We start from the raw sequence: 68,717 nt of genomic DNA, 5'->3' as shown, positions 1-68,717 counted from the left end.
TGTGTGTGTGTGTGTGTGTGTGTGTGTGTGTGTGTGTGTGTGTGTGTGTGTGTGTGTGTGTGTGTCTGTGTGTGTCTGTGCGTGTGCATGTGCATGTTGTGCATGTTTACCTTTTCGTGGCTTAAGTGTTGAGGCTCAAATTCAGACATTCAGTTGATAGCATTTTCTTTTTATAGCCACTGTACTTGACCAAATTGTGCTAACCTTTTCTAAAGTCATTTGCTGCTTTTCTATGCGAGTGTGCAGCTGAGTGCCTTGCACAACACACAATATATGGACCATATGTAGCATTACTGTGTTGCAATTACAATTTCGTCTGCGTAGATCCACTTAAGATAAGTGCTTTCAAAAAGGCAAGCAAGGAAAAAGCAACTATTGTCAGCAACACTGAGAGAAGAAACTTCAATATCACTTCTGGTTGTCGGACATGATGTAATTCTGCTCTGCACTGACATTATGATGTTTTAAAGAGTGCCCTTTAACAACTGCATCATTATGGTGATGGTGAAGCTGCCAATAACAGTGATTATGATGGCACTGACAGAGGGGCTGTTTTGCTCAAACTTTCAGTGTTTACATTTTCTGCCTGCAGTTTGCATTAGAAGAAAAATGTAAAATACTATAATATTTCAGGGTTGAACAGCGTGTGTTGGCGAGACGATGAGAGATAAAGTGTTTAAAATGCATACCCTGGGCCGAACTGCTGTTTGCTTTGTAGTGATGGGGCCTATGTTTGCTCTGATGATAGGGATGGCCTAACAACACACACACACACACACACACACACACACACACACACACACACACACACACACACACACACACACACACACACACACACACACACACACACACACACACACACACACACACACACACACACACACACACACACGCACAAGCTGTTTTAAAAACGCATGGATAAATTAAGAATATGTGTCTTTACTACTAACTTGAGATTTCACATGTTCAAACACAAACACACAGAGGTGGTCGCAGATAACAACGGTCACGCTGCTGGATGGTCACTCTTACTTACTTGCTTTTTTAGATGAGAAGTAGGAACCTGCGGACTCAGCACACACACACACACACACACACACACACACACACACACACACACACACACACACACACACACACACACACACACACACACACACACACACACACACACACACACACACACACACACACACACACACACAGCTGTGTCCCGCTCACCTCATGCACATATACACATGTATGATCAAGACATACACACAACAGTAATGCACTCACACCCACACACTGTCCTTGGGCTCCCAGGCACCTCTCACACAGATGGACACACACTTCGTCCAATACACACTCAAAACATAACCTTGACCTGTCGTACTCTCAGCCTGCAGTCTCATACATACTTCATCCGCTCACTGAGGGATGTCACACACACTGAGACACACTTTTGACCACATATTGATCACACATGCGTTGAAAAATACACATTCACATCAGTATTATTTCAAGTTTTGTGAAAGAGCTGTGAAACACCTACAACTAAAAAAAGACATGAATCTGATAAAAGGTGGATGGTGTTTTTGATTTATATAAATTACACATGATTATTGAAGCTTTTGAGTTGACTGGATTCACTGTTTTAATCTGCAGATTATTTTTTGACGAATTATTTGATCCACAAAATCTAAGAAAATGGTGGGAAGTGGCATCTTCACCTGTCTAGTCTAAAAGTCAACCATAATCAGTTTACAATGATCCAACGCCGAATTTTCTCAGTTTTCTAAGGAAGTAAACAAACGATTACTCGATTATCTAAATTGTTGCCAATTACTTTTCTGTCAGCTGACTAATTGATTAATCAACCAATCGTTGAAGCTCTACTAATGAATTTCAGATTTATTTCTCAGAAATTGGGACCTTGGCTCCTCGTATTCATCCAAATGTGTCTATAAAATTAGAGCAGATAGAGGCCCACTCAGTGATGAATTTCACTGTCAAAGACAAATTCGAAATAAATCTCTCGCCATGGACTTCCAGCGTGTGTCGCACTCTGATAATTTCCACAATATCCTCTGCAACCCCCCAGGGGCAGATTTTTTTCTTTTCCCTCCCTTTATTTCTCTCCATCCTCTCCTGTTTGTTTCTATCCCTGTAAAATGCTGGTTGCTTTGCTGAAATACTGCAGTGCTTTATCTGCCCTCTTTTTCCTCCCTTTAGTCCGCTCTCACTCCCCCCCCCATCTCTGCTGCCCCTCTGCCCCCTCCCCCTCCCACCTTTAGTTGTTGTTGTTGTTGGAGATGGTGATGGGGAGAGGGGGCGGGGGGGGGGGGTAAGGGAGGGTGAGGTGGAGAGGGGAGGGGGTGGTAGTAGAAGCAGCCGAGACCCAATGACGTGGGTGCGACATGTAACCGTGGTGCAGGAGAGGAAATCAATACATGAAAGGATGAGGAGCACTGGGGTGGATTACCGTCTGGGGTCCTGGCTAGTGGAGGGATGGAGGGGGTGTAGATGAGGCCTGGGGGGGTTGGAGAGTGTGTCTGTCTGTCTGTGTGTCTGTGTGTCTGTGTGTGTGTCTGTGTGTGTGTGTGTGTGTGAGGTGAAGGAGGGGGAAGGAGGGTGAGAGGCCAGATTGTCCAGTCCTCTCTCTCCTGCATCCCCTCCCCTGACCAAGTGCTGTTTGAATCTTGACCCCTCCCATCAACCCTCCCTTGGCTTCTAAACACTGCTCAGGGCCCGTAGGCCGCTATAGGTGAACCTCCGGCTCTCCACGCACACTCACACACACACACATGCAGGTGCAGTGGACTCTATAATATCTAGTGAATACATAGTCGGTTGTGGCCACAGTGTGCTAAGGCTGCGCTGATAACCCTACACTATCTGTATGGGGAATAATCGCCTGATATTACCAGTGTAAATTAAAGAGTCCCAGAGAGACTGTTTGGATGTGTGTTCTCCTGTGTGTGTGAGTGTGTGTGTGTGTGTGTGTGTGTGTGTGTGTGTGTGTGTGTGTGTGTGTGTGTGTGTGTGTGTGTGTGTGTGTGTGTGTGTGTGTGTGTGTGTGTGTGTGTGTGTCTGCGTGGTGAGTTTGCTGGCATGTAAGTCTTCAGCCGGGTGCATCTGCAGCACTGCCACAAACCCAGATAATAAATATCTATAATAAATATCATTATTATTGGGCCAATCTCCCCCAATAACGGAGCCTCAGTGAAAGATGGCACGAGGGACTGAACTGGATATTGGCAATATATCAGCATTGATTATTGAGAGTGCTGACAGAGAGAGGGAGGCAAAGTTAATAAAAACTAATAAAAACGACAAGGAATACAGAAAGAACAAGGGCTTTAGCTGGATCAGCTGCTTGTTCGCTGAAGGAAAGAGAGGAGAGAAGGTGGAAGGCTGGAGATAGTTGTGTACAGCCAGGGTTTGTGTGCATCTTAGTTGTATTTTATGTCTCAACGTGTATCGATGTATGTGTATCTGAAGTTATCATTCTTGGTGTACATGTGGAACTTCTGTGTGTGTGTGTGTGTGTGTGTGTGTGTGTGTGTGTGTGTGTGTGTGTGTGTGTGTGTGTGTGTGTGTGTGTGTGTGTGTGTGTGTGTGTGTGTGTGTGTGTGTGTGTGTGTGAGTGAGTGTGAGTTTGTGTGTGTGTGTGTGTGTGTGTGTGTGTGTGTGTCTGACTGAATTGGCATCTACATACGCACGCTCACAGCTGACTTTTTTTTCCCTCCTGCATGTGTGCCTTCCTGGATTGATTGAAACTTGGTTGGATCTGAACTCTGCGGTGGGGATCCAAAGCCTGCACAACCTTGTGCCTTCCCACACACTGGCACTAACCAAGATGCACAAACAATACTTACCCACCCACTCACCGACACACACACACACACACACACACACACACACACACACACACACACACACACACACACACACACACACACACACACACACACACACACACACACACACACACACACACACACACACACTGACAAAAGACTCCAACAAACAAACCTCATAAAAGACCATGCATCATATCCATATTATCTTGACAAATCTATACATCATGTCAGAGCATGCCTTTATGTGAATATTGCATTTTGCCGTCTGTTATTGGTGTGTGTGTGCAGAGAGGATATGAGAAGACTGCGTTGGCGCTTCATGCTGCTGGGTTGCGACGGGACGGGGCGACATAGAGAGAGCGTTGTCCATTCTAATAGGGCCTTGTTAGGCCGCTGACAGAGCCAGTAACGCCACTGTTGGCTGCTATTGATTCCCAACCAACGCCGTTATTGATGAGTGAGAATTTAATTCAACCAGCTCGTTTGTCAACATGACATCACCATTTAACTATGACCATGACACGGATGTGAACACCCGCGGATGAGCCGGGTCACAACCGCACATAAAAACACGCACACGCAGGGAAGGACCACGAGTACACACACAAACGATTTCCACACACACATGCAGTCTGATGGATACAAAGCGCTTCATGGCGGCAAAATAAAATATTGTTTAGGTTCGAACGGGGAGTTGCCTTTGCTTCTTCTGCATCATTTACAATAATAATCATATTCAATATTCAAACACTGTTTTCAACCAGTCAAATCAATCATTCAAAATGAATAACAGGCAATTACCAAGAGTGCAATAAACAATATGACTAATGGATGGCCCATGTTATGACTAATGTGTAGCCTAAGGACACTCCTGGCTCTTTCTGATTGGATAAATATTTCATACCACATCTTGACCTACAGCACATGACGTGAAAAACATGTTGTGCTGGGAAATTGAACAAATTGGTTTCTATGAATATATTTGTTTGTAACCAGAGGAGGAAAACTATACGTCACCAACTACCACCTGCAAATAAAGCGCTTTTTAATAAGAAATTTAATCAGATAATAATAAATAAGAACTTTAAGCCTAAATTTTTTTAAAAAATGTTATATGTATATTTTCAAATGTAAACATTTTATTTGTATTTTTTACATTGCATACATTAAATAATTGGATGGAATAATTCTAATGAAAAAACAGGTAATGTACAGGATTTCCATATTTTCACAGATAGACAGCAGACAAGTCTATTAGCCATCATGACAAATTCATAAATAGTAAAGCTCCTTCTCTAACAGTAGTTTATCAATTTTGCAGAAGACAGATATTGATATTTTGACAAATTCAAAATGATTAGTAAATTCTAAAAGTGCATCATAGACATATACTGTAGTATAGAAAGCCTTAGATATATTATATGTTCTAAGTAAAAGCCATATTGATGTTGAAATGTACAGAAAAGTGCGACAGTTTCTGAGGAAAGAAAATACAGATTAAGAAAGTGCACTGCCTTTAGAAATACAATTTCAAAATTTATTTTATGATAAAACATTTACATTACACATTTAATTTACATTCCTCATCTTTAAACCCTAAACTTTGTCAAAATATTACGTACAGTATTTCTCTTTGAAAAAATAGCAGCAAAACGAGAGAGACAATTTGGGGGGAGTTTTTTTTTTCATACAGCAGGGTGAAGATGCAGCCTAGAAAACAATGGAACCAGCTATATATCTCTGTATGGATTGGGAGGCTTGATAGGGAGGGAGGTGGACAATCAGGACCGTGGGCCCCCTATGAGAGCAGTCCAGCGGGGGTTATTGGTTGGAGCGGCCCCCCCAGGGGAGGCTCTCTCGCTCTGTCTCTCCTTGGGCTTGTGGGTCTCTCCGGGTCCCGGGGGACCGAAACTGTAGAGGCCGACTCGCTGCAGGGGCCCTAAAGGCACCAAGCAAGAGACACACTGAGGGTGCAGTCCGCTGAATTTAGGTGGTCGGTCCCAGAAAGACAGACAGAACTACAGACAGACAGATGGACAGAATATATGATAAACTAGATGGATGTCATCGCCAGCTATAATAGCCTTTGTATTCTTTGTATTTTGCTTGTCAAACAGTGCAAATCTTTGTCCAGCATGATGAGGGGAACTATATTTAATGGGCTGAAAATCATAATTCAGCACATGCCTGTATTTTTGTGAAAGACAAAGACGGTCAGTGAGAGAACCAGAGAGTTTGTTTCTACCTAAAAACTTTTTTGGTCTGGCATCTGCTGTGGAATAATGAGATCCAAGCATCATCTGGCAGTTTGTGAATACCTGAAATCCATGCAGGTGTTGGTTTTGACAGTGGTGTGTTTTTATATGTGAGAATACCTCGTTGATTCCTGTTCTTTGTGGCCATGTCAGATGGAGGAAAAAGAAGAGTTTGGTAAGAAGAGTGCGTGGAGGACAAACGGGTGGATGTTGTACGTGTTAGCATCACCCCTCCTCCACCTCCTCATCCTCCTCACCCCTCCAACACCATCTTATTTTCCCCTCCTTCAATCTCACACACCCTCCCTCCATCCCTCTCTTCCACAGACGCGCACAACCACACTACATTCTACAAGAAATAATTGCTTTTGTCTGGAAGGAGTGTAGGGAGGAGGGAAAGGGGGCGCGCATGGCTCCCTTTGTGGAGAGAAGGGGGTCTTTGAAGGACAACTAGTCACTTCTCCCTTCCCTCCTTTTTTTCTCCTCTCCTCTTCTTGTCTCACCTCCCTTCTCCTCCTTCTCGCTCATTACTGCACCACCTCACTCCTTCCCATGAGTTTTTCTCCTTGCCTCCTCTTTCCCTCCTCCCTTCCTTACTCTCCATCTCTGTCTTCTCCTCGCCCTTCCTTCTCTCTCTCCTCTTCCTCTCTCCTCTATCCTCCTTCCTCCTCTTGCTCCCTTCCCCTCCTCTCCCTCATTGGACCTGCGGATGTCATCTGTCATACGTGAAGCGGAGGGAGAAGGACAATAAAACCTGGTTGTCTACTACAAGGGATGACACATTTTTCATAATTAAGAATATGCCAGTTTAGTGTGCAGCACACATTTCTTGACGACATGGCTGTCTGCTGATGACTGAGTGAATGACAAGCTTGGTGATGATGGGAAAATTATTTATTGTATGTGCAATTTCCATTAAAACAGGCCTAATCAGCCGCAGCATTAAGCGAGCAGATGTAAACAGTCCTGCTGGATGGGGCTGTCGGGCCCTACAGGAGCAAAGAGCTCGCTCATTCCTATTGATTTGCCCGTATTGACTGCGATGTTTAAGGTATCGATTTTTCTATTTAAAAATCTATATCGACAATAATCTGGTGTGTAAGCGCCCGGTGTTGACTGATGCTGGCCTGTAATTGACAGCGTGTAGCATGTCGGTGCCGGGGAGGGAAAGGGCACCAGGCGAGGAGAAGGCATGCTGGGGAGGCCGGGACAGAGGGATGTAGAATCCTGGAGCAGGAGGGAGGAGAAGAGAGGAGGAGGAGGAGAAGGAGGAGGAGGAGGAGGGTGGTGGTGATTATCTCTGTAATGAAGGAGCTCATCTCCTGCACACCTTTTTAATTTGTAACCATGTGTGGATTTTTAGACACTTATATGCTGGCATAAGAATTCCCCATGCATGTAAACGATGCTGCATTTGTCTCACTTACTTTAAAAATTCACTAAACTGTATTTTCAGCCTACAAAACATATCCCTCGTGCCTAGAACAGCAGCGGTCGCTCTCGTCTTCCTATACATCTGAATAACCTAATGATCCACCCTCAGCTCAGAAGGGCTTATTAAAAGCAGCAGTGATAAGATAACTTAATTCCATGCTGGGTCGCCTGGTCGGTATTAGCACTAAGCATATAGGTATCCATGGAACCTCTTATCGGGTCTTCATCCCTTCCCTGGGAGGCCGGAAGTAATGCACTGATCACCATTGGCATCATTATAGCCGGTATTATTAAGAGGGGGGAAAAAAATAAAAAAATAAAAAAATAAATCCAGAAATCAATACAGGATACCTTTTGCAGCGGTAGTGAAAACGAGGGAGATGGGGGGTGGGGGGTGTGTGTGTTTGGTGGTGGTGGGTGGGTGGGTGGGAGGTAAGGAGGGAGGGATTGAGGGCTGGAGGGAGGTGCGGGGGTGGGGTGGTGATGTGTGAGTAGTAGCGGGTCCTCTCTCGCCTCAATGTTGCGGCCAGCCTAGTGGCAGATCGCTACAATCCTGGAGGGAGCCGGGTCGAATGAGCTATTGGGGTTCCCAAATAATTACGGGGACAAAACAGACAGACAAAAAAAAGACACACAGACGGATGGACGGAGATAGGCAAGTGTTCCGATAACACGCGACACCACAGTCGGATTCTGTAGCTACAGCTTTGTTATTTCCGTTGTTTTGTGGTTTATTGTTTTTTATTATTATTATTTATTTATTCGCTGTATTCATTTATTTATTTATTTATCTATCGATTGATTGCGTTTTAATTACTGCCTTGTGACAGAGAGCGAGGGAGGAGGAGCGTCAGGGCCAAGCGCGCGCGTCGTGTTTGTTTGTGTGTGTGTGTGTGTGTGAGAGAGAGAGAGAGAGAGAGAGAGAGAGAGAGAGAGAGAGTGTGTGTGTGTGTGTGTGTGTGTGTGTGTGTGTGTGTGTGTGTGTGTGTGTGTGTGTGTGTGTGTGTGTCCGTGCAGCCTTTCCCACCACTTGTTTATTTATTCGTTCCTGATAGCCTTTAATGAAGCTGTTTTACATGCGCTCGCGAAGCGATCCGCTACCGCGCGCGAGTGGATGAATGTCTTACATGTAGCCTTCATGCAAAAGGAAAGAGGAGAAGGAGCGCGTGCAGCTAGAGACCAAATACAACAGATCAAACCAAATACTATACAGAAATCCAAATAATACTTTCTAACTCTGCTGGCCTTTTACACCGTCTTGTCTGTTGCTATGTGTCATCATTTATTTTGGTGTTTTAAATTGCAAAGCGAATACCAAAGCGAAGCCCGGCCGGTGAAGCTATAATAGGCTAGCGACTGTTCTCATGCCTTTTCACACCTACAGGAAACATTACCGGCGAGGAGTGAGAGGATAAAATAAGCTCCCGGGCCTTTATGTTTACTCAAGAAGAACGCTTTAGCAGAGCAAAAGTAACAGAGAGACGCAAGTGCATCGACGACAGACAGGTGACACAGCCTCTTTTTTTTTAATTATTATTATTATTATAAAGCTACTACAATAGGCCTGGAACACAACTTTTCCTGTAGCCCGCGGGAGTGAGGTCTGATCTCCTCTCTATCCGTCTGTGTGTTACAGTCTGGACTGTAAGCTGCACTCAAGGGACCATCCTACACATATGTTCTATGCACATTTACACCAAAACTAATGTCGGCCACCAGTCGACATCCACACACGTAAATAAAAGTGCGCAGCTGGGCTACATGACTACACACCTAACAGCGAATGTTGTGAGCGCTCCATACCAAATATTTCCCCAAAGCTGTCTACCAGAGAAACGGACGAAGACACAGAAGCTGCAGAGGAGGACAGAGCTCATTACAGTACTACTTCTGTCAGATTATTTGCATCAAAACAAGAAGCCGGAGGAAGATCATGTTTGTTCCCTTGCCGGTGCCGTTCGTGTTTCAGAGAACTGCCCCTGACCTCAACGCCTGGCGTCTCAAGTCTCCTCTGGCTCTCCGCTCCAACTCCGGTAAGACATTTTTTTTTTTTCCCCCTCTCTCTTCTCCCTGCTACACCTCCTCCATGTCGGCCAGCCATGCAGACCCGCCCCGCCTCGCTCGGTGCCGATGCACTTGCAGCGGGGAGAGAAGTCGGCGCACACACCCACTTACACATGCACACACACTTCCTCGGGCTCCTTCTGAAGGCTTAAACAGTCCTTTGCACTTCCCAGGCGGTTGTTGAAATCAAAGAAGCTGTATTTTTTTTTTCTTCCCCCTCAAGCGCAGTGGAGTGTTCCGATAGATTGAAAATTAATTTCGTATAAAATGTCCTTTTTTTTTTTTTTTTGCGGTCCATTCTTTAAAACGATGCGCCACTGTTCCAGCCGTGTGTCGGCCAATTTCCACGTCGCCTATGTGTTCCTCTCTGTGGGTATTTTTCTCTCCTGTCTCCGTCCCCGTCCTTCCCCTCTTCTCCACTGCCTGCGCCTGAGCCTCAGCCTCCGACTCTCCCCAACTAGACTCTCGGCAGGCAGGGAATATTCATGCCAACTTATCGATCCTGCGGAGATCGATTCCTGGGCCGGTGGAAGCAGGGAGAGGGGGAGATAGAAGGAGAGAGTAGGTGCACGGAGGAGTACGACCATACGAGAGGAGACAGAGAAAACACCGCTTTTCTCTCGTTTTATTCCATACTGTTTTGTGCTCGTGCTTTATTTAACTTGTTAGTGGCTCGGCTTTGCGCTTGCTCAACCGCTCTGATGCGCCATGGTGACCACTTTTGCTCTGACATGCGTAAAGGTTAGCCGACAGGAATCGTATCCTCGTAAACACCACTGGAAGTAGACTTCGAGTGACTCCATCTCTCTGTCCCAGTGCGTGGCTGCTGCGTGGTTGAAAGCGGAGTAAGCAGAGGGAGTGTGGAGTCAGGGAGGGGGAGGGTGCCGGCTGAGGCTGGGGCGCCGTCTGCGTTTCATCTGCGCTGAAGTGGAAGGAAAAGGACGCATGGTGGGAGCAGCTAGGCCTCAGTGTGTCACTGACTGTCATTGTGAGGGAGCTCTTGCTCAGTCCAGCTTTGACTGTTACTCAGACATGCAACAGCTGCTCGGTTCTTTACATCTTTTCTGTCCTGTACGTGCACACGGAAGCACTGCAGTGTTAAGGGAGGTGATGGGACATGTCAAAAATGAGTACTACTTGGTCAATGTCATGTTAAAGTGAGTTATTAATTCATGCATGCACAAACAGTATCTTGTATGAAATGTGTCTGGTGTGCACCTTGTCCGGTGGATGGGCTCTTAAAGGGCCAGCACCCCCACTCCACTCCACCCCACCGCACAGCTCCCCTCTCATTTCCAGATCAGTTCAAGCCCATTTGATTTCAGAGATGTCAGGCTTCACCCTTACTCCACATACTCAGTCAACAGAGCACAGCATGTGACAGTGAAGGGATAGGTGATAGAGGGAGAGAGCAGAAGAGTGCAGAGGGATGAAAGAGACCTGTTACCCGCCATATCTCCAGAGATATACACTGAGAAGAGGGGGGAGAGTGGTTGGAGAGGGGATGAGGCGAAGAAGCGGGAACCGGGGAGGAGGAGTTTTCGCGCTCCACACGTTGAAAAATGGCGAATGTCAAAATGAGATAAAAAAAAAAAAATGTGGAAAGAGGGAGTAAGAGAGGGAGAGGGCAAGAGAGAGAGAGAAGGGAGTGAAAGTAAGAGCAGATGACAGAGTGAAAAACGAGGAGGGAGAGGAAAACCCAGTTTGAGCTTGAGAGGTGAGAGTAAACCACGGATGAGCCATTATGTTGCAGTGTCCCAGGCCAGGGCCGGCATCTGAATAAGCAGGCAAACTGATGGGATGTGTACACAGGCTGCTGAATTCCTTAGATGGTGGGATAACAGTGATTCACAACGCTATGCTGATTTAATTCCACTTTGATAACACAGTACAAGGCGACGTCCTTTTCAAACTCAGAGGGTTTTTCGCTAGAAGAGTGCAGGGTCAGTTCAACATCTCAGGACCAGAACAGGGCTGCACCGCTGTTTCTTCAAGACATCAGCAAACAGCAAGGAAATGTGTCACCTGCACGTTTTTAGAGAAAGATACAAACACATCTGGGAGGTGCTTTCAGTAACTTAAGTATCACATTGTGCCCTTGAACTCTAGTCTGTGCTTTCCCAACCTTTACTGCTAGTTCACACACACACACACACACACACACACACACACACACACACACACACACACACACACACACACACACACACACACACACACACACACACACACACACACACACACACACACACACACTCTCAGGTTTTCTGGGTAGTTGTAGGGCTCTTGACTCGAGCTCTCAGTTAACTAGTCTCTTTGACTGGTGGCAGCTCCTTGACTCCTTTTGCGTTCGAGCTCTGTGCGGGGTCAAAGGTCAATGCAGGAGTGTTTGACTCAGCCCCACCTGACCCTTCTCTGCCCCCTGTGTTTTGATTCTCTTTCATGTTACAACAGGTCTCGAGCACTCATGCACAACCCCTGTGGGGGCTCACACACACACACACACACACACACACACACACACACACACACACACACACACACACACACACACACACACACACACACACACACACACACACACACACACACACACACACAGTCACGAACCAGACAAACCATCGTATACAGTAGCATAAAACAAGCATGTTAGACTGTTTTCCACCTGGATAGCAACCTGCTCTAACTGATCCAGGTTTTGTTCTATTTTTAATGGCATTGTGTCTGTGAAGGTGCAGGTCAGGGCCACTGCTGTGTGAACTGTTTGTGTGTGTGTGTAGTAAAGTGGTTTGTGAAGCCATCAGCATTAACTGGTGTATGAAAGTTTAATGGGACAAAGAGGAGAAACCGCAGGTTTCCCACACAGTGCAGAGCTTGATATGATATGATATGATATGATGGGACATCAAGGAGACTGGAGACTGTTTTTTTCTTTCTTACACTTACACACACACCTAGATTCAGTTCATCTCAGCTATGCACCTTCTGTCACGCACCATTAACCACCATCTCCTACCATATACTGTCTAACTCTCTCTTTCACACACACACACACACACACACACACACACACACACACACACACACACACACACACACACACACACACACACACACGCACTTATACTCACACATGCTCCTCAGATTTTAGCCTTGCTTTATGTCTGTCTCTGCCTTTCAGACAGAGTAACATTTAACGATACAGTTATCGATATTTATTTTCCTCATAACATTTCCTGACTCTGTACTGTAGTGGCAATCTGATGTTTTTATTTCACGCAGTGTATTCCAATAAAATTTTCAGGCTTAATCCATTAATCAACATGTCCACACTTCTGGGTCGGTGCTCTGTGGTCACTTCTCAGACATTTCCTCATGTGTCCGGGGCACTGGCACACGCCTTCGATTGCTACATGATGTAAGGCCATGCATGTGCTTACCCATTTGCTCTGTGTGTGACAAAGAGAGCAAGAGTGTGCGTTTGCGCGCAAGCACGGACACACGTGCAAACTAGTGTGTGTGTAGGTATAGATCGGTTTGTGGAGGGGAGCGTGCAAGTCGCAGTGTTAACATGATTGCAAATGACAAAATGTCAACCTGGGTTTGTTAGCAACATAATGGGGAATCAATAGACACGAGAAAGATGTCAATACTACATGCTTTATTGCATTAAGCTACCTCTCTCTTTCTCTGTGGCCCTCTCGCTCTCCTCTTCCTTTCCCTTTCCCTCCTGCTCTCCCTGCTCTCTGTCACAATACGAGTCTCTCTCTTTCTCTCTCTCCCTGTGGTAGCAGAATTAGATTGCAGTATATGAGCCAGCCACGGGGTTCTGAATGCAGCAGGCTGATGGCAGAAAGCTTCAGGAGCTAATGGGCTATCGGTTCATCTATTTACGTATATTAGCTTCACATAGATGGCCCCCAACACAGTTTGACAATGTGACGAGGCCCGAATGAGCCGCAGCAGTGACGTCTTATGTTAAACTGATGCATTTATGTCACGAGACAAGCAAAAAAAAAAGTCCTCATAAGATTTCATTAAAATTATCTAGCGACATCAAAGCCCAGTCTATGGCATCACACCCACTTCAGGTGACAATATTCTTTTAAAATATAGTAGCATATTGAGAATTAAGCCTTTTGGATTAATCCAAACAAATCCTGTCTGTATAATGATAACATTAATACTGCTGTGTTATTTGTTTTACATTGGGAGTTGAACATTTCTTTTAATCCTATTAACCGTTTTCCTCTTTATTGGCTTTGCTCAGGTGTGCATATGCGCCAGTAGGTTGTATTTGTGTGTGTGTGTGTGTGTGTGTGTGTGTGTGTGTGTGTGTGTGTGTGTGTGTGTGTGTGTGTGTGTGTGTGTGTGTGTGTGTGTGTGTGTGTGTGTGTGTTTGCACTAATGTGTGTATTGGTTGAGACTAATGTAGTATTAATGCTGATGAGGTCCCACAGCTCATTATTAGCAGTGAGTGGTATTGAGTTTCACCCTGGGAACAGGAGAGACAAGGACACACACACACACACACACACACACACACACACACACACACACACACACACACACACACACACACACACACACACACACACACACACACACACACACACACACACACACACACATACAGAGCGTCCTCATCAACCATTAGCGTATTAATAAGCATTAACACTCCCTCATATATTCACACATTCACACACGCTCGTTCACCAAACAATGACCTTTACAGGCATACTTCTAAACATGCAAGCATATTAATCTTGATGAATAGCTTTTACAGGCTATTATCTTTTAATGTGTTCATTGGATTGACACACACACACACATGGACTCACACTTAGAGGAATAATTGTGTGCAGTTGATCACTGTATCCAGTGAAATACAGCCCAGCATTAGTCCTTAACAGGGGTTGGGTGAGCAGGCCACTTAATCAGACCTGGAGACTTTAATTACCTGGTGAGCACACACAGAGGGGGATGGATGGAGTGTGTGTGTGTGTGTGTGTGTGTGTGTGTGTGTGTGTGTGTGTGTGTGTGTGTGTGTGTGTGTGTGTGTGTGTGTGTGTGTGTGTGTGTGTGTGTGTGTGTGTGTGTGTGTGTGTAGGTGTGTGCGTGGGCAGTTAATCAACACATCAGCAGGAATAAACACACACAAACCAGCTGACTAGGTATTGATTTACACTTCCTACTGTGTTTCTGGTTGCCTCTCCTCGTCTGTGCTCCAATAATATACAAATGATCCACACACAAAGAGCTCAAGAATACTTGACCGCTGCGTGGGAGATGTCCTACTCAGAGTGTGTGTGGACGCTTAATCAGTTTTGGCCTGGTTGTGATCAGGGTTGGAGTGGACTTCACCGCAGGCTGCCAATCACCTGCATCACACTAGTCAAAACAAGCCCTGGAACTCCTGCTGACCATATTGAACACCTGATTAGCTGATTTTTGGTTGACCTTTTTTCACCCAACTCTTCCTGATTTATTCAAACATCAGTGCAAAGTTCTCAGCAACAGACACATTGCCCCGGTCAAAGCTTCATTCATTTTTTTGTTGCAAATATGCAAGGTTAGTCTATTTGCTGAGATGACCATGGTCTCATTTACTGACCAACAATGCGTTTTCACCAGCCGCTGTCTTTTTCTGTTGTTGATTGCTACAGGCTGTCACCTCTGCCACCCCGCTCATGTGCCAGTACATTTCGATAATAAAAAAGACCAATAAAATCCAGGGGTTTGATTGGGTGTCTCCCCTTAGCCCAGCAGAGCGGATGACTAAATCAGGGGTCCTTCTCTCCATTTCATTTAGCTGATAAGATTTATGGTAATGAAGGGGTCCTATTAACCTTTGGGGTTCCACTGCTGTTCTTCAGACGGAGCGTAGATGAGAGTGCTTGCGATCGGGTTTTGAGGCGCAGGCAGTGAACACGTCTGCTACGAGCAATGTCACATCATCGCAAATGTATCCTCTAGAGTGCGCACACATACAGAGCTTACACACACACACACACACACACACACACACACACACACACACACACACACACACACACACACACACACACACACACACACACACACACACACACACACACACACACACACAGACAGACAGACAGAGTGGAGACTCTCCAAAAGCACCTCAGCCCTTTGAGAGAGCTGAATGCATGTTTAATCTCCCCTCTGTCTTTTTCTTCTCTGCGTTTTCTCTCTTTTTTTTTTTTTTATCCCCTCTATCCTTCCTGCCCTCCATCCTTCTCTCGGCTGGAGCATTCTGTTCTGAAATTAATCTGTTGTACTCCACAACCTCTTCCTCCTCTCATTCCCTTGTTCAATCGCTTACTTACGCTGCCTTTCTCTCAGAAGTGCACAGTCACACTCTTTGTCTCTTTGCTGCCGGGATGTGAATGAAAACACTCGAGATATAATAAAGAATTACGTACGATTAGTTAGTTAGTTAAACTTTGTTATAAAAATCTAAGATGTATTTTTTTATTATTTTAAGAGTCATATTTTAGTGATTTCATGTTTGTCTTTCAAAAAGAATATTTCTGTACATTTTTTTTTTCTTGTTGTATCTTAGATTTTGTGTGTAACTAATAGGCTCCCTTTCTGCCTGCATCTATCCATACCAACGATATTAACTGTCTTTAGATTTTAGGGGGCAAAAAGAAAGGCGGGATGACAGAGAGAGGCGCAACCCCCCCCCCCTCCCCCTTCTGTACAAGGGCTGCACCCCTCTGTCCCTTTGTCTGCTTGTAAAGGGGACAAGGGAGGAGGTGCAGAGCACGGGGTGCCGGAGGAGTGACTAAGTGACCTCTCTCTCCCCTTTCTTTTGACGCTCCCATGTTCTGTCCATTTTGTTGTGCATGTCCCTTTCCCTCCCTCCTCTTTCATCCTCTTTCGTTCCCCCTTTTTTCAGCCTGGTTAAGTCGCCATGGCTGTTGGCCTTGTATGTCCTGCTCTCTCTCTCTCTCTCTCTCTCTCTGTCCTTTTCTCTTTCCCTCTCTCTATTCTCACATCTTCAGTAACAGCAGCCTGGTTGCCAAAGTGTCTGTAGGACACATTAAGGCCCATAAAAGCCTAGTCTGCGGTCGCACTCTTAACCACCAGTCAGAGGTAGTGTACAAAAGTGACTTTAAATGAGTCTGTGATTACCCTGGAACACGGAGAGATACTGAAGTGGCCAAGAGAGTGTGAGACAAGGCCAGAGCGCTGCTCTTGAGTGTTTCTTGAGTCTCTTAAGGAAAATTGAACAGAAATTAATATTTGTTTGTCCCACAACCGAGAGCTAAAGACGCTACCTGAGTGGAACAAGCGATGACAAGTTGTAACCCAAATTTCCTGCCACCACCCCCTTCATCACAACCTGCTCGTCCCTCCCCTCCCCATCACCCCTCTTCCTAATTGGCCACATGCTGCCATGAGTGACAAGTGTAATCATCAGTCAAATTATGATAAGGGGGGTGGGGGATAAGGTGGAGGCCAGGGGAGGAGGAGGAAGAAGAGAGGAACAGCAGAAGGTGGTGGTGATGTTGGGGGGGGGGTTGAAAGGACGTGCTTTGATCAGAGATAGAGAGGGTGGGTGAGTGGGCAAACAGACAGAGCTACATGGAAACCTGCTGTCCACACACCTGCTGCTTCATAGATGGGCAACATTAGTACCCTCAGACCTCAGCTCATCATAAAACACCACAGACAAGACTTTCAGCAACCACAGTTGATGCGAGAACTGTTTATTGATCGTGCTTACAATAGTATTGAACTTGGACTTGTATCTTTTCCTCCACTTTTAATTTCAATCTGAACAGTAACGAACCTTCCTCGCTGTCATTACAATCACAACACGGACGAGAACAATGCAATCACAGGGTGTGGTAGCAGCAGTCTTTGATTCTTACTCGGACACACCAGGCCAGCCCTGTGTTATATTTGGATGCACTGAGAGCAGATGTTAGCTTTCCAGCCAGCTAACGAGGTTTACAGTAATTAGGAGTGCTGATGAAGCGCTTTGATTCTCCGGCTGTGGCGGCCCTCTCATTAGCGGCTAGCTAGCTAGCGCTGCAGCAGGCGCTCCAGTCACATCCTATTAGGCGGCTCAATGTACACTCTGAATTAGGAGCAGGAGATTAAGTGGAGATGAAAACTGTCTACGCACACACACAGATACATGCACACACATGCTTGCGCATAAACACACAGACACAGATAAATTCAGACTGTTTTTAAAAAAGACCAGCAGAGTCCACATATACTCGCTGTTATAATGAGCTAGTTAAAAGAAAATTCCTTCTTAGGCAGTAACCAAAAAATGTTAAAGTTACTAATTGGAGCTGGCGGTACACAGGACATCCCTCAAACTTTGCCTGTGCTAATAATTTTGTGATTACAATGTGGTTCAAAAGGCAGTTGTAACAAAATAATCTCTTGTGTGAGCATTTTTCAGATGAAACTACACATGCAACAAAGAGGAAAAGACAAAAAACATCCCCAGAATATTCAGCTTTTAAGTTTGTGTGTGTGTGTGTGTGTGTGCGTGTGTGTGTGAGTGTGTGTGTGTGTGTGTGTGTGTGTGTGTGTGTGTGTGTGTGTGTGTGTGTGTGTGTGTGTGTGTGTGTGTGTGTGTGTGTGTGTGTGTGTGTGTGTGTGCATGAATCCAGGCAGTGAACTATTTCCCAGTGTCTCCTACAAATTAAAGAAAACAAAAAGACCTTGAAAATGCTCCAACTCTATTTTTCCCTTCTGTTCCACTCCTCACTGTTTGTCAATACTCTCTCTCTCTCTGTCTCTCTCTCTCTCCTCGTCTTTTGTGTGATGGAGTGATTATTGAGGACGTGGCTCCTGTGTTTAACACTGGTTGATGAAGTCTGCCTTTGTCTGTCTGCGCTAACCTGTCGCAACCGGGACACCGCTTATAGCAAAATCAATACACAGAGTAGAAGAGAGAGGCCGGGCGAGGGAGGTAGAGAAAAGAAAGGAGAGGGAGCAGGTGAGTGGGTGGGGAGGGGGTCTGTTGGAAGGTAGATAAATTCAACGAGGCCGACGAGTCAGAGTGGAGGAGGAAGTCAAAGAAAAACAAAAGATGGAGGGAAATTTGAATTGATTCCACTGCTGCCGTGATGGCGATTGACAGTGTCACTCACAGAGCCCGTGTGTGTGTGTGTGTGTGTGTGTGTGTGTGTGTGTGTGTGTGTGTGTGTGTGTGTGTGTGTGTGTGTGTGTGTGTGTGTGTGTGTGTGTGTGTGTGTGTGTGTGTGTGTGTGTGTGTGTGTGTGTGTGTTTATGCGTGTGTAAACAGGGCATTTATATGTATATGTTTGTTTTGCCTGTGCGTGGCCTCGACCGAGGGACTGGTTATATCAGTTGTAGTGCGAGAGCATTGTGATTGTTTGGAGTGTGTGCACAGCAGCAGGATGGGACAGCCGCTATCTGTGTGTGACCGTCAGCTCTGCGTGTGTGAGCTTCATTTGCTTCCACTCCCCAGAGTCGGAGCCAGCGTGAAGAGAGGAGGAGAGCGACAGAGGGGCGAGGAGAGGAAGGACGGAGGAGGAGAGGATGAGGGGGGAGAGGTGAGGCGGTGGGGGTGGGGGGAGGGTGGTGGTGTGAGAGAGGCACAGCTGGGAAATGAGAAATGCAACCCCCCTCTCCGTACCACCACCTTACACTCACTCATACGGCACACATACATACACACACGATCATCCCCATCTCTTTATCCTCCCCTCAGGAAAGACCGGGTGGAGGTGGTGGTGGTGGTGGTGGGGGGGGTGAAGGGAAGGCAGAGGCAGGAGGGGGGGGATAGGAAGAGATGGAGAAGGGGACAGATAGGGGCATTAAAATTCATGGCCTTTTTTTTTCTTTTTTTTTTTCTGCTGAAAATCAATAGTGTTTACTATGAATGAGTGGAACAGTGGACAACAGTGGTGCCGGGGGGACAGAGAGACAGAGAGGAGGAGGAAGAGGAGGAGGAGGAGGAGGAGGAGGAGGAAGAAAAGAGAGCAAGGGAGGGAGAGGTAAAGAGGAGGAGGGGTGACTTTATTGCGATAGGCAGAAGCACCAGAGGCCAAGGTTAAAGACCAGCAGGGGCAGAGAGATAGAAGCACCAAGTAAATTCTGTTGTCTTCTAAAACAGACATACTGCCTTGTAAATGCATATTTATTGTTCACTATCGTACATAATGTAAGGTAAATCATAATCTTCCTTGCTGTAATATTCCCTGCAGTGACATCGACTGTTAGACTGCCGTTGCTTTTCAGTCTTTCCATCCCTCATTCCTCGCTTCAGCTGACTCTACCTTCCAAAAAACTGTGTTAATTGGCAGCCCACAAACACCACTGGCACGGCTTCACACAAACAAACAGAAGACACATGAGAAAAAAAACGCACACAAACTCCAGACCAGTTCACACTGAGTTGTTCAGCAACCCTGACCCTGTTTCCTACTGCTGAAAGCCTAGAAGTTCAGGATGGCTTACCAGTGTTTTCATTAAGCACTGCCTGTGTGTGTCACAGCACTTGATCAAAGAAGAGCAGTGGGGTTTTTTTGTGTTTTTTTTACTGAATGTATCGCCAGCATGTTTCATACCAATCAAAGCTTTTAAAACAGTCATGCGTTCCCCCCCCCCCACACACACACACACACCGCTGCTGTCCGTAAATAGAAAATACATCATGATAGAAAAGTCTTTATTTTTCACTTTTTTTTTTTTCCCGGTTATTTGTTTTTTCTTTTGTTATCTACATGTTCTGTGAATCATATTCTCACCATGGAGTCTGTGTCTTCAGGTTGTAGTGGACGGCATGATTGATTGTGAGTGTGTGCATATGTGCCAGCACGGCTATCGTGCGTATACCCTCCCCCCCTCTCCCCCCTCCCCCCCCTCCCCCCATCATCGTGCACACGCTGGTGTGTTCGTGCATTGTCGTGCATTGTTGTGCATGTGAAATTGTGTGTGTGTGTGTGTGTGTGAGTGAGCTGTGCAGAGGGGTGATATATATTCAGGCAGCTCATGCATTATGGAGAGTGCAGGTGAGATCGTCTAAATGTGAACTGCTGGTATGTGGAGGGTTCAGGGCCAATCTCACCGAAGCCTTTTGTATTAGCATAGCATCTCCATTTCAAATCGAGCCTGTCAAAAACCAGCAGCATGTTTTATTCAGCAACAGATATTGATCACATATTATGCATACATACCAAATCTATATTGCATACCAAATCCAAAGCCTTTGGTATGTATATGACGCTGCTTTGTAAATGTGCTGCATGAAAATGTAGGTGTTAGTTATGCACATAAACTCTGCAACACCTTGGCGATGCAAAATATATTTTGGTTGTTTTTGCTGCTGCAGTTGTCTGATGTGGTAACAGTATGCAATAACGTTGATCAGGCACAGAAGTGACTTGAGAATGACTTGTTTACTGGTCTAAGGAGAAGACTGAGGCAGACAGAGTGCATCCATCTAGCTGCTCTTTGTGTGTGTGTGTGTGTGTGTGTGTGTGTGTGTGTGTGTGTGTGTGTGTGTGTGTGTGTGTGTGTGTGTGTGTGTGTGTGTGTGTGTGTGTGTGTGTGTGTGTGTGTGTGTGTGTGTGTGTGTGTGGACATTGCATCGTCTGGAGGGATGAGAAGAGTTTGCCGAGGTCAGAATGGTACGGTGCTTCTTTCCTGTGGGCGTCGGCGTGTGTTTGTTACCACGATGCCTCAAAACACCAAAGTGGGTGTTGTGTGCTAACTTCAATCTCTCAATCCACTTACCCAGCTTCTAGCTTCTTGGTCAGTATGACCTTCCAAGCGCCCATATACATTAACAGCCGGCATTTCACTACACCAGCTCCTCTTTGTCCATCAACATGTTTTTCCATCAATATTTCTCCATGTGTTAAACCAGGGACCCGAGGCCATCTCTGCCTTTCTATCATGTGCCGGTTTTTACCATCCCGCCGCACCGGTGCTGCACTAAATCTGCCTTCTCTAAATGACTGGAGTGGATGAGAGGTCATAGTATATGGGGGAGGAGGACAATGCCGGCTTTAGCTGTGATAGAGCTTCCCTTTTCACCCTTTATGAGGTGGCCCATTTGCTGAATGGGACATGAGGAAGGTGAACGCTGGAGACATTTTTCCAGACCAGGACTTTTTTTTATTTTATTTTTTTTTATCCCGCCATTGTCTTACCGAGGTTGAATTTAGTGTTTCATTAGCTGCCTGTCTTCTACCTGCTGAATTTTTTTTCCAACTATCTTGTCCTCCCCTCTCTCTCCCCCCTCGCTCAGTACTCTGTTCCCCTAGCGACCGTTTCCAAGGTGCCCATTCCCAAGGGCTGGAGGAGGGGTCCAGTGATGTCATGCATGCATAACTCTACACCTGTAATTCATGTCCTGCTCTCCCTTCCTCTCTATCATTGTCACTTATTTCTTTCCTCACTATTTCTTCCAAGAAATTCCTCTTCTTTTTTTTTCCATACTAGTATTTTTTTCCCCCATCTATTTCACCCCCTCTCAATGCTTTTCCTCAGCTCTCCTTCTCTTTTTGTTCCTGTATCTTCATCCAAAACTTACTGCTCCACCATCTTTTCCACCACAAATTAAATGAACTTTTCATTCAGGAATCAATTTGGTTTGTTTCACATTTTGATTTCAAGTTGTGTCTGTTTTACTTTAGCAGTATGAAACAGTGACACTTATCTTTTCACTGGCTGTTAAGAGACAAACAGTTGAGCCGCCCTCTGTCCACAGTGTACATGACTCTCTACATCTGCTCCATGTTTAAAAGGTCATTTGTCAAGCCTGACATTTTCTGCCCTTACCAAAGGTTTCCTCAATATCCAGCCCAGCTCCCCCCACAATTCATAGTTTATGTTTTTTCATCTATTTGTTTGCTTTTTGCACAAACCTTTTCTGACAATACTTTCCTCTTTGGTGTCAAAAAATATCAAGAGAGTGGGAGGCTGAATTCTATCATCTTGTAATGTTCAATAAACTGAGAAATGACAGATGTGGTCCCGTGTGTGTGTGTGTGTGTGTGGGGGGGGGGGGTCTGGGTTGCCTGGGTAATGGGGCCAAGGATTCCAAGAAATGCACGTTGCAACGGGAAGTGTTGTGAGTGGGTAGTCGCACACTTGATGGGGTCTGATTAGGGATTAATGCGTGTGCATGTGAGTGTGCTTCAATGTGTGCGCGTGTGTGTGTGTGTGTGTGTGTGTGTGCATGTGTGTGTGTGTGTGTGTGTGTGCGCCTGTGCCTGTGCGCCTGTGCCAGCAGGATGTTTTTACTCAGCACAGGTTGTCACTCTCCTGTTTCCCCCTGTGTGCCTTTTGTTCCACCCCTTTTCCACCATTTTGGTTTTTGTCGAGGACAAAAAGAGGCCCCACAGCAAGGCCCCCTACCTGAGCACCGCCTCCCTCCTGACATTTTTCAAAGCTCCCTCTCCAGCACACACTCTCCCCTCTCTTATTTCAAATCTTTGCTCTCTTCACCTCTCTCAAATTTTACAGGTATGACAATAATTAATTATTGCCGAATCCTGTTGCACAAGGTTTATGAAAATAAAAAAGTCAACAAACGGTCTGCACTTTACCACATTACTGTTTGTAAACTTTATAGTGTAGTATTTAACCATTATCCCGCCAAAGTGTGTCATACACCTGCCAGTTCATTAGAGGGCAGCGTGTCAGTGTCACATCTTTGCCTAGGTTAGGGTTAGGCGTCAAAAAGTCAAAAACCATGTGATTAGGAAAACGAAACTACACGGAAAGCCATGTAGTTAGCTTTAGAGGGTAAAACAAAAAATACATGGTTACTCCTAATTAAACAAAGGGTTTGGGTTAGGAAAGGATTTAATGAAAAATTCCACGCTGCTTACTTGTGGATTCAAACCCAGCATAGCTATGCAAACTGCAACAATTTTGTACTTTATCAAATGACCTTTGTTACATGACTTTTGTCACATGACGGTGTAATGTGGCGCCCGTCTACTTTTCTAGGCCAACTGTCACGCTGACACGCTGTCCTCTAGTTGGCTGGCAGGTGTATTACATATTACACTTTACATCTACATCACTGTAACTAAAGAAATACAGATCATTTCAAATAAAGAACTCTGCACACACAAACTTTGTCAGTTCCGATACGAAGTCAGCTGAGCCATGCACGCTCGAACTGGTTCAGCTGGAATAGGACTTTTATGTTCGTGCTCTTTAGGCCTAAAAATGCAGAAAGTAGCCTGAAAACTTTTTGTGAGCAACATGGACACGGTATCCAGCTCTCTTAATCCACCTCGGGATTGCTACCTGTCAGAAGTGACTCGGTCAGTTTTGTCTGGCCGTGTGTCTGTGTCGTCCAGGTTGTGGTCACTCCGTGTGTTTAATGTCTTTTTCCGTCTCTCCCTCCCTCTCTGTGTGTGCTGTGCTGATGGGAGGCCACTGGATGGCTTGTTGAATGAACTCTGTGGTTGTGCTGACAAATCAATGATAAAGAGTAATGACATCAACAATGTAATGTATCTCTTTGTGCTTTCATTGACCCCCCCCCCCCGCCCCGAATCCCCCTTAATGTTTATGCCATCTCGGGTCTTTGACTTCGCTTTGCACCATAAACGATGTTTCTATCGCTTTATGTTTGTCATTATATGTATCTTTTATCTCTGTCGTTTGTTTCTCTCTGTTGGTCTGTCTATCCTCTAACTCTCTCCCTCTTCCTCTCTCGCTTTCTCTCTCTCTATTGATCCAGTCATAGTTTTCTCAGTCTTCACAGTACTGGGCCGCTCTAATCAATACAGATAATTGTCTGCTCTCTCTTGATGCCAAACATAGTCTCCCCTTCTCCCCTCTCTCCCTTTTTATCAATGAACCCCAGTCTTCCCTCACCCCTCCTCACCCACCCATCCCTCTCCCCCTCCAGACGGGGATTCCCCCTCCCCTAATGACGGGAGATAACCTGCTTTCTTTACCGATTTTCTCTCCCACCCGCCCTCCCCCACACACATCCCTGCCTCGCCCGCTGCCTCCCTTTCCTCCCTCGTTCATCGATTACCGTGAGAGTCGGGGCCCGGCCTGCCCGCCCTACAGATGTAAACACACACAGCGCTCGTGTTGTGGTTTAGTTGCCTCTCAGACGCTCCTCGTGTGCGGGCCTTTTTGTTTAATCGACGGGATCCAGTGGTATTTGCCTGGCTACGGCGAATTTCTGCAACTCCAACCTGCGACCGTCAGGTCGTTCACCATCTACCCTGCAGCCTGTCACCGGCAAAATCGAATCTCTCATCCGTCTCATTGGTGACGTCAAACCAGACATCCCTGACCAGTAGAAGGTCGCCATCCCTTTTCTACCAGACCACCACCATTTTTTGATATTCCAATTTGTGTCCTGATGATGAAAACACAGCCCAACTAATAGATGTTTTCACTATAGTCTGAAGTATTTACTAAGTAAAATTGTATAGAGTATGATGTATAATAATTGAACTGCAACAAATGGAGGGTTTAGCTTAGCAGCAAGTTAAGACAGTTTTATGAATGTAGGTCAAATCGGAAAAATGGCTTTCTGATCTGTGCGCCATCCTCTGACTTTATCAGATATGGAAAACATTTACCAGGAAAAAAAGGAAGCAACAGAGGAGGGATGGAGAGGCATGGAAATGTGGAGTAATAATAGCAGTTTTACAATATGTCAAAAAATAATTACATTTTAATCAAATAAAATATATTTTTTTTAACTTATTACTCAATATTTATCAAGTAAATAGCACGTGTCATAATAAGTTAAAGAGTTTTATCAAAAATATAAAACAGTGAAGACCGGAGAGAGCAGGTGAAAATCCACAGTAGAACCCAGTGCAGCATTCATATTCTATCTCTACATATGAAATCCTGTGTGTTTAATAATGCATCCAGCCAACAGGACAGGTTATAGGCCTGCAGGTTATTGTACTGTGTGTGCGTGTGTGTGCGTGTGTGTGTGTGTGTGTGTGTGTGTGTGTGTGTGCGTGCGTGCGTGCGTGCGTGCGTGCGTGCGTGCGTGCGTGCGTGTGTGTGTGTGAATGTGGGTGTGCGTGCGCGTGCAGTAGCACACATGTGTCTTATCTGTCTACGAATCAGACGTGTAGTATCCAGCACAAGTCTCTGATGTATACTGTATCACTGAACTCAATCTGCAGCTGCATGTAAACCACACAAGTAATATCAATAGAAAAATACACATATATATATATATATACACACAGTATATGTATCCAATGTTTACACAAATATGTCATATCCACTCGCATCTGCTGCAACTGATAGCTGAGGTCATGCTGTATTTCTGTTTGGTCTTTTCCACTAGAGCAGTGAGTGAGATGGAGTTGGAAAAAAAATGTTTCAATCACGATGTGGGTTGAAAATAAAAAGATATGTTGTAATGCGGGAAAACAGAAGATAGCAAGAACAAATCATTTGTATTTGAATTGTAAGAGTGTGTTGGAGTTTTAGGGATATGTTTGTGCATTGGTGAGTTATCTGTATGATTGCATGTGGATTTTTGTGTTTGTTTATGTGCGGGCCAGCATGTGTGCATGCATGTGCGTAAACAGAGAAGAGTCTTAGGGGCTGCAGGCTCAGGTTTACACGTGTGTGATCAGACTAAGTAGGGCTTGAAACGGCCAGCAGTGGGATGGGAAAGAGAAAAGAAGGGTGGAAGTAGGTGAGGCAGGGGAGTGATATTGTCCTGGAGGAGGGTTTTTTTTTTTTTTTTTGGGGGGGGGGGTTGGAGGGTAGACAGCAGGGATCCTCTGTGCCCCCCTGGGAGTTGGACCTACAACCCCTAACCTTCCTCTAGCCCTCTGGTCATGGACTTGAACCCTGTAACCCCCTGATGGACAATCTGTTCCTCTCCCCAGCCTCACTGCAGCGCTCTGCATGCCATTAATGGATAAATAGGCTTGTCTGTGTGTGTGTGTGTGTGTGTGTGTGTGTGTGTGTGTGTGTGTGTGTGTGTGTGTGTGTGTGTGTGTGTGTGTGTGTGTGTGTGTGTGTGTGTGTGTGTGTGTGTGCACATGGCCACTTCCATGTATGAGTCAAGTGTTTGGTCAGTTGGCTTTAACGGTGGGCCTTGCCCCCTTTTAATTCAATGCTTGTCAAACAGAAGAGGTGTAAAAAGAAGCCTACAGTGGGGGGATTTGTTGTTTTGTCTCTTCTAATTTTTTTTGGTCTCTTCTTTGTTCAGATTTGTGCTTTGCAAGCCTGTCTAAGGTTGGATGTCTCTTTTTTTTAAATTTTCTTTTTCAATTTTTTGCACTTATTGAAATGGTGAGATAGAGTATGGAACATGATCCATGCAGGATTTTTCTACCTCTCAGTGGATCCTAGCTCTCCTTGTGTCCCTCTAAGGAGGAATGAAGCAGAGATGTTTCTGCATGCTTGGACTCAGCTCATTCTTCACCTGTGAACAAAATCATTCTCACCTCGGCACACAGGGAGGAAGACCAGAAGGCGGGAGGAGGGGGGTTGGGGCAGTTAGTGAGAAGGGAAAGATAGAAAGATGTGGAGGAAAGAAAGAAGACGAGGCTGATGTATTCCCATTTTTTTTCTCCCTTCTTTCTCTTATTTCTTCCCTTGTTTGTGTTTGTGGGGCTCTGCTTATCAGATCCCAGCTCCATTCAGGGCCTCAGTCAGGGGAAGAAGCCAGACGCTTCTGTTTCTCTTTCATTCAATCTCTCTGTCTCTCTTTCTCGTGCTCTCCCTCTCCTAACCTTTGAGAATAAGAGCCTTGAATTTGAATTTCAGAGCGAGCCAGCCAGCAAGAGGGTTTTTGAGGGGGGAGGAGGGGTCGAGGCGTGTGGGGAGGCTGGTGGAGGGGGTGGGGAGGGAGGTTGTTGGAGCTGTGGTCATTGAGAAAGGGCCTGCTCAGCGCGTCCCCCGGCTTCCCCCCTCAGAGGGGCCCCGATCGATACAAACTCGGAGCAATAAAGCTTTCCCCCTGTCATCTCTGCAGAATACAAAGCAGAATAGAGAGAGGGAGAGAGAAGGAGAGGGAGAGAGAGAGAGAAAGAGAGGTGAAAAGCTGTTCCGCTAGCCAGACCAATTTCCTAGCCCCCCTCCCCTCGTTCGCTTCACCACCACATCACCACCACCTCTATCACCCCCTTCCTTACCTCCTTCTCTTTTTTTATCTATCACTCTTTCCTTGCTTTGCACACCATATCCCCCTGACTGTATCGCTGAGCAGCTATCTCTCCATAATAAATACGGCATGAATTAAGTATACAATAGATTCCCTGTTTTCCCCAACCATCGGAGACAGAGGTAGAAAGGGGGAGATGAGGGAGAAAAAGTGGCAAAAATGATGGTAGGAGGTGGAGAGAGGTAGCTGGGGAGGGGGATGAACGGGAAACAGGAAGGAAAGATAGTTATAGCAGGGGATAAAGTGTGTGTGTGTGTGTGTGTGTGTGTGTGTGTGTGTGTGTGTGTGTGTGTGTGTGTGTGTGTGTGTGTGTGTGTGTGTGTGTGTGTGTGTGTGTGTGTGTGTGTGTGTGTGAGGGTGGAAAGTATAGGGGCAAGGTAGAGAAAAGGAGGGAGTGACGGACCAGGGGGAGAGAGAGAGAGAGAGAGAGAGAAAGATTGCACCCAGAGAAAGATGGATGGATGTAGTGATACAGGTAGAGAGGAGGCGGAGGAATATTGATGAGGGGGGGGGGGGTCGGTTAGAGGAAGAGGCAAAAATGTGTAGGGGATGGGTGAGGGAGAGAGGAAGAGAAAAAGACAGAGAGAGGTGAGGGGGTCAAACAGCAATCCCTTGAATTGAGAGCCAATTACTGTAATTGTAATCTGGATTCAAAGCATAGAGACACAGCAGTGACAGGTGACACAGCCAAGCGCGAACACACACACACGCACGCACGCACGCACACACACGCACGCACACACACACACACACACACACACACACACAACAGACAAAAGACAGTGTCTGTACATGCCTGTGTCCACATCCCTACATGCTGTGTTGATTGTTCTGTGAAACTGCAGATGTGCTTGCATTTTGTGTGTGTGTGTGTGTGTGTGTGTGTGTGTGTGTGTGTGTGTGTGTGTGTGTGTGTGTGTGTGTGTGTGTGTGTGTGTGTGTGTGTGTGTGTGTGTGTGTGTGTGTGTGTGTGTGTGTGTGTGTGTGTGTGTGTGTGTGTGTGTGTGTGTATCCCCGTCTCCATTCTTCTCCACTGAATGGCAGTGCAGGAGTCAGCCTGCCAATCAACTATTGTACTCTTGTCAATTTAATAATATTTCTGAGCGTTGACCTCCACGGCACTACAGCCATCGTGTGTGTGTGTGTGTTTCTGTTTTTGTGTGTGTGGGAGGCAGAGTGTGTTCCTATATATTTCTCTGTCTCTCTCTCTCTCTCTCTTCACCTCACTCTAACCCCCACCCTTACCTCCCTCTCTGTCTCCCTCCCCCGGCCCCCTGTCTCTTATTCTCTCCTTTATTAGAAGAAGAAGCGAATCCTTCATCTCTCCTCCACTAATTCTCTCCGTTATTGTCCTTCCATTCAGCCCTCCGTCTCTCTGCACTCCTTCACTTGTGTCCTCCTTTCTTTTCTCACCGTGATCTATATTGCCTTTTTTTTTTTTTTTTTAAACCCATGCATCGGCCTCCTTCCTGTCCTTTCCTGTTGTGTTTTTCTCTCATCCCCTCACACCCTATCTTTCCTACTGTATTTTTTTCCCTCAGACCTCATCCCTCCATCACCTTATCTCAACTTCCTCGCTCCCTCCCTCCCGATCTGTCTCTTTTCCTCTCTACCTCACCGCTGTCCAATTTCCAGGCCAACTCTTCTCGTCTCATTTTCATCGTTGTCCCTTTTTGCTTTTTCATCATCATAGGCTCATTTTGTCAACTCTGTGTCCCCCGAACATTCCTCACCCTCCCCTCGCTCCATCCTTCCTTCCTTCCTCATCCCTCTCTCCCTCCCTCCGCCCTATTCGTTCCCTGGGGAGGTCAGTAATAATGGTAGTGATGGAGTGAGAGAGGGAGGTGCGATTATTGTCTTGTCGGGAGTCAGAGGAATCGATCGGCCCAGAAATATGAGGCGCGAGAAAGAGCCGCTGTGTCAGATACAATAACCACCCGCTCCCGGGGGCTTACACACATACGAATACACGCACACACACACACACACACACACACACACACACACACACACACACACACACACACACACACACACACACACACACACACACACACACACACACACACACACACACACACAACATACAGACACATACCGTATTCGACACGAACATACACATTTATTTGGTTCGACGCAAGTGCAGACACTGACACGCACACACGCACTCGTAGCATCTTTCTTTTTCATTAACACAATGCACACACATCCCTCTTCTTCTGTGGTGAAGAGTGCCGAGGCAGCCCAATCATCTACATGCTTTGATCTGAGATAAAGCATAGAAGCAGATCTGTTCTGATCATTCCTCATGCACAGATAAAGGGCAAGCCGAGGAAAATCGCTCACACACCTTTCACTCACGTAGCTATAAACAGACATAAACACACACATACGCGCGCACGCCACACACGCGCTCACACTGAGACCTTTCACTGCTGTTGCCTGGCAACGTGGCCGAGTGTCCAATCCGAGCGGAGAACAGTGGCCAGTGATGTCACAGCTGCTGCTGACCAGCAGGTCTGAGAGAGAAAAGAGAGACAGGAGGAGAGAGACAGGAGAGAAAGTTTGAATCGGCGAAAGGAAAAAGGAGGAAGGTCGTAAAACAAAAATTGAGAGCGGGATGCTCACGAGAGGGTCTGAAGGGACAGAGGCAGAGCAGGTGAAGTGCAGGCCGAGGTAACGAAGGGAGCAGTTTGGCAAAAAAATGCCACAAAAGACTGAAGTGCTCCCTTCTGTTTGTATTTTAATAGGGACAATATGAAGGCTAAAGCTACAGAGCGGCCTGCTTTGTCGTTGTAAGTGAACAGTTTGGTGTAAAGTGGCCTCAATTCTCCTTGCCCAGCGATGAAGTCCGCCATTCCCTCCCTGCAGACCCTTCAATCCTGTGCCAAAAGAAGAGGAAGAACAAGAGGAGAGGGTGAGAGGACCGAAGATAAAGATTTGAGCTTCAACCTTGGTAGCGCCGTGGGAGAGAGCGGTGTCTGTCTAGACAAACCCGGCTCCCTATGGGCTGCCGAGATGATATAGAGATGAGGGGAATAGTGTGAAAGAAGGATGGAGGGGCAAAGGGGCCAGAGGAAAAGGAGCAATTGAGAAGTATTAGGATAGGAGAGGAATAGGTGTTGTAACGGTGTAGGCGGCTGAGATGGCGCTGGTCCCAAGGTAGCCAACAGTGTGAGTGTGTTTTAGACCCTGCTGCTTCTCATACAAAACCTCAACCTCTGTAGTCTCCACACTGCTAGACCTACTGTTTATAATCCTGCAACTCCTCATGGGGCTACACCTGCGTTCACATACACACACACACACGCACACACACACACACACACACACACACACACACACACACACACACACACACACACACACACACACACACACACACACACACACACACACACACACACACACACACACCTATACACGAGACTAAATTTTAAATCTCTCCCCTTGTATAATAGAGTCTTGCTGTTGGACTGTGTATCGGACTTGGTGGGTCCATCACTGAGCCGTGCTCTGTCCCCGTCTATAAGAAGAGGAATATGATGGATTATATGAATTAGAGCCAGTGTACGCTCCAGGCCGGAGGCTGCCCTGGATATAGGAGGGCCGAGCCATAGAGGGACACTGAACTGGTTTGGAGACCTCCGAATTGTCCCTGCAATGACCCATTATACACACTGTGTCCTCCCACCTTCGTCACCTCCAACTAACATCCTTTCTCCAATCTTTTTATTCCTCTCTCTCTCTCTCTTTCTATCGCTCAGCCTCATTCCTGTCACTCTTCCTCAGCTCCCTGTCCTTTTTTCCTTTACTATTCCTCTGCTCCTCTTCACCCCCCCTCCCAATCCTCCCTCTCTGCTTCTCCCTCACTCTCTGACAGTAGAGTGATTGATGGTGCTCTAGAGGCCTCAGCCTCCCCCATTCCTCCTCCCTGGGGTCCCACTATCAGATTGTGTGTATATGTGTGTGTGTGTGTGTGTGTGTGTGTGTGTGTGTGTGTGTGTGTGTGTGTGTGTGTGTGTGTGTGTGTGTGTGTGTGTGTGTGTGTGTGTGTTTATTGTCTTACAAACATAACTTCAAGTGGTGACCAAAACATACTCTGCATAATTGTAGCTCAATTGCCCAAATAAAACGAATCTAAATGCTATTCAGTTATCAATTTATAATTATTTATTCAATTTTAGTGTTAATAATTGTAATAACAAGAATATTACACTTTGTTGTGGCTTCGGTTGTAACCATTTGCTGCTGGCCCAATATCGTCTGAATGGCAATACTGGAGCACTGGAGACTTGCTAGGTCTGGTCTCCATGGTAACCAAGACTCAGACCTCCTTGGGGCAGGAAGGCCCCCCATGGCCATGAACTGTACAACACGCACACACACACACACACACACACACACACACACACACACACACACACACACACACACACACACACACACATTGGGGTAACTCAAACTACTACACACTCACACACACACACACACACACACACACACACACAAATACACACGTTTTGATAGTTATGTGTGTAGATTGGGGTTTGAACAAAGGTCACGGCCAAAGCCAGGCTGCCCAGATGACCTCTGACCCAGAGAACCGCCTTCTCCCTGACGTGCAGTCTGTCACTGTCCTCGGACAGGCCCAGCCAATCGGTTCGCTCGTAAACACGTTCACAACCACATGCTCTCGCTCTCTCTACTCAGGTTGACAAACAAATCTGCTGTTCACGCCTTAATGAAGGCAAAAGAACACTACTATTTAAATCATGAAGCCAAATAAACTGGAGACACTGAGGATTTGTCTGCGGCCTTGAGTCTGTTTGGTGTTCAGTCCGCACTGTAAAAGTGTCAGGATGTCCAATATAAGGTGTTTGTTTAAAAAGCATCACAAAAACAGAAAGAACTGGTGAAACAAGTTGAACCAAGGCTGTTACGATTTTTCATGATTAATTAACCTGCACATTATTTTCTAAACTAATCTATGAATCATTTATCTATAAAACACCATTAAACAAAAAAGATGTTTTTGCATTTTAGAAGTTTGGCATTTAGACATTTGTATCTAAAAAAAAAAAAAAAAAATGATAAATATATTCTCATCACGGTCACCTGCTAATTTTCTGTCGGTAATATTATTTGATTCATTAATGGGCTTATCATTTCACTTAAATCCATCTTTTTATCAAATAATCTTTTTCACTTGTCAGTTTGGAGGAGAGCTCTTCACCCATCTAAAGTTTTCATGCTGAAATTGTTCTTGTGCTAAATACATATTTACATGACCAGATCACAAGTGTTTGGTATGTATTTGAGAACAGATTAGAAAAAAAAAAAAACCTGTCTCGGTATAAGACGTCCAGTGCAGCGCTGAATGCACTTCTCACGGAGCGTTTACCCAGCAGTACATTGGCCTGCTGTAAATCACCACATAAAGTATTTATAAGGTTAAACTTGGGAACTCTGCTGCCGTTAGCTTTTGAATTAGTGAACTCGGACCAAGGGAGAAGGACAGGGGAGGGGCGGGAGTGGGGGGTTTGCTGAGCAGGCCTCCGACTTCTCCTCCGTGGATGGAACCTGTTTCTCCATCAGGTTTAGAGAATCAAGAGTGCCACCTTGTGGCAGGTTGAGCTCACTGTCAGAGCAGCAACTTCCACACATGCAGATTTAAAAATCCAGGCAGAATTTCTGCTGAAACATTCTCGAGATCTTTCCTCGACTTCGTATTTACTCTGATTTAGCAGTTCGTTTTTTAATGCTCGTGGGCGACACTGATGATGGTTCATTCAGTTTATCTGCAATGTTCCACCGCCGTGAAACAAGTACCCATCACGTGTAGAGGATCATGGTGTGGGTTTCTGTGGTATATCTCTGTGAGCAGCCCACGGTGTGGCGTGGTCAGTGGTACAGTGACTGACTTTTTCCTTCTGCTTGGGTTTAGAGTAGAGCTGTTAAAATTAGCTGAGGATGTCTCATCTTCTCTTGTGGTCGGTGCCGACCTCCCTCGACAGACCAGCTTCCACCCACTGATGCCTGTGACACTCCTACAGTCAGACATAAACACAGATACGACCGTGAAGAGATGGTCATGATCTTCATGGTGGACAAAACAGGCTAAAGCAATTTGTGAAAACAGCTTCGCGCTGATGAAACAGTCTGATCAATTGAGCTATGGAGAGTTTTGAATGTACATATCTATCAAACACTGTTTGGTCATAGTGTTGAGCACGCTGTTTTTCTCTTGCGAGTGTGTGAGTGAGCGGCTCTTTCCAGCCACGCCATCACTTTCCGACAGCAGCCGTCATCCCCCTCTTTTTCACCTCGTCTATCTGTTCAATCTCCTCACTCACTCACTCACTCACTCCGTCTCTCCCACTCTCTAACCTCTTGCGTGTCCCCCCTTTCTTTTTTTAATTTTTTTTTATTTTGTATTGTGTTCTCCTGAGTCGCACTGAGTTCCTACTCTTCTGAGGCTTACTTCCTGTCGTGTTGCAGGATGTGGGGAGGGAGGTGGGGCCTGGGGGGTGTGGACTCTCATGTGCCTGTGTGAGAGAGAGAGAGAGAGACAGAAAGAGAGGGAGGGGAGAGTAATTCTGTCAACCATATGATTTAATACACTCCTCCTTTTTGGTTAGAGAGCGACAGAGAGGGTTAGAGTGAGAGTTTATCTTTAGGTAGCGCGCACACACTCTCTCACAGATATGACCAAGACAGCAGCAATAGCAGCGAAGGACTTCTACAGTATGTGGTTGCCAGGTGAGTGACTGTCTGTGCAGCCTTGCTGGCCTTCATTTACCAAGACCAATTAAGCTTTTGTGTGTGTGTGTGTGTGTGTGTGTGTGTGTGTGTGTGTGTGTGTGTGTGTGTGTGTGTGTGTGTGTGTGTGTGTGTGTGTGTGTGTGTGTGTGTGTGTGTGTGTGTGCGCAAGAGAGAAAGAGCTGTGTCTGTGCTGTTGATTAATGTCACTGGGTCTAACAAGCTCAGCTAATTAGAGAACATCAAAGGGTGAGAGGTGGTACGAAGCGAAAGATGTGGAGGGATGGAGGGATGATGGATGGATGGATGGATGAGTGGACTGTCGCAGGCAGAAGTAAAGGTCAGACACCTCACAAGCCCGTAGCATGCCGCTCTGTGTGTGTTTCTGTGTGGGTGTGGGTGTGTGTGTGTGTGTGTGTGTGTGTGTGTGTGTGTGTGTGTGTGTGTGTGTGTGTGTGTGTGTGTGTGTGTGTGTGTTAAACTGAATAGTGAATGAGCTTGAGAAATACTCAGAAAAAAAGTATTTTGTAACACACTGCTGATGTAAAATCACTGTTGCAACATGTGTGTTTCACTAGTACTCTTCTGTACTTTGATTATTACTAATTTACAATTATTAACAGTTTATATTTTATTGTTAAGCACTGCAATACTATTTGTGTTCACAGTATAGTTGTTTTTGCTGATAAAGATGCATGCAACTTTGAAACGGTGTGTGTGTGTGTGTGTGTGTGTGTGTGTGTGTGTGTGTGTGTGTGTGTGTGTGTGTGTGTGTGTGTGTGTGTGTGTGTGTGTGTGTCTGAGTGTGTGTGTGTGTGTGTGTGTGTGTGTGTGTGTGTGTGTGTGTGTGTGTGTGTGTGTGTGTGTGTGTGTGTGTGTGTTGAGGAGTCGCACTGATTATTGTTTTTCCCATTTTCAAATAGAAATTTCTATCAGTGAATTTAAAACCCATTTCAAAGCACTCAGATTCCCAAAAAATATATTTAAAAGGGAAACTGCCTAAAATAATTGTCATTCTCAGTATTCAAAAAATAATTTGTAAAAAGCAGAATAAAATGTGACTGATGTTGCACTCCAGCCTCGTTTTGATGGTCAGGTCAGGCTGCGAGAAATGTCAGACAAAATGTTTGCTGACTCACCAATTACCAGAATGTCAATCAGATCATGTTTCTCAGTATTTGGTGATAAAATTTCTAAAACATAATTACAGGTTTATCACAGGTTACACTGTTTATCAAAGAGTGAATCTTAGCTTTAAAAAAAATATCAGCAGGTCACTTCTTAAATTGATGTGGTCACAGCTGCGACCTTCTACCTATAGACGGACACATCCTGCTCACAAACTGCAACAAACAAACAACACACTGGATCACAATGTAAATAGGTCCATAATGGTGTAACGCTGTAGAGGGCTAATACAAATACATATGTAAATATCAGAAAAAAACTTTAGCACATAACTAATTTTGTGCAATTATTTTCATATGCTACTATGTGAGCATGTTACAATTCTATTTAACATTTAAGCAGTTTTTTATCAAATAAATAAAATAAAAGAGGATAAATAAGAATTATAGATTATGTACTTTGGAAAAACGGTAGCATCTTAATTAATAGTACAGTCTAATAATGCATTCAAAACTTTATTCATTGGATCAAAGTGCATCAGAGCAATAAGTAAAACATGTATTTACCTTCAAACATAATTCTCTGTAAAGTTTAAACTGTCATGGAGGTTTTCTGTTTGGGAGAAAGTTTATTAACACAATGTGTCGTCTTCTTTATGCAAAGACTTCTGTAAATATTCCAGCAGAATCCGGTTAAAATTCAGATTTAAAATCCTATTTAACATTTTAAGTTCAGGGTTAATTCTTGTTTTTATTCTTGAATTCTGCCTTTAGTTTTTTTATTTTATTCATTTGTTTGAATAAAATGATTTGTTCATTCTCCTGTATTGTTATTCTAATTAAGACTTGAACTGATGACCTAATCCTCATACAGATGTGCAGTAGCTGTCAAGCAAGACAGATGAGTCTTTGATACTCTTTTAAATGGAAAAATATATCTTTGCAATCAAAACTGTCCCCCCTCAGCGGTGCTTGGTTTTTCAAATCCATAGCAAGTTTGATGGCTCCAGTTCCCAGACACCCCCCTTGGCGCTGGGGTTGTGTCCTGAATCAGGAAGTTGGGTGAGGGGTGGTAGTGGGGATGGGTACGGTGATGGTTCGGAGTCGTTACAGCGGAATTTCATCTCGGCCAAAATACCCAGAGGAGAATAACAGAAACAGTCCAGACTGAGCACAGACGCTGCTGTTCCTTGTTCTTTTCTGTTGCATCATTTATTCATGACACAGGATTATACAGCATTAAACTTTCTGTTTAAGGCAGTGAGTCACACACTAACCGTAAGATTAGCAGTAGCAGCTAAACGATGGACGAGTAAATATGTAAAATTTCTGCTTGTTAAAAAAAAGTTTTCTATCCCTAATGTAAATTCAGTTTTTCGCCCGGGAGTCACTCTGAAAAGATGCATCCTCTTATTCTTTTGTCACAACTTTACTAAACCTTTAAAATGATTCCTAATTCCTGCTCTATGTCATGTGAAATTAGGTGCGTGTTTGTGTGTGCAGCTGCGTGTTGTAAAAGAGAGGGAGGTTTGTAAAAGACAGAGTGAAAGAGAGAGTGAGAGAGCAGCCCTAATATTAATAGCCTCGCTGACAGTAAGTGTTGGGTTTAGCACTCTGCGTTCAACCCGGTACAAGGGGGAAGTCGGGAGGGGAAGTGAGAAAAAGACACAGAATCTTGATATACTGTCCTGCCACTGTATTACTGACCACATTATCCACCATGCTACTGTCTGTAGGCCATTTTAGACCATGAATCAGCACACACCTTCTCCATGTGTGTCCTGCGACCGGTGCAGCACTTCTGTAGCTTCACGTTACAGCTGCTTTTATGAGTGGCACACTAACTCTGTAGGATGGATTTGGCTTTAGTATTGTACACCCCACATACTGAAGATCTGAGTAGGCCAATGTGATAGAAGTGACATTTAAAGTGTATTTGTATTGGTAATGTTTCCCCAATAACTAAGTTTTGTGGATATTAAGGAAGATGTTATTTTGGTGCATATTCAGTGGTTTTTTTTTACCAGAAACTAGGCAATACTGGCCAGTTTTTTGGTTTCACTAAAAGCCACACATTATAATGGCAAATGTAATGTTGGAATAACCACAAAGTGACCCTAATAATAGATTAAACAGGGTTAGTGGCCAAATTAGCTTTTTGAGGGAAGTCCTGGTGTGTGTGTGTGTGTGTGTGTGTGTGTGTGTGTGTGTGTGTGTGTGTGTGTGTGTGTGTGTGTGTGTGTGTGTGTGTGTGTGTGTGTGTGTGTGTGTGTGTATGGGTGTGTGTGTGTCCTGACACTGTGCTATAGCCAGTGTGGCGGCAGAGTGGAGCTTTCCGAGCTCATCGTCACTTCCCTCTTCCCCTGTAAAAACATTGCATGTACCGAAGTCCACTGTTCTCATGTCTGCTTCACTGAGACAAATGTGTTTCTCACTGAATGTGCCTCTAATCGGGGAGCAGCTCTTTATCTATACGTTTTTATCTTCATAATAACTGTATGGGACTGATGGTTTGGAAATTTTAAATTGCCGTCAGGTCAGTGGTAGTCAGTGGAGCACGTTGGTCATCTTCTCTGTGTCACTACTGCCCCCCAATGGTGAAAACAATGCCTGACCACTTGCTTGTTGGCACTGCAGAAAGTCATGTAACATGTTTTTTCTGTATTTAGTGCATCTTGTTTATAAAAGCAAAGCAGCAAGCTGTTGAGAAAATTACAATTTGCCCTAATGTCAGCGCTCTATCTTCTGCAGCAAGGGAACGACCGGATGAAGAGAAGGGAGAGAAAAGGGAGGAGGAGGAGGGAGACTGAGAGTTTATTATGCAGGTGGCAGATATAATTAGTTGGTCGTTGGGCAGATTTGCATTTTTTCACAAAAGGGAAGTAGCTGTGTGTGTGTGTGTGTGTGTGTGTGTGTGTGTGTGTGTGTGTGTGTGTGTGTGTGTGTGTGTGTGTGTGTGTGTGTGTGTGTGTGTGTGTGTGTTAAGGAGAAACAGAACAAGAAAGGGAGAAAAAAAAAGGTTTCAAATGGACACAGCAAAAAGTTAATTTACAGTTTGTGGTTTCAGACAAATAAAAAGGCTTTTATAATCCCATAATACCACTGTGGCGACAACCAAAAACAAATCTACTGCACACACAGAAGTTTACAGACATGTACAAAACCACATGCTTACATATTCTCTCGAAACTCTCCTCAAGTAATCCTCATTCATACATACTGCTCTTGTATGATGAACAGAAAAGTAATGCTTTCCTCCCTCCATACAATGCTGTTGCTATGGGGACTGTCCCAATACAGTATCAACCAGGAAGTGATGTGGTCTGGTAATGAATGACACACAACCTGAGACATTTTTAGTACCGAGACGCTCCCACGTAAACACCTTGAGTTAAATTTAGAACGAGCAAACACCTTGGGTCAGCCTACTCTTATGTTAAACCTCTAATTGGAAAGAATGAATGAATGTGAGTTGGAGTTGCCTTGTTGATGATTCAGCTACACTGTTTGGTGTACAGTGTGTAGGCCCGGGCTGTGAGATGAAAACACTCAACCCTGACCTAACTGAGATCGCCGCCCTGGCCGTCCACTTTCCCTGTCGTCATCAAGATTCTGATCACCTGCTTCGTAAATGTTCATTATTCTGCTTTCATCTGCACTTTTCATCTGACGCATGTTTAAGAACGCGTCTGTGTGTGTCTTCCTGTCACAGATATCAGGATGTCAAAGCCAGGAGAGGTTGAGAAAGTCGGGGCTGACTCACCATTGGAGGGCACAGGTGAGGTGTGCTGCTGTGAGTGGCAGCCGATAAACACACACACACACACACACACACACACACACACACACACACACACACACACACACACACACACACACACACACACACACACACACACACATACTGTTTAGATTATATGTAAAAAGTTGCACATGCACAACTTCGGAAATTACAGTTCAAGCTGTGATGAAGATGCGATTTATCACTTTTTCCTCTCCCTCCCACGCAGATTCAGAGCGGAATGGACCTGAATCAAATCACCAGGTACGTGTGACTCCTGTGATCATTACGTGTCTCCCACCTTTCACCTACATAACTGATCCATGAAAACAATAACAGCACTGAGAAACTAATCAATATTTCTATCATTGATTGATCCCTCAATTGTTTTACAAGTAAAGCAGTGGTCTAAAACATGTTCGAAAGAAGAGAAAAAATGTCAGTTTCAGTTTCCCAGAGAGGAGGAGTGACGACTTCAAACAATTTGATTTTTGTGATCAACAGAGATTTTCAGTTTATCTGTAAAAAAACAACAACAACTGAACAGATACAAAATAAGTCATTTAAATCATTTTCCATCTTTTATTGTAATTTCTGAAGTTGTTGGTGTTTCTCCTCTTCTAGGCTCAGTCAATGAAAGTCAGTCCCTTTCCTCTGTCACCAAACCTGAGCAGCAGCAAGGTGAGTGTGTGTGACTGTGTGGTTATGTTTGTGTCCACGTTACTGAACTCTGTGTGTGTGCGTGCGTGTGTGTCTGGGCCCGTGTTTGTGCATCTTTTGTGTCCCAACGTCACACACTACTTTCATTCACGGTACGGCTGTCTCTGCTTTGTGTTCATTTCTATACGCTGAATTGCTCTTTTGTTACATTCGACGTTGAGGTTGATAATGTGTCGACTCTCCACCCAGTCCTTCATGTAAACAAACTCTCTAGCAGCAAAAAGTATGATGGCACTCTCCCTCCGCTTCACAAAGCCCATTCAGAATTGAAATAGATCTATAATATTGCTTCATACCAATAGGTGAAATGTCCTAATTTGCATTGGGCAGGAGACATGCAAATCAGTAAGCTGGAAGGGGCCACGTCTGCCTGTCCAAACATGTCTGGTCCTGGGAGAAAAGATGATCTCTGTGTGCCAGAAAAAGACACGAGTGGACTTGTGAAACACAGACTCTTATACTTACAGCTTACTTTGGACTAATCACGAGCATTGTCGGAAATTAAACACACTGGTTCAATAATACTTAACCAGTCATCACTGCCGATCATGATTGAGCGTAACGAGCCGCATGTCTGACGCTCAGTTGAATTCTTATAGACCTTTCGACTGAAACCGTGCAGCCCCTCCTCCAACGGTACCTGTAGAGCAGCAGCATCAGCAGCACATCGAGAATCAATAAGAGTTTATTAAGACTTTAAATAAACATGATTTAGTCCAACAGCATCTCTCGTCTTAAATATATATTTAATTTCATCTCCACATTTCTACATTATTATCAGTTTAAACGTCTGGTTTTATTTCTGTCTCAGTTAGTTTGTGGTGATACCATTAACAGATTTGCTTTTCCTTCTACTTTGGCCTCACTTGCTATGCGCAGGCTGCTGCACTGGCATATATTAATGTACAATGTACAATGCATAATGTACGCTATTTTATTACGGCTCTTGTTCTTGGAAGGACCTGCGAGCCTGACTCAGTCTAGTCTCTCCTGTAAACAGTTTTAAACAAAAGATAACTGCAGTTTTTACCCTAAAATGTTCCTGCTACAATGTCGAATACATTTTGTCACACATTTTCTGTGTACATTTTACCTCTTCTGTGGCGCATTGACAATAGTTAATTTCCTTTACTACGTGTAATGTCTTGATTTGTATTTTCATTGTATGCACGTAACGTGTAAATGACGTGTAACTTTGCTGCCTTCTCGGCCAGGACACTGCTGAAAAATATATTTTATTGCAACTGTTTTTTTCCCCTGTTTAAGTAGATCAAAATGATCAGTCATTATATTAGATTCGAACACAACAGGGAAGTTCCAGTGTATCTTCATTTCTTCGATGACTGCTCTTCTACATTTGCCCCTCTGCTCTCTGTCCTCATCCCAGAATAAGATGGAGGAGTGTGCTGAAATGTCCCCGGCCCTTCCTCCATCTCACGGCCCCACCCCTTCACAGACGGCCCTGCAACATACACAGCTCATGCTGACCGGCTCCCAACTAGCAGGGGTAAGACAGATTTACAGTATATATACACACAGACATGTGCTTTGCTTTGCTTTTTCCTTGCTTGCTGCTTTCCCTGTTTTTCTTCTTGTGCTGCTTTTTGAACACTTTGTTTCCCTCTCCTCCTGTGTCTCCTCTCCTCTCCTCTCCTCTCCTCTCCTCTCCTCTCCTCTCCTCTCCTCTCCTCTCCTCTCCTCTCCTCTCCTCTCCTCTCCTCTCCTCTCCTCTTCCTCTCCCTCTCCTCTTCTTTTCCTCTTCACCAGTTGACAGCTCTGTTGCCAGCACAGCAGCAGTTGTTGCTGCAACAGGCTCAGGCGCAGCTCCTGGCTGCAGCTGTGCAGCAGTCCAATGCAGCCCATGCAGCTCATGCCGCCCACGCAGCCGCCCAAGCCAATCAGCAAGCTCAGGCAGCTGCAGCAGCAAATCAGCAAGCCCAGCAGCAGCAGCAGCAGCAAGGGACAAACAGGGCAGCAGGCTCAGTCGCAGTCTCAGGGACAGGGACAGAGCACACAGGAACAGACCGCCCAAAGTGTCCCTGTCCCACCTCCTCCACCCCAGCTCACCCTCTCCCAGCCAATCCAGCTCACTGCCCAGGTACTGACTGCCAATCAAAGCCATCTCTTGATGAGCAGCTTGATTGAGGAACTGCTATCAATCCATGGAACTATTCTTCGCGCACGTCTGTTATGTGTACTTTATGATTCACAGTTTCCACCTCGCATGAATGCACACATTTTCCTTTCCTTTCCTTTTCTTTGATGTTATACAATAACAAGGTTTTTCCTCCTGCTTCGATATATTCTGTTCATCCTTTCTCTTTTCGTCAGCTGCAGATGAATAACAAACTAACCACATTTTTTTTATTACTGAGCTCACTTTTTCTATAAATTATTATTCTCTGATGTGTTAATTCTCCCTCGGCTGAACAGGACATTCAGCAGTTGCTGCAGCTTCAGCAGTTGGTGTTGGTGCCCGGCCACTCGCTCCCATCTCCTGCCCAGTTCCTCCTCCCACAGGCACAGCAGGGCCAGCAAGGTTGGCAGGCCCCTTTTTATTTGGCAGAAAAAGGTACAAATACAAACACAAGGTCTGTCTTTTTTTTGACATATTTACAGTCGATAATGTGCTTTTTTCTCTCAGGACTCCTATCGACACCAAATCTTATTCCGCTACCTCAGCAAAACCAAGGGAGCTTGCTCTCTGCTCCATCTAGAATGGGACTCCAGGTACACGTAGGAGGAAACTCTCACACTTTAGTCAGTGGAAAAAGAAAACACAGTCTCTTCACTGGTGATGAACAAACACTTATGTTTCTCTTTCTGTCTCGTTCTCACTTTCTCTCCCCCGCCGCAGCGAGATAAGTGCATGGAGGTGAGCACTGGTGGAGGCGTGACCACGGTGCCCTCGGTGACCTCTCACCCAGAGGAGCCCAGCGACCTGGAGGAGCTGGAACAGTTCGCCCGCACTTTCAAGCAGAGGCGCATCAAACTGGGCTTCACGCAGGTACAGTAGGGAGACACACCTGTTGAGTATGTGCAGCTTACGCCAGCGCTGAGTGTCTTAAACTTTACCTCTTTATCTGTGTCTCTCCGCCAGGGAGATGTCGGCTTGGCCATGGGGAAGCTGTATGGCAATGACTTCAGTCAGACCACCATCTCCCGCTTTGAAGCTCTCAACCTGAGCTTTAAGAACATGTGCAAGCTGAAGCCGCTGCTGGAGAAGTGGCTAAACGATGCAGGTGAGATCTCGTCATCAAAATAAAAAAATAAAAAAACACTTCAGAAATCAGCTTCAGTGTCCTCTACAGTCGCCCGAACAAGATCTGATGCTTCGTATTTTCAGACTTACATAGAAGTAGGTGTAGGTGTAGCTGTGCTGTGGTTAGTCCAGCATCACTTTGTGAATATGTTGGTGAATTTGTCCTTCAGAGACCATGTCCATAGACAGCACCCTGCCCAGCCCCAGCTCCCTGTCCTCCCACTCTATGGGCTTCGAGGGGCTTCCTGGTCGCCGCAGAAAGAAGAGAACCAGCATCGAGACGAATGTACGTGTGGCCCTGGAGCGCGCATTTATGACGGTAAGAGCAGAAACCTTTTAATTATCATGTGTCTTTTTATATTGCTTATCTTTTGTCTTAATGGCTTTTATGTCATATATGGAAAGTCCTTTGTATTGTTCATGTACTTTTTCTTTTCCTTACACTCTGCCCACGGCTTTGTTGCCAATCTTACACTTTTAACTGTCAAGATTTTGTTCTTATTTTCAGAGAAGTCACTTATCTCTTGGTGTGTTTAATGTTTTGCATCATGTGACTGCTGAAAGGATGTGAACTCCTGTGACCCTCCCCCCTTCCTGTAGAACCAGAAGCCTACCTCAGAGGAGATCCTGCTGATCGCTGAGCAGCTCAACATGGAGAAGGAGGTGATTCGGGTCTGGTTCTGCAACCGCCGGCAGAAAGAAAAGCGCATCAATCCCAGCAGTGCCACCCCTCCCCTGCCCAGCCAGCCCCCCAATGCTCCAGCGACGCACAAGCCGCCCTGTTACAGCCCTCACATGGTGACTATCCAACCTCGACATCCCTGTTAAACAACAAATGCATCACAGTCCTTGCAGCGAGTTTCCCGTTTGTATTTTAATAAACAGTTGGTAGTAAACATGCCCCTGTCTGTAGTTTAAGAAGCCTGAATGTGTCTCTTCCTCCTTCCGACAGATGTCCAGCCAGCTGTCGCAGGCCGTGACCAGTCTCAGCAGCACAACGGTGACCACCATGTCCTCCGTCTGCCCCCTGACCTCCAGCCTCACCTCCACCCACCCCTCTCTCAGCTCCGCAGCCTCCCCGGGAACTCCTCCACCTCCTCCCCGCAGCACAGCCAGCCCAGCCACTCCCAGCCACAGCACACTCAGCCTTAACACAGGGTAAGAAGAGACCACCATCTTTTAGTAAAAGAAACATATCTTGATTGGTATGTAGCCATGCTGACAATTTGGGTTTTATCCGTTCTGTTCTGTCCACACTATCAGAGGAACCCGTCCTCTGTTGCTATTCCTGACGTTTCCTTCTTTTCTTCACTGTTTATTGAAAGTTGTTCTAAATTTGTTTCTGCAGCAAAAGCAACGTCCTTCTCATTAAGGATGAACCACAGAACTCAGTGATCTCCTTTTACTGGAATTTTCTAATACTTGAAATAAACTAGTGCCTCTGCAAACTGGAAATTAATAAGAGGAACAGGAACACAGTTTCTTTAAGGACATGTTACCGTTGATATTTTCCAAAAACAAGTAAGTGCTGTGACCAGCACATAATTATTTATTTTTTTTAAATCCAGAAAAAGAAAAAACAAATAAACCTATTTGCATTGTTAGGTGTCAACATTTGATGTCTAACTGTGAAAACAAACTGACCCTTTAAAAACTATGTCTATTGTTGGTTTCCTCTTGAGCTATGATTTTATCACTGTTTATTTGTCCATGGTGGCCACTGTAATTGTAGGCAAAACATGTAACACTCACTGCAACTGCACACAACCACACATTTCCATAAACATGCTCGCCGTGAATCCTGCTCTGCCCCACGCTCGGTTCACCTGCAGTTTGTAGTTAAATGGTTGATACTGTGCACACACACAGTGACTGTTTGTACACACACACACACACACACACACACACACACACACACACACACACACACACACACACACACACACACACACACACACACACACACACACACACACACACACACTGATATGCCATTGACCCTGTGTGTGTGGTTCTTGTGTTCACAGCTTATGGCGTATGGGTAAAAAGAATGGTGACGTGTCTAACTACATCACCGATTTTGCTGCAAACTTGAGGTGAATACGACGGAGACACACACACACACATTACACACGTCGTTACGCGCACACAAATAGAAATCATCCAGATAGCGCAAGTGTGTATTGACATTTGTATATTTTGTGTTAAAAATAAGATTTTCCAGGATGCTCTGTTTCTTTCTGCATTTCTAACCTAACCTGTTCACGTCTGTACAGCCAACTGTCAGCTAACTGCTGCTCTTTTTACATGTGCAGGGATGAATCTGCCCTCTGCCTGTCCTTGCTACTAAACCTGCTTATTTTCCCCCTCACCTTTTCTCCTCTTGCTGTCTGTGTTTGTGTATATGCTTGCACATGTATGGGGCTGTGTGTGTGTGTGTGTGTGTGTGTGTGTGTGTGTGTGTGTGTGTGTGTGTGTGTGTGTGTGTGTGTGTGTGTGTGTGTGTGTGCGTGTGTGTGCGTGTGCGTGTGTGTGCGTGTGTGCCACAACAGGAACACTGTGATGGGAGTTAACACAGGGATGAACCAAGCCCTCCTCGGTAACAATCCCCTGGCCACTATCCAAGGTGTGTGTGTGTGTGTGTGTGTGTGTGTGTGTGTGTGTGTGTGTGTGTGTGTGTGTGTGTGTGTGTGTGTGTGTGTGTGTGTGTGTGTGTGTGTGTGTGTGAGAGAGAGAGAAAGAAAGAAAAGACACAAAGCTTAGTCTCAGCACCACTGATAAGCAGAATATAATTTCACCATTTATTTATTTTATTAGTATTTTATTTGTGGAAGGATCTTTGGGTCACAGAATGCATAAAAACACCCAGAATACATTTCTCTCATACGCTCCTGCACGCACATAAACGTTCAGACACATACAGTATATGACACATCCCCTCTCGAACGCCTTCCTACACTTGAGAACGAAACCAGAATAGCACCACAAACGAACATGGTCTGTCCTGTAGACGTGACCACCAAACAGTCCTGCTCAGCCGAGTTCGTTTTTTTTTTTAAATCATATTTTGTGAAGTGAGAACGAGAAGGGGGAGGGAGACGCATAAAGAAAAAAAAAAGAAAAAAAAAGAGAGAAGTGTGACGATGAGTAATACAGTTAAACATGGTGGGTGAATCAAGTCCGACTGGAGACGAATAGACGACCAACCAGGACGCAGCAGAGAGTTGTACAGAAGAGGACTGACTTCTTTGTCATCGTTGTAAAACTGCATCCATGAATCCATCCCATCAAGTGTCTGTGCGTGAGTGACGGTGGTTACGTTCATGTGTGGGCTTGGGTTTTTGTTTTTGTGTGTGCGTCTGTGCTGTCTCACTCACATATTAGCCTTCCGTCTCTTTATCGTCAGCCAGGTATGTTGATAATTGAAGGAAAACGTCACCGTAAACCTTTTTAAGGCAGCTGTTTGGGATCGTTCTTTGCAAGTCATTTTCCTGTGTTGTTCTTTTTATGTAGATATGCACAACAACAATGGATTTGATACCGTGAGACTTTTAAATCCCAGTGAAAGCCACATTTGTATTGTCAGGCAGGATCATAGAGTTATAATTTGGATTTTCTATCAGGAGTTCCTGCAACACTCGCACACCAAGAGATCGATAACTGAGAAGCTAGAAATAAGTTTCTTCGCAAAACTGGCCTCGACAGGCTGTAACGCATCGCACCCACAAGACTTTCTGCTCTGAGTCGTAGGGTTAGTCCCCGATGCTTCTTAACACATAATCTGTTTTGCTGTCGCTGTGCAATCACAAACATGATTAGTCTGCATTGACATGTTGCATTATGTGTGTAAGAAAGCTGTAATAAGAGCTGCAATGAAAAAACAACTGCCAATCATGCACCTTGTTTCCATAACAACAGACCTCTCATTTCAGCTAACCTGTTGCAGAGCTGTATCTGATCCCATAAGATTAGCTCGCTGAAGATATTGGACAATGTTCCATTATTACAGCAAGATTTTATCTCTATTGGTAATCTGTTGAAAGAAGGACTGAGTTACTTTGAGGTTTTTTTGGGGGAAATATCACTTGTCAACTTAGATGTGAAAATGTCTAAAAGTGCATGTGGCTCCTTTTGGCTGCTCCCTTTGCGTTCAGTTCAACAGAGGTCAGGTTACTGTAGGAAATTATTAAATTCAGCAGTGGTAGATTAAGATTATTATCAAGGATTACAAATGACAAATGAAAATGATAAAAATAATTTTTGAAAAAGTGGAATTAGTGTTTTTCTTCTCTAAAGGGTCTGAAGGAAGAGGGAGGATGAATTTAAACCACAGGTTTATTTGAGAAAAGCTATCCTATCATTAAATCCCAAATACTAAAAACAGAAAATTAAAATGATTGAAATCAAATTAATTCTAATTTTGATCTTGAAATGCTGATAAAGTGTCTGACGGTGGGATATATTTTTTTTAACCTTTTCCTTTCTCCTCTCTCTCAGCCCTAGCAGCCAGTGGTGGCCAGCTGCCTCTTTCCACTCTTGAGGGGGCCAGCAAGGTGATGCTGGGGGCCTCTGGGGGCCAAGGAGGGGGCCTCGCCTCCTCCCTCTTCCTCAACCACCCCGCCCTCCTCCACTTGGGCCATAATCCCGGCGCTGGACTGATCAGCGCTGCCATAGCCAAAGTCTCCCAGCCCTCGCCTTTCCCCTCGGCCAGCAGCATCAGCCCCACACCCTGTTCCCCCTCCCCTTGCTCAAGCCCCGCCTCTTCCTGCTCCTCCAGCGAAATGGCACACAGCCCGCCCTCTCTGGGCGGGGCCAAGATTGAGTGACCGCGCCACGGGCCAATCAGAGAGGAGGAGGAAGGAGGAAACGAGAACCTCGCCTTTCACACCAAAGCTATCTCTTTCTCTCTCTTGTGCTCTTCTTCCTTTCTTCTTTTCGCAATGGTGCTCTCTCTCTTTCTCTCCCAGTCTTTCGATGCCAAAAATACACAGAATGAAAGAGGAGAGAGGGAGGGAGAGAAGTGAAAGAGGGGAGAAGGGGGGAAAGGGGAAGATTGAAACCAAAAATCTTTATCTATCCAAACCGATGGAAAGGAGGCAACGTGGGACCTTTTTGTCAATAACGTGTGATATCGGCATGGCACCTCTACACTCTCTCTCTCTGAAGAAAAACAAACCAATGACTCTTTGAAAAAGAGATGGAAGAGACGGCAGAGATGCATGTCGAAGTGCATAAACCAAAAATGACAAAAGATAACTTTATCATATGACAAGGGAATGGCGGCAAGGACAAAAAAAAAAAAAAAAAAAAAAAAATTAAGAGGAGGATTGTGCTTACGTTTTCTTTTCTTTTTATTCTTCTTATTATTTCGAAAAGCTGCGGGTCTGAAGGAAGAGGAGTGGGGAGGATACGTTTAAACCAAAAATTTACCTGAGGAGGAAGGCGGAGGAAGAATACACAATGACAAAAAAGAAAAAGAAAAAAAAAACGACAACCATACCAAAATCACAAATACCAAAAACCAAAAATACGGAGAGAAAAGCTTTATTCAAAGGACGTGTAAATACTGAAGCTATCCAGGACCAGGACTCTTCTGCTACTCTCACACACACACACGCGCACACACACACACACACACACACACACACACACACACACACACACACACACACACACACACACACACACACACACACACATCACGAACCAGTCCATCCCGTCATCCGCTCATCCTGTCTGTCGGCTCATGTGTCTCTTAGGTTTTCACGGTAGATGTTTTGGATGATTTTGTAACGGTTTTTGTGTCGAGAGCTCATGTGTGAATGAGTACTGCTGTATCTTAATGCATTTAGTCTCTTTACCTACCTCCGGTTAGAAGAGCATAGAATAGTTTTCATTTTTATTTCGCAATTTTCTCAACGCGTTAAAGAAGTATAGTTTGGGATTTCCCTTTTTATTTTGTTATTTATTAGTGTCATTATACAATTCAGCTCCTATTTATTGTGCGCTATAATAGCTACGGGGTGTGAGTCATTATCATTGTCATCATCTTTGTCTTCATCATGCATGTTTGGTGTCATCGACATGCGTTTTGTTTTCGATGTGACTTTTCTGCAGGAGCGCAGGCGACGGAGGTAAAAAAAAAAAGAAAAAAAAAAGATGCTCATCTCAGTCCTCACCAAGTGCCAATAGATCACAGATAAGAGTTGGCACACTGCGAGTTGATTTCAAGGTGCGAATGAGTTTATTAAGGCCCAAAACATTTCTCGTTTTGTGCACTTAATCCGACCACTCTTAAAGATAACCCATTATCAGTGAGCCCACGGCTAAATGAACATGCCCTGGAAACTTCACACACTGAAAATGATGTTTGTTAAGAGTGGCTCCCATGTTTGAAAGTATGAAATGGGGCTGTGATTGGAGATTTAAAGTAATAACCGTCGAGACTGAAGGCGAAATAAGTCAATAAAGCCAAGTTTAGTCACAGCTGGCTCTCATTCCTGCCTCGTCAATCAGCACAGCCCCAACACCTGTATGTCTAGACATGTTTACTGATATTTGTCTGTTTCCATCATCACTCCATCAATCACATTTCACTGTCATTTTCCACCTCAGACTGCCATTAATTCTCAAATGGAAACCAAAGCATTCTCAAGGCCGGGCTCTTCTTCGAGAGCCTCAGCCCAGACAAGAACACAATAAAGACACACAGGTGGTGGTGGTGGTGGTGGTGGTGGTGGGGAGGCTGACAACAGGACATTACCACTGGAAGCCCCCCTCTACCCCTGGTGTAATCCCCTCCACCTGGCCCGTCCAAAAAAAACCCGCAGGGGGAAGCTTTATTTAGGGAACTGATCCTTTACTCCGAACCCCCTGAAAGAAGGGTACGCTGGGACAGGCGAAGGAGGGACACACTGTAGTGAGGGGAGCAGGCGTCACACTTTTTTTTTTTTTTTTTTTTTTTTGTAAGAGGATACCAAAAATAAACTCAAACCAAAAAAAAAAAACAACAACCAAAAAAAACAAAAAAAGAACACAACCCAAGGAATGACAGAAGCAAACCAAAAAGAACCCAAACCAAATGTGGCTGGAGGGAGGAGGGGAGGAGGACACAGTGCAGGTGTTGAAAGAGGGTCTCTGTCTGTCTGTCTGTTAGCTTTAGGGCTGCAGCACTGGCCCCACTCTGAAACTGTGTAGCATGGATGGAGGGATTAAAAAAAAGACAGGCAGATAGACAGGCGAGCGGACGGAGGACAGGCGGTTCGTCCCCTCCTCGGCCTCTCTCTCTCTCCAGCTCAGCTCTCTGGTCCTGGATGGAGCTAAACGCAAATGACCTCACTGAACTGAAATCTTATAAAAAAAAAAAATCTGTTTTTATTTTTCTGTTGGTTGGTTCCGATTGATTTATCTCTGCTGTGTCTCTTGATGCCGTTTTATGTACTGTACTTTAGTGCTTATTACTGATTTGGAATAACGTACTCGCTTACTTACTACAAGAGCTCCTTATTTTTTTCGTAGTCGTGCTAGAGATTTTTATCAGGTGGTTGGGAAAAAAAATACTGTGAAAATTTAGCTTCCAGATTTTTATTAGATAAAGAAACAGACTGTCTGTCTTGGCGGGAAACTAAAAACAAGACACCAGGAAAAGCCAAAAACAAGGGAGTCGAATAGCAAAACCTTAAAAAAAAAAATGCCAAACCAAATACTAAAGCAAACCAAACACAGTAGGAAGGAGCAGGAGCTGCCTTCTCTGCAGGAGGGCAAAGAAACGGCCTCGTGTCAATTTGTCTGAGGTGTAACTGTGCGTTCTTCTGTATAAAGTGTTAACGACGGGCTACGTTGCGCAACAACAACAACAACAACAACAACAAAAACGAAGAATGAAATGGGTCTTGCGGCGATGTCTCGTCATTCATTCTGACCCCCACGGACGGCGATGTTAAACACACTTCAAGATGCAGAACGATACAAACAGCAAAAGCCTCAGTTGAGTTGACGGTTCCAGAGCTGGACGTAAACGTATCCAAAGAATATTTGGTTTGATCCACACCGGAAAAAACAGTCGACACACGCGAATCGTTTCACGAACCAAACTTTACATGTGGGGAGGGGGGGGGGGGGGCGGTTTGCACCTTAAAGGTGAAACCTTCCCTCCACATTGACTCTTAGACGGAATGTATCTGTTAGTGCTTCTATAGATTTTGTAGAAAAAAGATCTATGTTCTACTGCTTACTTATCGCTAATGTATTAAAAAGAAAAAAAAAAAACGTTCAAAAAAGACTTTGAGAAAAAAAAAAAAAAGATCCTTAAAAAATGATGATAATAACTTGATTTTAGACCAAAAATTTTAACTATCTCTCTTTGGAATTTTTTTATTTCTCCTTAATAATCATGATTTAGACTTTTGATTGTACTATTTATTCAGGGTAGGGTTGATCTTATTTGCTTGTCTTTTTTTTTTTTTTTTTTGTTTTTTTGTCTTGCTATTTATTTGTTAATTTATTTTTTTAGAGGTGCTTTTTTTTTTTCATATTCTAGGATATATCTGTGATGTTTTGGGTTTTTTGCCCCCCACTTCTCCCCCTCCCCCTGCTGAAGTTCTTTCTGACTTCTTTAAACCAAATAATACCAGAAATGCAACCGCGGGTCCTGGACTTAATACGAGAATACAGGTGATATTCTCTTCCTCACAGAGACGACTTTCCTCTTAAAGGGGAAGCTCCCAGCAGTGAGAGGCAGCACTGTGTGGACAAACACCTCATGAGTTACATATAAAAAAAAAAAAATAACTAAAAAATGACGTTTTCTGGACAATTTTCTTTGTGTCTCTTTGTAATTAGACGAAGAAGTCGAGCTAAAACTCAGCTTCGGTGGAGAAAGCATGAATATGACTTATGCCTGAGTTACAGCGTGAGGTGTTCTTTGATGCTCGGTGCTGCTTCTGTTCTCTGTATTTTTCTCCGCAGGGAGAACACGCTGAAAGCTTTACAGCTACACAACCAAAAACACAAAAGAAGATCAGCCGGGGCAAAGGCGAAAGCGTTTTTTTACGTGACAGAGAGGAACGAAGGAGGCAAAAGAGAAAGAGGGTGATCGTGGATTCCCAGCTGTAAATTGCCCTCTTAACTTCTCTCTTTGTTTCTTTATGTTTCTGTATCTCTTTTGTCTTTTTTCTGTTTTTTTGTTTTTTTTCCCCCTTCATCCACTGTAGGATGTAAAAGAGAGATAGTTCGTCATATACCTCATATTCTTCGATGATAAACCAAATAGATGAATGCTTTAAAATGCGGGGTTCATGCGGGGACCGGGGGTGCTGGGATTGTACGTGTGGACAAAGTGTGCCTGTGTTGGCTGGGAGCAGAAACGGGAGAGGTCGAAGGTCGTTGTCCTGAACGGGAGTAAACACGAGCATTTGGGATCAATGTGGGAAGTAAGAGATCAATGAATAGATTGCAGTTTTGCTCCGTTAGGTTCAGATGATGCCATTTAAGGTCAAAAGGCCGCACTGCTTTATGCTCCAGTCCGCACACACAAACACACACAGACACGCACACACACACACACACACACACACTCACCTTGTCCCCTGAAACCCCCCCCCCCCCCCCCCCGCTGTCTGTGTTGAGCTTTGAACACAGCCCTCTCCTCACATCTGACCCTCGCTGCTTCCTCCCTGTGTCTCACATGGACTTGTGGGCTCACGGCTGCTCCCCGGCACAGATCTAAGATCAAATCTGGATCCGTTTTTTGGCTTAAAAAAAAAAAAGCTTTTCGTCTCTTGCCTCAGAGCAGCGAGCCCCCCCTTCCCTCTCTCTCTCTCTCTCTCTCTCTCTCTCTCTCTCGCCTTTAGGTCTTTATTGCCTGATGAGGGGTGGGGGGGCATGTTGGCCGGTTGATGTCCATGCGTTATCAGGGGGGGAAGGGGGCCCGCGGGGCAGGTAACCGGGGGAAACGGCTGACGCCGAGGTCGCTAGGTGACGGGTCCAGACACTCCTCACAACTCTGTGTGTGTGTGTGTGTGTGTGTGTGTGTGTGTGTGTGTGTGTGTGTGTGTGTGTGTGTGTGTGTGTGTGTGTGTGTGTGTGTGCGTTGAGAAAGTTAGAGGAAGAGATGTGCTCGTGTTGACAACATCCGGATTCTCCTTCAGAGTCCATTTTCTGGCTTTGCTCTTTGTGTCTCCGTTCCGTGTTTGGAGGAAATGGAAGCAGAGCGTCAGTGAAGCTCAGGGCCGGAGGGGCCGGGGTGTCAGAGTGCGGGGTCTCTGTGGTGGGGATACCCCCCAAACCCCCCCTACCCCCCACCCCTCAGTGAATGATACCAAAGTCAATGCTCTGCCACGGGACGCAGCACGATGCACGCGCTCCCTGATACCCCGATTTCCACCGAGCGCTCAGAAACTTCCAGTTCCCTCCACACGGTTCAGGTTTTTTTTTTTTTTTCTTCTTCTTCTTCTTCTTCTTCTTCTTCTTCTTCTTCTTCTTCTTCTTCACACAACTGCACACAAAAACAAGAGGCGTCGCTTAAAACGGCTTTCAGAGTTGTAGTTCATCTATCGCGGAAATATTTGCTTTTCTTGCGAGCACGTGTGGTTCGGTCACAGCCGGCACAAAGAATTGAAGCGGCGCCAAGAGCTGGACGGGCCGAGAAATTGTTGCTTCAAACGTCAAAAACAAAACATTTGAATACCTGTGCTTCGGAGCTGCTGCTCGACGGGAGTTTTGCTTATATCTTCTTCTGCACAGTGCGCATCCGTGATCAGAGCTTTGAAACCATCTCCGGGGTGAATCGGCGGCTCGTGGCGGCGGAGCTCCTCGCGCTCGTGACCGGAAAGCATTCTCCGCCAGCTCAGTCGTCGCACGCCGAACGCCACGGCCCGGTCGACGCCGCACGAGCAGTTCGGACGTGACGCCGAGCCCGCCTGTTTTTTTGCACCGAGCCGAAAGCAGCAGCTCGAGCCGGCAGCGGGCCGAACCTCCGTCCCGACGTGAACAGTCTGAATCGGCGTTACGAACGGCGACGCGTTCTGCCGATTTCAAAAGTGGCCGCGAGGGCTTCATTTAGAAGAAAGCGAACCGGCTGCAAAGCCGGTGACGTCTTTGGAATGATTTAAAATGACAAAACGGTTCATAATTTGCACTTCGTTCGGGCAGAGCACGGCTAGCTTTTCTTTTTCTTTTTTTTTTCCCCTCTCTTGTTTCCAGTCTTTGTGCTAAGCTGAGGTAGCCACAGCACGCGGCCAAAGACCAACACTGCAACGAATATTCTCGTCTTAACTCCCGGCCCAAAAAAAAAAAAAAAATCAAAACATCAAACTATCCCTTTAAATTCTGGGATCAACTCGTGAAATCGTGAAATCGTGAGAACACAGAGAGACGAGCAAAGAAAACAACAACAGAGCTGCCACGTCTTCCTCTTCCTCTTCCCACTCTCATCCTCACATTCCCACTCTTCCTCTCCTCCGTCCCTCTCCTCTCCTCTCTCTCTCTCTCTCTCTTCTACAATACAGCTTTAGTCCAAAGGTTCTCCAGCAACACAGCAAAGCAAGTCAGATGTTGAAGAATAAAACCAAAGAGCTCTAACTTGACCTTCTCCTCAACACAACTCCTTCACTGCATCCTTCACCTCTCTCTCTCTCTCTCTCTCTCTCTCTCTAACCCTCTGGGTCACCTAGCGAGCCGGTCTTTGAAGCATTAACCTCAGCTATCCAAAGGGAAATAATAATAATAATAATAATAATAATAATGATGATGATGATGATAATTAAGATGATGATGAAATGTATATTTTTAAGTATTTGTCATTGGAAAAATAATCTTAAGCTTCTCATAATTATGATGATCATGATGACGACGACGACGACGACGATGATGATGATGATAATGAAGTTTCTCTTGGTATCTTTGTAGCTGTTCTGATCCTTCTTCAGTTCGTGTCCTTTCTGCTCGTGCTGCCAGAGTACTGCTTAACCTCCCCCGCCCCCGCCTCCCCCTCCTCTGCCCCCCTCCTATTCATTTGGTTCACCCCAATGTTTGGTCCCTACGTCTACCTGTTTGACCTTTACCCCTGGATGTTTGTCTACGCCTGTGTGTGTGTGTGTGTGTGTGTGTGTGTGTGTGTGTGTGTGTGTGTGTGTGTGTGTGTGTGTGTGTGTGTGTGTGTGTGTGTGTGTGTGTGTGTGTGTGTGTGTGTGTGTGTGTGTGTGTGTGAGAGAGAGAGAGAGAGAGAGAGAAAGAGAAAGAGAAAGAGTGAGCTGTAAAACATTGACAAGGGGAAGTTTTAGATTTTCCCTGGAAGTGTTTTTGTGTTGTTAGAGGGTTCCAGTCTGTTACATACCCACCTGTTAGCGTGTGTGTGTGTGTGTGTGTGTGTGTGTGTGTGTGTGTGTGTGTGTGTGTGTGTGTGTGTGTGTGTGTGTGTGTGTGTGTGTGTGTGTGTGTGTGTGTGTGTGTGTGTGTGTGTGTGTGTGTGTGAGAGAGAGAGACTGGGTGGGGTATTGTTCAAAAAGCGGGATGGGTGTGGTAGACAAAAAGACTCCTTGTTCTGTTGGACAACAACAAGCCCCGACACATGACCTGTACTGTCAACTGTAACGTACTGTTTGCCAACTTCCTACTACATGTAGCTTTAATTCCTCCTATCACAACAGTCAGTTTGTGTTCTTTTTGTGTGTGTGTGTGTGTGTGTGTGTGTGTGTGTGTGTGTGTGTGTGTGTGTGTGTGTGTGTGTGTGTGTGTGTGTGTGTGTGTGTGTGTGTGTGTGTGTGTGTGTGTGTGTGTGTGTGCGTGTGTGTGCGTGTGTGTGCAGGTACGTGTGTTACCATCACCCCTCCCTTTGTGTCTTCCATCCTGTGAGCAGTCTTACCTCCTTTCCCTTCTGTCTCTCTCCCCCCCCCCCCCCCCCACCACCTCTTTTCCCTTGTGGTAGCGAGTTAGCCTTTTAGTGTATTTATCTTGAAAAACAAAAACAAAAGCCAAAAAAACAAACAAAAAAAGAAGAAAAATAACTCTGCTTGTTCATTGTACAGTGTTGTTCATTTTAAGTCATTTTTGTAACTGAAAGTGTTTCATTCATCCAAATAAAACAGGAGACAAAAACTGTACAGATGATCCCGCGCTGCCTCTCGTCGTGTCTTTTCTGTCGAGCTCTGATCTGCGAACACGTTTTCATCCTGAACCACAGCCTTCACTTGGTTTTGAGACAAACCTCGTTTCCCCAAATAGGAAATGTACCTCAGCCTGTCGCACCTCGTTTTAACCAGCAGAGGGTGCTGTTAGACTTAATATCTCTCCTAACAGAGGCCACGCTCAACCTGATGTCTGACCCCCCTCAGATGTGGAGGACCACAAGTGTCAAGAATCAGTCAATGAAATACTAATTTATTTATTTATGGATTAATTAATACATATGAAATGAATAAATACTCAGTTTCCCTCAATCAACACTCAAAAATCAAGATACAAACAGCTCTGACACGTGGCTGAGAGAATTATCTGTGCACTAACAGCTACTGAGTCAAAATGGACCCAGTTTGCATTAATATAACAGATTTAAATTTTACCCAGAGAAGAAACATCAGGTCACCAATCAAAGTCAAGACTGAGGGTTGTTTTGACTCCGTGTTTGTTGAGTTTGTGGCCTTTGAGTTTTGGACATACACTAAAATGAGGTGATTCAGTGTGGCAGTTATTAGTCAACTAATTGTGGTGCTATTTCCTGTCTTGCATTATTTTAACCTAAATATCTTTAGGTTGGTGACATCACCTCGAGATGTGTGAAATAGTTTTTTTTTTTTTTTTACTGTTTTCTGATAAACAAATAAATAATTAATATGAAAAATAATCATTAAATTTATCAATGGTGAAAATAAAAAATGTTTATCTCCATAGTGCAGCCACAAACTGTTTTAATCTACTTTTAATTCTGCTCATTTTATACTTGCATGTTTATCTGTTGCTAACAATTATTGTCATTATCGATACATGTGCAGATTTTGTTCTAATTTACTGATTAATCATTTGCTTTATATAACATTTGAACATCGTAATTAAATAAATACCAATCACAATTTATTGGAGCCCAAGGTTGATTGTTTCGTCTTGATTTGTCTGATCAGCTTCCTAAAAAATACAAATATTATGTTTATTATGACGCACAATTTTTTTTTAAAAACCACAAAACTCACATTCTAAAAGCTGAAAAAGCATTTTGAAGTGACGCTTTGAGTGAGAGGAGCTCATGTTCGTTGCAGAGTATCCTATTTGTCCCCTCACCCTCAAAATGAAGTTCCCACCCAGGACACTTGTTGATGGCGAGGAGACAAAGACTCACTTCCTCTTCATCTCTCCCTCCATTTCTTTTCTCTGAGCTGAGTCAGGGGACATCTGCTAATTGACAACATTTGGCCTTCCCCCATCCTCCTTCCTCGTCCAGAGAGAAGTGCATGTGTTTGTCTCCTAGTCTGGCTGTTTTGTTGTCTCTTTCCACATTCTCCTCTTCGTCCTCCTCCTCTTTCTCCTCCTCCTCTTCCTCCTCCTCCTCCTCCTCCAGCTCATCGCTCTCCCTCTCTTGTTAACTGCCTCTCCTTCAGTCTGTCTCCCTCTCTCCTGCTCCCCCCCTGCTGTGTGGCACAGTAGGTGGATGATTAGGTAGGATGCTGGAGTGTGTAAGTGTGACAGCTTTCAGACACCCACCTCCGAGTTGAGTCACGCACGGCGGTGGTGAGCATGTGATCCTATCACCAGGGTGACTCGGGTAGATCTGCGTTGCTGTGTTGTCGCATCGATGTGGAATATTTGTTCTTTTACAACATGACGACATCTCGGCGATATCAGATCATTTATACAGATATATCTCTAGAATACACAGTTGCATTTTTCTAATGGATCTTAATGATTCAAAGTAACTGAGTAGATTTATTCTTGCGCTTTAGTTGAGTATTTATATTTTTTGTTATTTTATATTTCTGCTCCACTGCACTGTATAAAATATTGTACTTTTTATATTTCCAATACATTTATTTGGCAACTACAGTTGGTAACTAACAGTTAACAAATCGTAGCCCACAACAAGAAGTAAGTATTAATAATCCACTAATATATGATTATATATCACGCACAGGATCAGTTTTCTGCATAGTACTTTTAGTTTTGATACTGACTTTTACTTAGTTGTTGATACTGTACTTATATGTACTTTTACTTATGTGTGAATTAGGATGCAATTGTAACTTGAAATTGACTGTTTTTACATCGTAGTAATGTTACATTTGTTGTTGGTTTTGTAGAAATATTGAGTTCTTGTTTCCCACCTCCACCTCTGATCAGGAAATGCTGACCAGATACCATAATAAATTAAGATTAAGATTTTTTTTATATTTAATTTTAAAAATATCAAGTCAAAAATATGAAAATCAACCAAACCCTCGCTGACGTTGGAAACAGTGCATTTTTAACTCTTTTCCACTTATTGCAAAGATTTCAGCTGCATAGCACTTCCACTTAAACGACATTGTACATGCATTAACGTCTTTTAAGTAAAATATTTTTGTTGTTTTACTATTTTTATTCAAAAATTAGACACGCACAACTTTTCTAAGATCAAATGTCATTGTTATGTAACAGCCCTGAATCAAAATGTCACAGTATCTCTAGATAGTTATTGCAGGAGGGGGAGGATTATATTGCCGCGGCACTGATGGGCATCGTAACTTTGTGCGTGCCATTGTTGGCGCACTAAATGTTAGACGTCGTTTTAAAAAATAAGCCCCATAAAGTCACTCCCCATGACTGTAAAACCAGACTGTGGCATGAGGCGGGTAACCGGAGAGCAACATATCTGGTTAGGTGAGGAGTCAGTTGACACAGTTGTAATTCCTCTGGGTTTGGAAGAATCCCAGTAAAGGTAGATCTGGACACAAATAAGGCCTCAGTGTGTCAGTGGTACGCAAACACAGAATGCCAGCTGTCAGTTTAACCAGGAACGCTGCCAGGGTGTGTGTGTGTGTGTGTGTGTGTGTGTGTGTGTGTGTGTGTGTGTGTGTGTGTGTGTGTGTGTGTGTGTGTGTGTGTGTGTGTGTGTGTGTGTGTGTGTGTGTGTGTGTGTGTGTACGGGTGTGTGTACGGGTGTGTGTTATTGGTGCCAGTGAGAGACAGTGCCAATGATGAAGTGCCACTAAACAGATCTGGTTTCCCTCCCGAAGCAGCGGTGTGTTGTGCGTAGGTTACAGTGTTTTGTGTGTCAGCTGTTGCCTCTCCGGCCGACCTCCTGCGCTCCACATATGGGAAATGAATTGGAGCATTTCACTCAAACTGTAGAGTATGTAGAGTGCAAAAGGAGTCATCTTTGAAATCATTTTTAGGATTTTTGAGATTGATCTTCTCGCAGATTGTTTTGGGTTTTAATACGGCCCCGGCAAATCATTTGGTAAAACGTCACGCAAAGCATCCAAACACTACAGAAATGTTGGGCCAACTCTTCTGCTTTTCAGCAAGCTGTTGATATTCTTCACAAATCTGAGTTTTCAAAGAAAAAACTGAACTTAAGCACATGAAACGTTTCTATTCCCTGCTGCTGCAGTTTTACTATATAAATTATAGGGCAAACACACGTCTGTTCAGTTTTGAGAGAGTAAACTCAATGTCATTGTTTTTAGTACTTTGTCAAAGTTTTGTTTTGCTTACTTTTGCGAGACTCAGGCATAAATCACCATTTCACGTTTCTGTTCTCACCGCAAAGGAAAGAGCAAAGTTCATCTCTTCATTCTTAAGAACATAAAATGAATTAGTTTTCCTCCACTCACCACTGAGGGAAGATTTCAGATTTCTTTGAATAGATTAAAGATAAACTTGGCCTTGTCTCTTCATTGGCATTGTTGTTCAGTCATGTCAAGAAATCTGTGGTTTAATAGATGAAGAAAAAAAGAAACAAGCTTCCTAAGGCTGTAGGTCTGATGAACTCTTGTTTTATTCTGGTGCTGCTTGTTCGGATTTCTTCCCGTCATCTTTTCATTTCAATGAAGTGTTTACAATTTATCCCTTCGGGGTAAATCAAGAACAATGGTGTAATCAGCGTCACAGAAATATGCCACAGTGAGGCTATGGATGTGTTGTGCGATTCTGCTCTTTCATCCTCCTCTTATCTTTCCTCTCATTCCCTCTGCCTTCACCTTGTCAATAAAATGACAAAAGCCTGAATGAAGGCAGGATGCCGACACTCCACGGAAATTAACGTTAGAGCGCTTCGGGAGAGATAAGGATGTGACAGTCATTTAGTACCTCCTCCATTCGTTTATCACAACACTTTTAGGAACACCTAAACACACACACACATGAATGCACAAATATTAGGCACAACAAGGGGGCCGTCGCCCCCTGAATGACACATCGCCCGGAGCTGGCACTGCCCCGAGAAACCCTCCGTAACTGTCACACCTCCTCTCCGTGCAGATCCCCACAGTTTCACAGATGACGACTTTTCACTCCTTCACTCATTTAAAACGTCTCAACAATATTCAGAATTTGGCACAAACGGTCACTGAGATTCAAGGATGAACTGATAATACCCAAAGGTCAAAGGTCACTGTTAGCTCACATCTCCCAGTCTTGTGAACCCGATGCCCAGAATCAGGAACAGAAGGGAAGATTGTGACCATATTACACATTTGGTCGGAAACTCTGTGTTTTGTTTTTTGTTCCGCCTCTCCTGCCAACAGGGTTTTCAGCAGTGGGATTGTTTGCATTGATGCATCATAACAACATCTTTGAGAAATTTCAGTCTGGTTTTAGAGCACTACATAGCACAGAAACTGCCCTCCTCAAGGTAACTAATGACCTCCTTTTAGCAGCAGACAGGGGGGAGAGTGCAGTTTTAATTCTTTTAGACCTAAGTGCAGCTTTTGACACCGTAGATCACACCATTTTAATCGATCGCCTCAAAACCTGGGTTGGCATCAAGGATGCTGCACTTAGCTGGTTTTATTCTTACCTTTTAGAAAGAACCTACTCAGTCACCATAGGTAATTACTCATCTTCCATGACACACATTACCTGTGGTGTACCACAAGGTTCAATTTTAGGTCCAATTTTATTTTCTATCTACATGCTTCCACTCGGCCAAATCCTCCAACAACACGATGTATCTTTTCATTGCTATGCAGATGACACACAGATATACCTTCCACTGAGACCTGGTGACCCAAAGAGCCTGGATGCTGTCTTAGATTGTCTCTCTGACATTAACTGTTGGATGGCACAAAACTTTCTTCAGCTCAACAACTCAAAATCAGAAGTCATATTGTTCAATTCCCCAAACAATAACACCAGTCTCATTAAGAGTCAACTTGGTCCCCTGTCTGCTTATTTAAAACCTGTTGCCAGAAATTTAGGAGTAATGTTTGACTCTCAGTTAAGCTTTGAAACACAGATAAAAAAAAAAAATGGTCCAGTCCTGCTTCCTTCAATTAAGAACCACCTCCAGAATCAAACCCATACTGTCACACTCTGACCTGGAAAAAGTAATTCATGCACTCATTTTCTCTCAACTCGACTACTGCAACTCCCTCCTTTCTGGCATAAACCAATAATCTATCTCCCGCCTCCAACTAGTCCAGAATGCAGCAGCCAGGCTTCTTACTGGTCTTAACAGATGACATCACATTACTCCAGTTCTGGCCTCTCTCCACTGGCTCCCGGTTGGTTTTAGAATTGATTTTAAGATTTTGTTGATCACTTTTAAGGCCTGCCTGGGTCTGGCCCCGAGCTACATTCCTGAAATGTTAGCCCCATATGAGCCAACTCGCAACCTTAGATCCTCCGGTGGGGCTCCTCTGGCCGTTCCAAAGTCGAGAATTAAATCAAAGGGTGACCGTGCTTTTGCCATTAAGGCTTGCAGAATCATTAACTTCTTATAAATCACTTCTTAAAACCTATTTTTATAGAATTGCTTTTAAGTGATGTCGTCCTTTTATGTCCTTTTATGCAGTTTGTTTGTTCCCCTGTTTATGACTTTGTGTTTCCTGCATTACATTATCTGCCTGCTAGCTTGCTACGTTTTTAGCCTTCGTAGCTTCTAGACACCGTCCATGTTGCCGTTGCCTTGCAGCAGTGTTCTTATGACTTAACCACTTGAATGCCAAGCATACCATGCACATGAGTTTTCATGTCGTAACCACGCATCACAAGTTCTTTTTGACAGCAGCAATGTTGTCGCTGCACCAACAATGTTTGTCCATGAAGTTGGGGTGTGGAGCTTCGGATTGAGCAAGGTGAGAGGATCATTTGTTTGGGTATTGTTGAAATATCAACAGTCTTTCTCGAGAGTACTAGACTCCACTCACTACCAGCCAGTCAATAATGTGAGGCTCATAATAATGCGGGCAGTGTGCAAGATAGCCAGAAAAGTTTCAAAGATTGCTGTCAAAAGGTCATTCTTGACCTTGGAAACATTAGTTTAACTCAAAAGTTGAGCTTTCAACCACATTTCAAAGTCCTCTTAAAGGAAACAGAGCTGTTCCTCATCCTCTGAAGAGGGCCATGAGACACAGTTAATAGAAGCCTTGGAAAAAGTGAGATCCCTTTGAGTTTGAATTTTTATTTGACACACTACAAAAATGTTTTGCAGCTTGTTTCTCTTAATAAATTGTGTCTTATCCTGTTGTCTCTATTCTCAAATGAAGTCTTTTGCACAAACCAGCAGCAGCGGGGCACAGATAATTAGTTGAGGACTTGCATGATGTAAAACATGAGCCTTCACATCACCACAATGGCACAAACAGGTCACAAAAAAATGAATCAGTGCCACTCAGTGTATAACAGCAGCTCCCACACTGTGAATGAGCCCACTGCGCGGCACCTCCACAAAAGGACCTACAGTATAGCAACGCAAAAACAATCTCACACTCACACACAAATACACACAGGCACGCACGTACGATGAGAAATCCGACAAAGCAAAGGATGATGGTGATTATGACACATAGCTGTGCCACCCACAGTGGTGCCTGTGCGAGGGCAGAGCACATCAAACTGAGCAAGTGTAACACATGCTCTGTGTCAGTCCTCCTCCCCTGCACTGGCATGTAATGTATGACACATAGCTGAACCACCTACAGGCCTGCTGTCTCCCTGCCCAGCCGATGATGATGATGATGATGATGGGGGGGGGGGGGGGGGGCTGAGGGTGCCGGCAAAGGAGGCGGATTCTGCCAGATCGTCCTCTGGGTTAAAGAGGGGATCCTGTGAGTGTTTATAAGCTGCTGCGACTGTTGACAATGTCTCAGAGGTTGTGAAGGACTACTTTTTGGTTTAGTTAAAATCTTTGTGTTTCACTTTTTAAACTACCCCCAAATGTCACTTGGAGTAGAGCACATGAATGTGCTGTTAAACGTCACCTGGTCCTGCAGCCCACCCCCAGTTAAACATGTGAACACATGTTGGAAACGGGCCTCCGGTTGTTAGGCGGCTGCAGGGGCATCTGTGCTGGGCCCGGGGCTATGCTCTGTATGCGATGAGTGTGTGGTATTGGGTTGGAGAGTGAGGGGGATTTAGGTGGCTGGTGGCCAAGCACCTCTGGGTGATCCAATCTGAGCGACCCTGATTTAGACCAGTGTGAGGATGACTAATTGAGGACGAGGGAGGAGGGGAGGGCAAAGCAGAGGCTGTTACTGGATCTGACCCAGACCTCTTTTACAAATACAGTACATGCCTGACACATACACACACACACACACACACACACACACACACACACACACACACACACACACACACACACACACACACACACACACACACACACACGCGCGCGCGCGCATGTACACACACAAGACAGGGAGTGATCCAGAAACCTAATCTAATTCTGGATGGCTGTGACACATATGGATGAATGAGAGGAGACAAGACAAGAATATTTGTAGTGTACAAGGATGAAAGGTGAAGAATTAAAAATAATCTATTGTGTTCTTATTGTCTATTTTTAATTTAATCTTTTTATATTTTGTGTATATTCTCATTTTCATTGTTATGTTGTTGTGATTACAATCTTCCATTGATACCTAAACAAAGCAGTGAGATCATTGTGATCACCTTCCTCCATCTGTTTGTGGCTAACACACCTTAAAACCTGACAGAGAAACTGGCATGAAATCTTGTGAGAAGATTTAAGACAGAAAAGTATTTATTTTAACGAATGTTTTTTTGTAGAGCACCATGGCCAGGCGAGACTGCCAATTTTGAAATAAGCCCTCACCAGTTAGCCATGAATCCAGAATATTTACTGTGTACAATCATGAAAGATTTTCATTTACAAATTTGTAACATTCAAGCTACAAAAATGGTGAAAGAAGTCCAATACGGGGCGACAATTTGACCCATAAACTGTTACAGTTGAATCAATAAGTCACCTCTGACTTATTTTTACATTTAACCAATTTCAAGTTTAGGCATTAAAACAGACTCAACCAGATTCACAACACATATAGTGAAGACTTTGAAGGAATCCATGTATGTGATTTTCATTCATGCTTGGCCCAAAAGCTGATTCAGCAAGAACAAAAAGTTGTAATCATGTTGCTGCAAAGAACCATATTCTAAATACCCGTCGCCTAGATGCATTAAAAGAGTTAAAAGTAAAAAAATTAAAAAAAAAAAAAAAGTATATCATAATTACTCAAATTTCTTGTTTTTGTCCCACCAAGAGTCCAACATTTCAGGTCACAATGGCTACATATTCACTACCCTCAGCTCGGATTTTGGAAGTGTGTGGCTTCCAAATTCTCCTTTTTTTCCACCAGCTCACACGGTCAGCATCCTGTTTGATGCTGAGGAGGTCGTATGCGACAGTTTTAAAAGTGTGTTTGCTGTTTGAAGCACCTAAAAACCGCTGATGAGAGAGGGGAGAAGGAACAAAAAGCCAGGGTGACGGCAGAAAACCAAAACAATGAGCGGAAAGTCACTAAAAGGCTGTGCATCTTTTTTTTTTAATTATAAAATATCAATCATAGTTCTTTAAATTATTGATTGTTGATTAGTTAAAAATGTCTTTATATTATTATTTATTATTATTCTGTCCTCCTGTCTCTCCGATGTTATTGACTGTAAAAGCAGCGGCATGGGAGAATAAGCTTTGGCAAAGGTCTGTCATCTACTGAGTGTTTAGTTGTTGCTTTTACAATAGTGACTGTCTCTTATTCATGCAAATAAAGCATAACTGAAGTCAACCGACACCGAAAGAGGAAGAGGATGGAAATGTTCTCTAAACTGAAGTGTCAGAGGCAATTGTACAAAGTGCAATAGTGAAACACATGTGATGGAGAACATATCTAAATCAAAGATATGGAAGAAAAGTAGAGGGGACGTGTGGAGACAGAGAGCTTGCACTCTGGTCACTGAGGGGAGGAGAGGAGTAAAGAGGGGAAGAGGAAGCTCTGTACTGTGCCAATAGGAAGAGTGTGTTCCTCGGTGAGATACAGGAGACAGTGTCAACACACACGCTGTGCTCAATATAGCTACTGTCACAGGGCCAGGCATACCTCTCTCTCCTTTCCAGCCTGACACATGCACCTTCCTTAACACCCCTCCCGCCTCACTCACGTTCCTCTATGTCTCCCCCCCCCCCCCCCCAACCACCCCTCATATGAACAGGTTACATTCTTCCTTTCCCTTCCCTCAGTGCTCCCCCGCCGCCCCGTCCATCAATGTCACGTCCCCGGAGCTAAATTAACTGATCTCCTTTCCTCTGCTCTTTCTCCCCTTCCCTCTCCTCTCGCCCTCTCTCGGTATATATTACAGACTTGACACCCTGCCAGACATTGGTTTAATATAACACACATTCTCTGTGCCTTACACCCGCTCTCACATTACCCTCTCTTTCCAACTCCCACCACCCCGCTTTCATATGGGCACTGGCCGCTTGCTTTTTCCATACTTTACCCACCGCAAAAGGAGCTTTTTGTTCTTGAATAGCTCCCTCATTGCCATGGTAATCCAACAGAAAGAGAGTGCGGTTTTTCTGTCTAGGGCCTCGCGGATGAAAGTAGTAAGTCACGATGGGTTTCTTCAAATGTCCCTGAATCTAAGAAATCAGTCGGTGCAAATCTTGAGCTATTTTGAAGAAGTCAGACATTTATATGTGTTTATGGTGCGGTGTCAAAATGTATCACCATCAAGCAGTTTCCCACATTTGTCTGCTTCTTCTTCCTCCAGGTGGACCTCTTGCTGCCTTGTCGGCCCTCCTGTTGATCCCCCTCTTCCTCTGTCTCGCTTGTCCTACAACATCATCCTCCCCCCTTCCCTCCCTCCTCCACCACCTCACCACTCGCTGTGGTAATCCCATTACTCATGTGCGAATACCAGCTGGGGGAGAGAGGGAGAGAGGGCGGGAGAATGTGCACAGAGGATAACTGTGTAGAGGCCTCGCATCTCAACTAGACGGTTTAGACACTGGGTGTTTTTTTTTAAACACTTGTCTAGAGAGGAGAAAAAAAATCTAGACTGACATTGTAAATTGTCTCTGTAATTTATAAACTTTTCAAACTTGGACTCCGGGGCGTCCCGGTGGCCTGATGGTTACCTACCACATAACCTCAGCAGCTATGATTCGACTCCCAGCTGGCTGGACCTTTGTTGTACTTTGCATTTCCTCTCTACGTCCCTATTCATCTATCAAAGGAAGGCAAAAATCCCCTCCCCCCCCCAAAAAAAAAAAAAAGATTCCTAGTGTGTGTTGGCCGCAAAGGACAAACATTAAAGGAAACAGGCTTCAAATACAAAAATAGACGATAATAATATATACAAAAAGGGTAAACATATGCAAAAAGGAAAAAGAGTTTGCTTGATTTGACCTGGTGGTATCAACAATGAGCGACAAAGCCATGATGTGATGTGCATGCAAAAGCGCATCCAAAAGCACTTCCAGGAAAACAGATTATTTTGGTAGCATTTGTCGTTTTGCACATTTTTCCTGATTTGTCTGTCTTTTGGTATTCGTGGCACTTTTGTATCCATGCTATTGATCCTACAAGGGGTAAAGAGGGAGGAAAAGAGAGACAGAGGGAGCGATATCTGACTGTTGGACTGGCAAGCTTGAAAATAAACAAGTTCTTTGATGACAAAGAACCCATTGACTCTCTTATTCGTGTCTCACTCTCTCTCTCTCCCACTCCTTATTCTCCGCTTTGCTCCCTTTTCGTCTCCCCCCCCCCTCCCTCTGTCCTTTTTTGCTCTTGCCGTTTCGAAGGGGTTGAGGTTGGAGGGTGAGTGTGTGTGTGTGTGTGTGTGTGTGTGTGTGTAGAAGGGAGGGGGGGCATTAACCGCCACCCTGCTGCACTTGTTGTCCCCTCAGCTGCCGGCTTTTTCTTTCATCCGGTCTCCACTCACCCTCCATGCCTTTTTGTCTTGCAACCCATCTTCCGTTTGCTTTTCACCGTCACACAAGAAGTTAAACCTTTTTCTCCTCAGTCAAGGTTCCCCACATGAAGACTTAAAGCTGAACAAGGGTTTAGCTCTGCAGGCAGTTTGTACAATACTGTCTGAAGTTGATTATGTAAGATAATTTGCTAGAAATCAAGTAATGAAAAAATTTAAAAAGAAAGGCACAGGGAGAGCGATGCGGGGAGACATTGAGCGTGTGCAAATGTGTGTCTATGTAAGCGTGTCCATGCGTTTGTTCACAGTCACTGGAGGTATGAGTCATCAAATATCCTATGTACATAGTGTATTACACCTCTGTTGGTTGTTCAACGCCCCGTCCAGGAATTATAATCCTGCCTGGCTTCCACTGGTTGCTGAAATCAGGTTCTGCATGTGCTGTACATGGATTGTGTATGTGTGTCTCGGTGTGTGAGCGAGTGTTTGTGTCTGCACTGCCTGTGGTGACACTGGTTAGTGGGCTACCACACCCATTGTCCACGGTAATTACACCGACTCAAGCCATCTGTGTTGTAGAGGCACAGACCAGGAGAAACCGGTGTGTGTGTTCGCGCTGACTGGATGGCATGCTATGCAGTTGCACCACTGACGTCCATTGAAAAAAGTGTGTTGAGTTTTTTTCAGCAACACAAACTTGTATATCAGTTGAGGTGGTTTGGCGCACATCTCATGTCATGTCATTTGTTCTCACTTGGGATGTCACATCCCTAGGATGAAGAGTGAAGAGGATGGGGGTGGGTAAGGGCTTGAGTCTATAGCGAAGATGTCTGGGGATGTTCACACACACCCAACTGTGAGCATTCACATACGCACAAACACTCCAGTGACAAAATCTCGGCTCTCCCTTTCATTCTCTCCGTCTTTCTCTGCGGAGCGTCTGACTG

General features: G+C 44.7%; 1 protein-coding gene and 1 long non-coding RNA gene across 6 annotated transcripts; one reads left to right on the top strand and one right to left on the bottom strand.

Annotated features, from left to right (window-relative positions):
* Positions 1-8,025: 8,025 nt before the first annotated feature.
* pou2f2b (POU class 2 homeobox 2b) lies at positions 8,026-48,808 on the top strand. 5 transcript variants are annotated; one of them, XM_069695585.1, is made up of 17 exons: positions 8,026-9,570; positions 39,360-39,425; positions 39,658-39,692; positions 40,053-40,109; positions 41,536-41,655; positions 41,916-42,068; positions 42,127-42,246; positions 42,582-42,687; positions 42,793-42,878; positions 43,006-43,155; positions 43,249-43,390; positions 43,581-43,729; positions 44,011-44,208; positions 44,363-44,568; positions 45,438-45,506; positions 45,963-46,036; positions 47,908-48,808. In XM_069695585.1, exons 1-17 carry the CDS (start codon positions 9,471-9,473, stop codon positions 48,234-48,236), a joined length of 2,160 nt encoding a protein of 719 aa, XP_069551686.1. In that variant the 5' UTR covers positions 8,026-9,470; the 3' UTR covers positions 48,237-48,808. The 5 variants fall into 5 exon arrangements, with proteins under 5 accessions (XP_069551686.1, XP_069551683.1, XP_069551682.1 ...); XM_069695582.1 differs by lacking the exons at positions 41,916-42,068; positions 42,127-42,246; XM_069695581.1 differs by lacking the exons at positions 41,916-42,068; positions 42,127-42,246 and having other exon boundaries at positions 42,582-42,720.
* A 51-nt stretch (positions 48,809-48,859) lies between these two features.
* LOC138619278 (uncharacterized) lies at positions 48,860-49,173 on the bottom strand. Its single transcript, XR_011310798.1, has 2 exons — positions 49,085-49,173; positions 48,860-49,006 (listed from the first exon to the last, which is right to left on the bottom strand). It is a non-coding gene; the product is annotated as an uncharacterized lncRNA (long non-coding RNA).
* Between the last annotated feature and the right edge of the window lie 19,544 nt (positions 49,174-68,717).

The sequence above is a fragment of the Brachyistius frenatus genome, unplaced genomic scaffold, assembly GCF_029030835.1.
Source record: "Brachyistius frenatus isolate BFR_SWC_R1_liver_20210118 unplaced genomic scaffold, ASM2903083v1 Contig_20, whole genome shotgun sequence".
Classification (NCBI taxonomy): Eukaryota; Metazoa; Chordata; class Actinopteri; family Embiotocidae; genus Brachyistius; species Brachyistius frenatus.
The sequence above is the reverse complement of the archived record's forward strand: the minus strand, read 5'-3'. Positions and strand labels throughout refer to the sequence as shown.

Bases quoted from the DNA above. Each gene is read 5' to 3' on its own strand.
- pou2f2b (XM_069695585.1), top strand. From the start codon at position 9,471: ATGTTTGTTCCCTTGCCGGTGCCGTTCGTGTTTCAGAGAACTGCCCCT. The intron at 40,110-41,535 runs GTGAGTGTGTGT...TCCTCATCCCAG, and splicing joins CAAACCTGAGCAGCAGCAAG to AATAAGATGGAGGAGTGTGC. The intron at 44,569-45,437 runs GTAAGAAGAGAC...TTGTGTTCACAG, and splicing joins ACACTCAGCCTTAACACAGG to CTTATGGCGTATGGGTAAAA.